Below are 71,263 nucleotides of genomic sequence, written 5' to 3' on the forward strand. Positions count from 1 at the left end.
GTTAACCGGCGACTCTATGAACGAGGTAAAAATGGCATTTTTTTCAGGTCACATTTGCACACTATTCAAAGTTCCAAATTGAGGTGAGAAAGTGATTGATTTTTCATTGTTTTGTTCCACATTTCGTGTAGATGCAATGCGTACTATTGCTGTGCAACTTAAGCATCTGTACTGTGCAGGTACCGTACTGGAAAAGCCCTAGAAGATTCCTCAGTTGTAAATGCATTAACCAGATCATCAAATATAACTATTTTTCTATTATCCTAAGGGTATTCACCTGTGTATTCTATAGTATCAGCATCAGATATCTCTATACATTGAACCCCACCTTTTGGAATATCTTCTGCATGATATTGCACAGATCCTGTATCTTGCCCTGGTGTTCATTGGGAGTGCATAAATATATCTTATCATAGTACATCATTGGTTTGCGTAACATGTACATAACAGTATTCTTCTTCCTACATCTTCATTGTCTACAGATAAGCATTCTAAAGTCCTCATTCAATATATTATTCAATGCTCTCTTACCTTGTTTGTTATTGTCATTGTCATTGTTTGGAATCTTCATACATACAGCTGAGTTATACTATATTAATTTGTTAATTCTATTCTCATTTCATTTATCAAGTTAACATGACATAAATATATAATGAATACCAATAAACTGAAAGCGAATGCTGACAAACGTCAAAAGGCTGTGAAATGTAATAGTTGTCCTAAATGTAATAAAGTTCTTAATGTAATGAAGTCCTAAATTTAATAACATGTAGTCCTAAATGTAATAAGCAGCCTTCAATGCAATCGTTGAAAGTTCGCTAGTGCATTACATTGAGATGTTTAAGTGACAGCTATTGCATCAAAGAATTCTCTGACTAATATTCATGGGATATTGGGGGCTCGCTGATATCAATCAGCGTCTCTTATTTGCTAGAGAGATGGTTTTTTTATGCCTTAAAATAGCTTCTAGTTATCGTAATATGAAATTTTCATGAGGCCCTGTGAAAACGAAATAAATGAGTTGACATTAATGTTTCTCTTTTCTCTTTTCTGATGGACAAAGTATGATAATCTTTTGCATCAGGACTTCGTCACCAGTGGGGAGGCGGGGAGGGGGGGAGTTCAGGGGGGCACAGCCTCCTACTTCCTCTACTACATTCTCTCGCCACCCTTCCCGCCATTACATAGATCCCGCTTTTCGCCCCTCTCCGCCCAAGTGTTATCCAGGGCGTTTGCCTGTAGTATCCGTCCCTCCGCACGCGGTGCGGACCTACCCTGTGTCACGTGACATTTCATTAACCTAGTTCTGTCTAACATGGCAGATGTTCATTGATGGTCTCACACCGCCACTCTCCCTCCATTTATCACCCCACGGTCATTAAGTGTTAAGTAGAATGTGACAGTTTGACGAAAAATTGTGATTGCAATTGTGGTTCCTTGCTAATCTGTGGTAATGTTTCCTAACAGTTGAGTGGATGACAATGTCATTAATAAGCTAGAATCGGTAAAACATTCAGAAGACGGTAAAAAAAAATGGAAAATGGTCTACACAATACACTGAAATCAACTTCATAACCTAACAAACTAAGACAAACCGAAGTACCAAAATGCGAAAAATAAATGTAACAAAAATGTCTCAAAAGATTGAGAAGAGTGGAGTTGGGTCGAAATTAAATCATGAATTTAAAGTGGAGAGTGCTTGTCATTTCTAGGTCTGGTGAGGAATATCCCACCTCGTCAAAGTCACATATATAGCTTTCTGTTTGAATTTCTGCCCTAGGCTAATATCGTATTAAACGGCCGGGCGGAATTACTGGAAGCTGGGCTTGAATAATAAGCAGGTAATTTAGTGTTAACAACTGGGTTGAAAACGTAAATTAGCCACCGTAAAGAGTAAAAAAGCTGACGTTTCGAGCGTTAGCCCTTCGTCAGAGCGATTAGAGGAATTGTGGGTTGTGTGTGGATTTATATGTAGAAAGTGGAGCTACGCCATTGGTGGGAATATGGTGACGAGAAAACAGGAATAAATTAGTTGAATGAAAAGCGCTCGTTGATTCCGTGGGGATTAAGGGTGCCGATTTGAAATATAAATTTTTGTTCTAGTGTTTTACGGCTTTCCGAACTTCCTAGATGTAAGGAAAGGCCGCAAACTGCCATATGCTGTTTAGAATGATAAGGAAGATTAAAGTGTCTAGCGACTGGCTTGGATGCGTCCTTGTCATTTATTTCCACATCGCGAAGGTGTTCTCGGAATCGGTCACCCAGTCGTCTTCCTGTCTCGCCGATGTATAACTTATTGCAATAAGTGCAAGTTATGCAGTAAATAACATTGGTGGAGGTACACGTAAAGTGATCAATGATCTTAATGGATCTTTTGGGTCCCGATATTTTCTCTACGTTATGAATGAAAGGACAAGTTTTGCATCGTGAGCGAGCGCATTTAAAAGTTCCAGATTGGTCATTGGTTTGAAATGAACTCCTGACTAAAAAGTTGCCTATGTTTTTGTCACGTTTGCCAGTTTTTCGATAAACGCGGCTATCCTGTTTCAACAAATCGATCGACAGGCAGCACTACAAACGGCCGAGAAGGAGAACACGGATCGCATTCCATTTACTCTTACATTTCACCCTCACAACCACGCAGTTAAATCTATCATTCTTAAAAATTTTAAATTACTCCAAAACGATTCAGAGACTGGCACTATCTTTTCGCAACCCCCACTTATTTCATTCAAACGTGACAAAAACATAGGCAACTTTTTAGTCAGGAGTTCATTTCAAAGGGCTAACGCTCGAAACGTCAGCTTTTTTACTCTTTACGGTGGCTAATTTACGTTTTCAACCCAGTTGTTAACACTAAATTACCTGCTATACTCTCCCACCGACGCAGCACCTCAGTTTCTTTAGAAACTTACCCCTTTATTCACTTGAATAATAAGGATTGTCATTCTCAGTCTTAACAGTCTTTTTCATCTTTTCATGCATGCATGGTTTAACAGTTAAGCGAGGTTATCAAGCATGATACAGCTGCGATATCCCCCCCCCCTCCCCACTTGTTGTAACTTGTGTTCCGGACGACCAGTAAGTTTCGAAACTCGACTCGAGCCTTAAAACGCAAAGGATGCTGAAAACATTTTGACTTACTAATTACAATACAATATTGACGTATGACTTACAAAATAAGTGCTGCCCTTTTCTCCGCCACACTGACTTCTCCAAGCGGTGCGATTTTCGCTGGAGTCTTTTTTGCAGCATGTTTAACTGCGGTGGTATTGTCTGCGGTTGAGATCTAGAGGTGGCAAAAAGGAGAAGAAAGGAAGCATAAGTGATCAAATTCGAATACTTGTTAACATTTTCTTTGGATTTTTAGGGATTTCTGTAAAACACATGATTTGTTATCTTAAAATGTTGTTTTTATGGTTTAAATTGTAATTTTTATTAAGAATAAAAGAATAAAAAAAAAAACTGATATGATCAGTATACTGTTCAACATACGATTTACATGTAAACGCTACAACGAACACAACAAAAACTGAATTTATGTTGATCGGCTCCAGGCAAGGATTAAGTACTCTATCTGATACACTCGAACTTTCCATAGATGATGTTCCAATTGAACAAGTTTCCATTGTGAAATTCCTTGGAACATAAATCGATGAAAATTTATCGTGGCATTCCCACATTGATAAAATTTGTAAAAAGATCGCTTCCGCTATTGAAGCCACAAAGCGAGTTAAGCCATCTGTGCCTCAATCCACCCTACTCAATACATACAACTCACTAGTTCAATCTCACTTTGATTACTGCAGCCTTGTCTGGGGTAATTGTGGCAAAAATTTTTCTGACAAGCTACAAAACTACAAAACCGTGCTGCACTTGAAATAAGTTCATCAAACTATGACGTAGATGTCAATTTCCTGCTTCACAAACTCAGCTGGAAAGACTTGAAATCTCAACGTCAAACTCAGAACGCCTTAATGGTTTTCAAGTCTTTTTGTAGTCTGGTTCCCAAATATCTTACGTCTAAATTTGTAAAGGGAAATGAATCAAACTATTCTCTGAGGGACTCAGTAAACAAAATTGTTGTCCCCTTTCCAAGAACTCACTACGTGAAAATAGTTTTAGTTACAGCGGCGCAGCCCTTTGGAATAGCTTACACTGTAACATTAGAGTCTGGGTCATTAAACCAATTCAAACGCCTTCTCTATCATAATTTTTAAACACAGCATTCATGGGAATCAGGTTTTTAAGTGACACATTGTTGTAAGTTAACATAATGTTCGAATCAGGATTTTTAGGTTCTTAGGATATTAATCATTGTATTGGAATTTTTTTGTACCTGATGAATTTTTTTACCGTGTATAAATAATGATTAAGTAAATAAATAAATAGATTCAGGTGGGGAGAATGCGCAGTCTATGAGTCGATAAAGTGATCGAGTTAGGTTGGATCTGGCCAGTAAGGACGACAACAACAACAACAACAGTAACAACAAAACAACTAACAAATTTGTTAGTAAAACTGAATTATGTTAGAGATAAGGCTTCAGTTGTTATATTTTCTACGTTTGGAAAGGTAACCTGATGATGCTGGTGTTCATGGTTTTGTTGTCCCTATTATTGTTATTATTATTCTCATTATTCAATTATTATTATTATTATTATTAGATATAAAGACAAATTTTAAGCCAAGACGTCGAATTCTTGAGAAAGCAGTTGATCCCGAAGACACCCTCTGAACCTGTGACACCTTTTATGGAGACTGCCAGTAACGCAAGTGTTGAAGATCCCAGTCGCATGACCGAAGAATAAGAGCGTGACGCGTGATATGTGACATCCATCGATTTGCTACGATCCTTTAGAACATGATAATGTACATAATATTCTCATTATTTTTATCATCTTTTTGTCTTATTTTTTAACACGAGGCGAGATCTTTTATTTTGATATCAGCAGGTTTACTTTTGTATCTACTTTTTTTTTAATCAAAACGGTTAATATAACGTTTCCAAAGGAGAATAAAAAAGAAAAGAAAGAGCAAAAAACGAGAATCAGTGTTTACAGTAATTTTTTGCTTCACTTTAATACCTCATATTCTTCTAAATTCTATTCTTAAATATTATATCTAATAAATGAGTTAAAAAATGTGTAGATGAAACAACAATAATTTCAACTAGAATTTTTAAAAAGCAGCTTGGTTTTTTAGCCTTCCTCTCCCCTATGTCAGCCGTCTATTCTCCATGTTTTTTTTTTGCCAAGAATCGTCCTCACATTATGTTGTGAATCAAACCACTCCCGTGTGATTTTCAAGCAATTCTTAGATCAATAATGAAAACCATTTAAATCAAAAACTAAATCATATAGAGTGTCTGAAAAGAATCTTTTCATTCCCAAGATCTCTAAAGCAATTACCTGGTGGTCTGCTAAACATTTCCTATAATTAATAATCCTATGAATTTGGTGTTGGATTAAATGGTAATACTCTAGTGGATATATATTTTTATCCTCATCACTTGACTCTTTGATATTGTTTTGATAATGAAAGAAGAAATTAGTTATTGATCATTCCTGGGATTGAAGGGGTTAAGTGGGGATAATATTGAATGTACTTTCAAGGTCTATGTTCCTCTGATCGCCTTTCAGATATTAAGACTACAGCACCTATACTTATATCGAACCATGTCCTCTTCGTAATTGCTGGCCAGGGTCAGTACAAAACTCTGCAGGAATTCATTAGGGTTACATCGAACCCACTGCCGATCCAAGTTTCCAATAGCTGCATTGGCTTTTGGAGCCCAGCCTGTATTCTGTGTCGTGCAGTGAAAGCCAAGGTCGTCGAATCTGTCCAGCACTTCTGTTGTCTTGCCTCGAAGATTAATGTATTGGTTGCTTATGTCCTAATTGATAATAGAAAAATTTTAAAATCGTTTGAAAAAAGATGTCGTTGAGCGCTACAGTCCAGTAGCTGTCCATGGCAGAACCATAGAACCATAGAAATGAAGACAATTTAAAAGACTTGCGTTTTAAAAATAACAAATCAAATCTGTCTTCAAACAGGTTAGTGTTAAGCTTCGTTTTCATTATTGCTACCTGTGACGATTTTTCTAGATATGTAATTGAAATTTGTTTCATAGTTTTGGTTCCACTACAGAATGAACCCCTTCCCCATAGGTCATGGTTTATTTTAAGTTGAGGTACCGTTACAGTTTTTTTTTTTATTTATTTAGTTAGCTAGTCAATCAGTCAGTCAGTTAAGGAAGTAGTGATTGAATAAGTCAAGCCACAGGCAGCCCAACTGTACTTTAAGTGATTTCGGGGCTTTTAAGGTCAGAAGCAGGAATATCTACTGTGCTGAATAAGTGTATTTATTGGATATTGCATGATACATTTTTCGCGATTAATTTAGATTGAATTTTGAGCGTTCCTGTGTATTGTAAAAAAATGATATAAATAAATATAAAAATACAAAAAACGAAAAAAAATTGCAATGATTTTAACACTGTTAACGGTGCACAGCACACGTTTATCCCTAAATCATGCAATATTTAGGGAATATCGACTTCGTTGAACTGAAGAGTGATTGAATACCAGTGGAGGAAGGGGAATTTTGGCTAACACTTCCACAGTTAATACATGTCGTGATCCTTCAATTTTTATTTCTTCACTGAGACTGATGATAGGAATTAGCTTTTATGTTCTCTGCTGTTTAGGGAGATGTGATGTGACCCCACTATGAATGGTTGGTACTATTGACAGAATGGATAGGTGTGACATTTACTGAGCCTAGCTGGTATTCAAGAGAATGTAATTAGTACCAGAAGCTTACTACTGGTATAAATGATCAATCGTTTGTTCTCTCCTTGCAACTTGCCTCAACTAGCTTATGCTATATGCAACTTGTGTCTAACCCTTATTGACAACTGTAAAATTACCAATAAAGTTTTTGAAAGTTTTGTCCTAATTTTATTGGAAAAGAATATAAGGAGTGATCAGGTGAAATATTGTCATGTTCCTTAAGAGTGCTGAGTTTCCAGTGAGAGCTATAAAATTCCATAAGTGACTAATATATAATTTGTCTGCCTTAAAATTGGCAAAGAAAATATAAATTTCTTCAAATAGGCATTGCCAATGCCCATTACTGCAGAATATGCAATGTCAAATTCCCCTTATGACTTAAGTCTCATTTCTCTAAAATCGGATAGATGTAAATCATCCATTTTCATTCGGCATATTAATTACTCCTGGTTATGACTTCTAAATCCCCAAAATCATACATAGTACGGTTGTGGGCCTGTGGTCAAACTGAAAGTCAGTCTATGAAAGTCATTCAATTAGGCAGTTGGTCAGGCAACTAGCCAAATAGTACACCAGTCTGTAAGTCGGACAGCCGGCCAGTCAGTCAGTCTGTCTATCAATCACTATATTAGTCAACCAAAGAGTAAGACAGTCAGTTGGATGGCTTTAGCAAATTTTTTTGAACTTTAAAAGAGCACACAATGCTTAAGTAACTCAGTCAGTAAGCGAGCCAGTCAGCGAGTAAGTGAGTTCGTTGGTTAATCAGTTAGTCAGTCAGCCATCAGTGAGTCGTCCGGAAAATTAGCAAGTCAACCAGTCAGCCAGCCATTTAATCAATCAGAAAGTCAGTTTCCAGTCAACCCATCTGTATGTCAGTCAGAGCGTCAGTCAGTCCATTAATCAGTTTATTGATTGGTTATCTACTTGTTTCAGCTAGTTACTTCGTTACTTGGTGATTAACTAAGAAGTAGGGCTTATTATGACAGTTTTTCACCCGCTTCTTTTCTCCAATCCCCATCTTCGGCCTTGCGCCTTGATAAAAAAAAATGAAGGTTTCAGACCTCTTACCGTAACCTCAGAATCCAGCTGACTGAGTTTATTCCGGTATCGCTCGATTAGCAAGTCCTTCGTGTTAGTCTCGTCCTTAAGCGCCACCATCTTGCTGTCCAGTAAAGTCTGCAAACTTTTGAATTGAACTCGATCAGCTTTGGAGTCAAGCTTGGCTGTCAGTTGGTCGATCTCGGCTTTCTGTCGTTGTATTGTCTTTTCATAGGATGTTATTTGCCGCTCCATGTCGGAGAGTTTGACGGAGAACGACATCAAAGCTGCTAAGGCGGAACTTTGTGGGGCCTGTCGCTGCAAAAAAAAAAAAAGCAGATAAATATTTAATAATAATAATAATAATAATGTAAAATTAAAATAGGAGAGAGAAAGGGAAATCAATGATGCCGAGTAAAGGTTTACTCCGTTTGGCCATATCTCTCAAGCTGCTTCTAACCATGACTTTGGTGTTCGTCTGACCACAAAAACTGACGCTTTTAAAAGTTAATTATAAATCGAAAAAATCGAAAATCGAAAAAGAGTTTAAAATGCTACAGTCAGCCAGCCGACCCAAACCTCCATCGTTTTTTTCATTCCTCCGCTTCTATCGCGCTGTTTACCATCGCGTTTCGTTTTACTAACTGAACGCTTGGGACATGCTAACCTAACAGGGGAGGTGAAGGAAATTGACCGTGTAGCCACAAATAGGAAAGGGCATCGCTTGTTGTCCCATGTTTTATCTGTAAAGTTAACTCCTGATACTGCTTGATACCTCTCTAGAATACCTCTATGTATTACGAAAACCGTGCCATGTTGTTAAAAGTCAATGAAAGGTTTATTGTCGTAAAGAATCGTGTTGCTGCACTAGTGACGTCTTTTCCTCGGATATCCACTCTTACCTTCAATCGTAGCTTTCCTCTCGGCATCCCAACTGAGTGTTCAAAAATGTTTAAGGGTAGAAGAAACAGCAACAAAGCTGCGAAATTCGTCATCATCGCCAGTCAAGTCTTCAACAACAACAATAGCGGTTTGTGTGCGCCTTGTCGAGAGAAATCCTATCTTTGACAGACTCAGCTGATGACAGAAGAGGGTTGATTAAGTCAGCCGGTAACAAGATAATGGTGGACTGGACATTCGGCGTGACCGGAATGATGCTCATGATGATGATACATCGACTTTCGTCCCTGACTCGAGAATCAACCTCGAGAGAAAACGGTCTTCTCGTCTCCATGAGAATCGTCAGTTAGGGCTACAATATTGAATAGCCTGGTCATTTTGAAATGGCGTCTGTCACGAAATCCGATGAGACAGGACGTGTAATAGCAAAAAATACGAAGTCGATACTTGTTACAGATGACACGGGTGGCAAAAACGATGGGATGATCAGCGAGTGCTTTGATGGATCTGCATGACCCTGTTTTACCACTTGATCAATTTTCGAGTAGTCCATTGAGAAATTTTTTGGCCCGAAATTTAATGATTCTTGTTATACATAAATAAATAACTGATATAGTGAGCTCTCAAGGTCTGTATGTAGCTCCTTGAACGTATTCATGGAATAACAGCCCGCTAACAAAGACATGAAAATAATCTGGGAAGTCTTACATCTACCGAAGACCGCATTTGAAGGATATTTGTCTTCTTGGGATCCTGTTGTTATACGCGTTCTTGAGGTTGCCCCAACAAGAAGAATCCAGCGTCCTCTGAACCAAGAGTGTTCGTTTCTCATTGTCTCTCCGAAAGATCAAGTTACAAGAAAACAAACCGGTCTTTGTGTGCCAGTTATGTTTTCGAAGATGGCGTTGTCACGTACAGTCATATTTGCCCTGCTTTCTATGCAGTTCCATTTTGTCTTTACAGACGGACATGAGAAGCCAATGGAAAGAAATCGATTGAAGGTAAATTTATGCACCCAAATTACCTTCTACTGATGTGATAAAGACATATTCACGTTAGAAATTGACAATTTGTGCTTCGTTTCAAGGCTCAGTCATACTGGTTTAAAATTCCACGTAACGGCTGTGTCATTCACGAGATATCAACGTTTGTTTTAGAGACAAAGAGTAGATGGAAAGTACCACGAGAAATAACGGAACGCATGCTTTCTCTTTAGGCCAGAAGGGTTGAGATAATTGTTCCAGATACTAAACAACTAAAATTTGAGTTTGCATGGTCAAGTAAATCGTGAGTAACAGAAGGATTTATTGGTGGGGTGAAGGAGGGGGGGAGGGGGGGGGGGTGGGAATCGGCCCTCAATCGAGCCGTGCCATGCCTGAGTACATCACGAGGGAGTGAGGCTCACTGCTACCTTTTAATTCGGGAAGGCGATTCAGTAGGCTGTACTTGTAAATATCTCGAGGGAGGATTCAAAATTAAAAAAGGGGACATGTGCGTATCAATATGCAGTAACAGGAGTTTATTATCATAATCATGGGCTCCTGATAAGAATAAATTTTTAGGTGTTGACCTGACTTCCCAGTTATAGCGTTCTCTTCTCCTCTGTCTCCAACCAACCCTCTCCCCCTTTATTTTTAGAGGCAAAGAGAGACTAGAAGATAAGAGAGGGAAATATTTCACTCGCTCTGAATTATGACATAATGATCTAATGCGCAGTCGATGAGAAGTAGAAAGCCAGTAGCCCCCAGCCCCCCTCCTTCACTGTCTAGGAAAAAACATGTGAAAATAAAACATTAGAAGATAACTGTTACCTTCGGATGATGATCTCTCACACTCTTTCTAGAGAGCCCTCAGCGATGATGATATCATACTTGGTCTTAAAATGTACGAAACGAAAATGGCCGGTTTGCAGAGAAAAATCGCACAGCAACTGGCAAGCATGAAGAAACAAAAAAGTCGGATCAACTTTATCAAGTTTTATATGAAAAGAAAAGGGGACGACTACGAGAAGGAAGACCTGGAGGGAAATATTATAGCTGATACTGAAAAAGGCAAACAGAATCTACAGCTCGCATCACTTGACAACCTGGTGAAGGAAGCAGATCATCAGGAGGAGCGACAACGGGTGAGTGACAGGTATCATTTAGCCTAGGTGACAGTTCAAGTTCAAAGTTCTGTAAGCTTGTAATGCGTGTCGGGAATATCGCTTCTAGTACGCCAGGTCAAGCCTTCATTATAAATTTCTGCGTAAAACAGATTTTTTTTTTAAAGCCATAAAGATTGTGATTTAAAAAAAACTAATTTGTTTGTTTATATATCAAAGTGTTAAGATACTTTGTAGAAACAGCTATACGTAAAAAAATATATTTGAAATGTAATTTATCCTTAAGTCTGAAAATTAACCTCGAGCTTGTAGGAAATCCAAACATTTCAAAACTTCTTCTTTAATTTTCGTCTCTTATTGGTGGAAGTCTTTCAGGTATTGATAATTATGACTGAGTCGTTCTAAAGGAAAATAAAACCCGAGATGGAACAAGGATGGAAAGCCAATATTGTAAAATATTATTAAAAGTGGCCACGTATGCAAGTTTAAGGGCATATGTGTACATAGCTGCAAAGACTGGGGGGAATTTTCTGTGGAGAAAAATGATGCATACGAGACTGCCTGCACTACCATTGTTCTTTCTCGAATACCACCTCATTCCTTGGGAAATCATTACTACTTCCTATCAGGCAAAATGAAGAACTGAATAAATAGATGAATGAATTAAATGAAAGATTTTGAATTTTAGGCGACTTTAAGATGGCATAATTCAAACCTATAACGTACTTAGTTTAAACAAAAAAGATGCCCACCCATTATCGTTTTCCTATTGCTTACAGTGTACCACTCGGGAGATTTCGTACCAGTACTTACAATGTGCCCCCTTGGGGGTTCTGACAGGGAGATACGTGACGCTTCAGACTAAAATTTTAATTCTTGGTCTATATTCGCTGCTGAAATTTCCATTTTGTTTCCATTTGCCATCAGGGACTCTTGGAAGAACTTAAGAAAGAAAACACCGTTATGAGTGACATTCACAAGCGCGTGCTGGATAATAACGCGATCTGCCGTGACACATACACTGAATGGAAAGACGTGGGAAGTGGTACGATCAGAGAACTCTCCAAGCAGTACGTGAAATGCAATGAAGACGAGCTTTTGCTCCGATTTTATTTGCAGAAGAAGTCCACAGCTGCTAAGAAAATCAGATATAAATATCGATGTTGTCGATTTAGTTTGAAAGATAAATGGAAAAGGCCAGACGACATGTGAAGTCACCTAGTTCTTGAATGGAAGAACTTTGCATTTAGCTCTGATAAATCATAGCTTACTGACACTTTGTACCTCCTGATTTTGCCATAACTATTTTGGACTAGCGTTGAGAGAAACGAACAACGTACCTTCATTTGTTTATTTTTCCTGGAATCCTTAAATCGGAGATAAAATTAAATCGTAGATGAATTAGATTTGGTTTTTTTTTCATCAGACTAATCACTTTTTCGTGAAAGTGACCCTGTCTTTTTTCCCCTATGTTCGGTGGCCGATTTGACTCTCATAAATCCTCGCAAAATTAATTTACCCCTGAAATATAAATACTGAGTGCTCCAAGAAACCTTGACGGAAGACTGCCTGACCTTGTTAGCATATATCGAACGTGAATAAATTAGAGTCAGCAAGAGAATGTTAAAGTCGAAGACATGCACAAAGAGCACAGTTATCAACTGTAAAGAGCCCACATCAGCTTTTACGTGTTTTGTGGGCATCACACAACTTTGTGTGAAGGAACTAGGGGGTTCTTCGTCTTTTTTATTTATTTCTTTTTTTTCTTTTTTTTTTTGTTTGGTTCTTGCTTCAATTTCGTAAACAAGTGTCTGAGGATGGGCTCAGAAAATGTAAGTTAACAATTTACAGCTGATTAAAAGAAATTTTTTATTTCCCTAAATTAAAATGATTTTACTCAATTATTTCCCCAAATCAAGAACTATGTAGTCAAACTTGGGTCATGAACGCACAAACATGTTTTCTTTCATGAAAATGCAGGGATGAATTGTGAAATACACTGAAATCCGTCAAACAAAAGGAATGAACATATGCTGAACATACGAACTTTGTTATCAGCTGCAAACGTGTGGGATCGTCTAGACATGACTCTCCTGTCTCAATTGCATTTCAAAATTCACTCTGCTCGCGAAGCGTAGAACATAATTGACCAACTCGGCGATGTTGGAGTTTTTTTTTCTTTTTTTTTAAACTCTCCATTGAAAGTTGTGCCCAAAAAAATATCATATATTTAAGCACTTTCTATAGGTTTACCGATGTTAGGAGGACGCTCGAAAAGTTTATAAATCACGAACCGATTTGCTATTTTAAAATAAACTTAATTTCTCTTAATTTTCTATGGGTTTAGTGCGATTAACGATAAGGTTTTTTAACCAATCAGGGCGTTGGTAGCATCTCAGTCATTCTAAGAACATCTGGCAACCTTGTTAATGATAAGATTGTTTTATATAAACAGTTAGGTTCAAATTTTTACATGAACCTTACAGTGACTTCCAATGATAGTCAATTAGCACATTTAACGTCATATCAAAGCTATCGCAATTCATAAATGTGTATATTTAGTCAGTGATACACCGTGTTGAGGAAAAAAATCATCGTGAACAGTCATATTCTCTTGGAATATTACATGCAGACAGTATGTTCAATGTAGCATTTTCTCGTTCATTTAGTAAAATATTTCGTCTGCTCTCCTTTCGTGATTTGTAATCGTTAGAAAACAAACTTCAATTAGTATAAAATAATAGGAATAATGAATGAGACGCCCGGTAATACTGATGACGTAAAGGGTAAGTTTTATTTAACCAAGAATAAAATTTTTTTCGCCTAATTTTTTTCGCTTTCGAAATGAGCCATTCAACTCAGGCTATCATACAGAGGTTGATCGATTCTGTGATTTGTGACCGCTTGATTTCGCGGGATTTGTATTTTGAATTAGGCTATTATAAGGACGATTTAGTCGGAAATTCCGTAAATCAAGGTAAGGTTTTTTCAGAGTGGTTTATAAAAATTTAAACGGTAACTACACAGAAATTTTCTCTGGTGCCTATGATTTCGACGGAGAATTTACCAAGAATGACGTATTCCTACCATTAGAGCGTAATATAGCCGTGCGTTCGTCGAAAGGAGAGAAAGAGCCAGTGTGACAATTACACAGCACATCTGTATTTGCAAGCATTTCCTTGTGTTCGTGAGTGAAGTGTCTTAAATTCTTGGATTATAAGGGAAAAAATTGAATCAAGACAGAGCATCGAGGCGGACTCCAACAGTAATTTATGATATTTTCGATTTTTTTTAACTACCTCCGTAAATGCTTGTTCAGCTCGTCTGATTATGACATGAACTGATTCAACGGCTTTGATTAAGAAAACTTAGTTCGAGGGCAGCATAACTCATATCATATTTTGATCATTTTTTGTTTATCAAATATTTCGCTGATTATGCAATCTTTCCTTGAGTCTTAACAACACCTGACTGTTTATTTTCCTATGTCTTGGTTTAAACCGCAATAAAGAGAGTAATTCACTCGAAGTCGAAGAAAAAAAAGAAAAACAAAAAATAAAAAGAAGAGTGACTTTAGATCTGGGAATTGGAATTCTAGATAAAGGTTACAACGAAATTCTTCTAGCAAGAGATTGTAATATCTTACTTCTATGCCAGCACGGTTCAAAATAGTCATCTACTAGCAAATTTTTTCAGAATTAACCTTTGAAACTGTGAATTTGCTTTTAATTTAAGTTTTTTTTTCTATTCCTTTTACACTTCGTAATTCCTATCTTCGTTAATTTCCTACATCCTGTTGGAAAGTAGAACTTAGCTGATTTTAAGCGATCTCCTTGGCCTCTTTCAGTTTAGATACGTAATTGAAACGCGTTCCTTCATAGAATCTTTAATGTCTTCTAAATGGCTGGGAAAATATTATCTTTTTAAAATTTGTTTGGAAAGATCGGAACGGCTAATTGCTTGATGTATCTTATGTTTAAAATAACAACACGAAAACAGTGCATATTCAAATTATCTTGAAGAAAGAAAACATGAATTTGAATTTTCGCCCACTTCTGAAAGGAACAAATTGCAGTTCGCCCTTAGGCGCCATCACTATAGTGGCGAACGCATGTCTCGATTAGAAGTGTAGATATCCATGTTATGTCCTTTGATGGCTTAAATACGTTGGACTGTTGATTATAATAGTTATTTCTTACTTCTAGGCTTTCGTTTACATCAGAGCTTACTGTACTCTTTCAATGAATGGCGCGTACAACACGAACAATATTACGTCCACCAACGAGTCAAGAGGTAAGATATGACATAGGAGAGATTAAGTGTTTGCGAAAAATGACAAAAGGCAAAAACGATGGCATTAAATGCCAGACTGGGGTTAAAATATTTGTATTTCCTATGAAAGAGCTAATTTCCCAATAGTTTTCTACTCCTGTAGAGCAATCTGAGGAATATGGGAAAATTGAGGAAGAATTTACTCCGCTTTTCGACATTGGTGAATTGTATCTTGAATATCACGGTTCTTGCAAAATTATGATAGTTATCGATCTCGACATCTCATCAGCCATTGCGAGGAGTCTTTAGTCTCGATGGCAACTAGCTCTTCCTTATTGTCAGTCTCATATTTTAAACATGAGGTATCTCGCGAGTCCTAGATTTTACCATTCGCCACCTTCTCTCGCGCGGTTTGCCGTTTTCTGTAAAACGTCATATTGATTTAAAATTAATCTTTATAATTTCACCGATTTGCTCGCTCTATTGAGGCTATGCATTACGTAATGAGGCCCAATATTGATTCCGATCCGCTGTTTTTTCCATTATCTGCCCTATAGTGGCTCAATCAATCAGCTGAACATCAATATTATTTTGAACAATAGCTCGTCGGTTTTCCGCCAAAAGGATTAAAGATATCCAAAACTTTTCTGGTTGAGAGGATAAATTGTGTATTCTCATTGTAACCAATAATATTCTCATTGACCAATAACTAACTAACTAACTAACTAAATAAATAAATGAATAAATAAATAGATATTTTTATTGTTGTCTTACATTTAAGATTTTCGTGACACGTTTTCGATGTTAGTATAAACCAACTGAGTTTTATCATTTTAGTCAAAGCTTAATAGAACGCATCAAGGTTTGTGGTGATTGCGGACAAAAGAAAATTTGTATACCTCGGCAGAGAAAATGTCATATTATGAAGCCCGCCCTGCTCCTTGCACAATATTTTGCTGCTACAGGCAACAACCCAGTTTACTATAAAGGGTAGTTGTTTTCGATGGAACTATTGATTTCAACGGAATCTAAAACTTAAAATGGCGTCAAGACGAAGACACTTTGCTAGCAGTTTGCCGAAAAGACCTTTACGTCTGAATCTAAATACTGTAAATAATGGCCTTCGATCAAAACGCGTTAGTTCCATCAAAAATCTCTATAGATTCCGACCAAACGCGTACAGCCTGCTCAGATTATTGGCGACACATTTGTTACAAAAACGAAAAAAAATCTTAACTCAAAAGGGCGAACTTCATGGCGAGCGTTAAGAACGAAAAGAGAGGAGTGGGTGACAGGCATTTTCTTCCATCCCTCACCCCACCTCCCACAAAAACTTGCTGGTCGCCAAGCCACTCTTAACGAAGACCGCGTTTAATTTCAAAAGGTTCAACAATAAAATAATTATCATAAGAAGGCAAAGTTTACTCAAAATATTGGATCAATGGAGCCAAGGACATCATCTGCCGAAATATTGGCTCGCATGTTTGCATCCAGTCCAAGTTATGATCAGAACTCTTTTCCAGTATATTCGCACAGGAAATCCACTTTAGATGCCGACATTTTCTGAATATTTGCAAAGATTTTTTTTAACAATTGGACCTCCATTCAGGAAACATTGAGTTGAAAAAAAAGGAGCCGGAAAATACTCTTTGTAAACTGGTGAGACTTCTAATGTTCCACGGCAGTCAGGAACCACGATTCTTGTTCACAAAGTTAGCAACGATGCTGGGCATGAGATGCTAAGCATGACATAAAGCAGTGTAACGGAACGAGCTGTTGGACACATGAATGGATTCCTTTTTATAGTCCTAGACAAGAAATAACCGCATGAGTTTTTTTCCTGCAACATTTTTTATTTATTTATCTGTTTTTTTTTTTAATTTAAATCTAAATTTTGTTTAGTGCTACCTTACTCGAGTGGACACGTGCGAAACACGTTTGACTATGCTTGCCTTAGGAAAAGAAAATGTAAAAATAAAAATTACCAATATAAAAATTAATTGAGCCACAAAATTTCCATCTTTGAGGAGCATACCGTGCACCTTTGCGGTACGTAGAAAACGATTTAAGCCAAACGTTCCTGTAAAGGACATGTGTGAAGCTAGGATCAACTTAAATACACATCATTATAAGATGTTGACTGGGGAATCATAATTAACAAAAAATTGGTCTCTGAGAGAGTGAAATACATGACATAGTTGGAGGTCGGATTATTGTTTTCTTCGAAAATAATTCAAATGCAAATAGTTTAAGCCACCTTACTTGTGTTTTCTTTGTAACCGTAAAAAGCTGTCAGGAAATTTCTCCAAACAATACTTAGACAAAAGCCGAGAAGGAAAAGCGTAGAAAAATTCTAATCATAAGTTTTTCCTAGTTAACCTAAGATGGATTTTGAAGAAGAAGGTGATCCAAAACCCGCTAAGGTGAAGCGAACATCGGGTAAAGCTCAAAAGTAAAAGATCGAAGACACAATTACCTCTTAGAGGAGTAAAATAGGTTTGCCGAGGTGATGTCGAAGAATAAGTTCTAATATGGCCAAATGGTTTGGCTAATTATCGTATCCGGATCATTGTTTTCTCTAAAGCAAACAAGTCCTTTTGAAGTCCGCCGTGATTTTATTGCCGCCAAGCAAAGACATTATTATTCCAGGTACATTCAGGGATCTAAAGCACAATAGGTCCTATTGAATTTTCTCTCTATGGGCCTATTAACAACCTAATGTGTGCTTAGCCTTACACGTCTCTTTCAGTAACTGAGCCGGCTTCCATCACGTAAGTTGGATCTTCCACGACTCTGCTTTCTTAACCTCCACATCCAGAAGCATTTCCAAATTTCAGTCCTCTTTAGGAAAAAACCTTGACGACCTACGAGGAATTGCGTCACTTATGATGTAATGGGATTGGTTTGTAAAAGGATTATGAACCGACCTCCGGGTGTCCAATATCCTGTCTTGCTCTGGTCAATATTGTTTGTCGTTGTAGACGAGACAACAAGAATCGTGACGACGTAAATGTTCTTTGGCCGACATGGAGTTTAGACGACGTGATTAATGTCATCGGCATAGTTTGGTAATTCTTAAACTGTTGTAGAGAAAAGATTTGAGGCATCTGATGCCCATGGTTGAATGTCATTAGTTATAAGGCTGTTGGTATGTAGACAGGAAATGAACTTCTGCTAAGACTGTACCAGGGAACCTATTTAATATTTTCACTTGACCAAATTCCTGCTGCTTTGGTGTATGTCCTGATGTCTCCAATTAACGAAAAACGTTAGAGGGACAACTAACAAGTTGATCATTTTTATTCTGAGGAAGACAGTACAGCCTGGCTATCGTATAAAGTAAAACGGGAAAATTATCTGTTGGATTGGGCCGAAAATGGAAAACAATACGTTAACGTCGTGGACTGTCATACCTGAACGCTCTGTTGGGCATCCTGTCAGCGGTTTCTCGTTATCAGTTTTGGAAAAGGTATTATATGCAGAGCTGTAGCCCTTTCTTAATGTGTTTTCTATTTTGAGTATGGTAAGTTCGAACTGATGTTTTGCAGGTGAGTTTGTCCGAGTCAGTGTATTTAGCCAATTACTCGGGTCGATGTACACAATCTCATCCGGCGCCATCTGCACAAGAAGTCGTATTTGAAATTTCAATTTCAATGTCCTTCACACTTTTAAAACCGGGAAGTTTTATTTGAAAGCACATTCGATTACTTCTCGAACTAGAGCATAGTGTGTCAACACCGTTACCATTCTCTGCCTCATCTAATGCCAAAACTTCAGTAATTGCTTGAAAAGCCTAAACGTCACTTGTATTTCATGACATTGTACTTCGACGCTATTTTCCTTTTTGTCGTGGTATGCAGATCGCGAAGATCTTGGATTGTTCTCAAGAAGCTGTGCAAGATACCCAAAACCTACAGAGAAACTTAAAATCCCTCAGGGAGGAGAAGGAATACTGGGAAAACTTTATGGATCTGGAGGAGTGGAACAGAGAAACAGTCGATGAAGTCGAAATAGCGTGGAATAAAAGGTATTCACCCCTGCCCAGCTTATTCCTAATTACTGTGACCTTCGTTATTCTTTTTTATAGCCATCAGGCACGAATGAAGAGGCCAACATTGTTTCGATACTTCTATTAATGCGATAACTAAGCGAGAATATAACCTGCAATCAATTCGAGTGGAATGTTTTGACGAGAATATAATATACTTAGGTAACTAGAGGAGTCAAAAATAACACCCATCTCTCACAGTTTGATATTAGCTTTCAAACCTTAGAGTGATTCCTAGATATCGTAGATATCATGCTGAGAACGTACTGAAACTGCAGCATTGAGTAATTACTTTGAGAAGTTACGTTTCAAGTTTTTTTGTAGTTGCCTGCAGGAGGGAACATAACCTTTTGTGATATCGAAAAACCTTTTTTTTTTTTCCATGGTAGTATTTGTTTACTCCTAAAAGGCATTTTGCTTTACAATTAGTGTGAGAGTAATGAAGCTAAAATGAATGGCAATAGGAGCTTTTCACTTCGTTTAAATTTCTTCGTTTTTATCGAAGTTTCACCTCACGGGAAATTAAGAGTCACCTCGGTGAATGACTCAAACGGTTGTAAACACCTGGACATCAGAATTTTCTTGTTTTAAAAAATACTTTCCACTTTGTATTGATTCTTTAATATCTTATTTCTAATAGCGTGCATTTTCTTAACAAAGCATCTAATTGTTTGGCATGATGTTATGGCGGTAATTGCAAACGGGCTGTTTGCCTCATTAGTAAAGAGCCCTTTCCTTCAGTAAACAATGGATTATTATCACCTCGAAAATTTGACCGAAACGAGGACTTAGCTGTTAACACGTATTCATGTTAGTCTGAGTGGTTGTCGATGTCACACTAGTCTATTTTAGGTTGTCCATAAATCATATTAGAAAAACCAGTTAGCTCGTTTCTTAAACAAAAGCTGTGATTTATTTGGTTTCAAAAAATTTATTTACGTGCCTACGCCATATTGCAAGCTGAACTATGTCGTGAGAGATGAAAAGGACTAAAGGGAAAAGATGTTGAAGTTAAAGAGATCATAGCAATATTCTTGGGAAAATATTTATTCAAGGCTAACTGCCTCCTAGTATTGAATTTTAAGAATACCTTTAAAAAAGTTATTTTCTTCCTTCTTGACATAACCCAGAAGGCATTAAACGCCTCCAGTTCAGCGTGATCTGTTTTTTTTCGGACGAGGCGGTTTTGGGTTGAGATGGTCAAGTGACTCCGCTGCTACTTGAGAACGGTGTGTCTCTCTTAAGGCGAAGAGTGCGATCGAACCACGCGAAGCAAACTCATTATTAGACTCTTCTTTAACCAGTACCTCTACATCATGACATAAGCGCTAATTTCAAAGAATAACTAAGATTATGTCTCAAGGTATCACTCAGTCCCAATACGGGACTGGTCATCACATGCAGATAGATCTACGACGTAAGACTGGTAGAAACATGAGCGTGAGTGATATGTCACGATACTTGAAAAACAGTGAATCAAACAAACTGAAGAGATAGAAGTGATTGACTACTGAATATAAGATCATGGGGTTTGTTATCATTTCAAACAACCAATATCGCATTCTCCAATTAATTTTGTTGAGGCATCAGTCTTTAAAAACAATTTTTTTCTCCTTTCACATACCAAAATCTTTTTTCTTGGGAACAAACTAGCAGCTAATGGATGTCATTATTTAAAGAGGAGGAATAATAAAAACAACAAAAGAAAGCCATAAAGAAGATATAAGCAGGGACTGTAAGGCGACTAGACAAAGACTAATACGCCTGTTTGACATCTAGTTATTGTTAAAATTCTTTGCTAGCAAAACAAAAGACATCTATAAATTATTTTTCATCGGCCATTAAGTAGAGATATGGCGAATAGCTCAATTTTTGAGGCCTTACTGGTGATTTTGTATGCGAATGATCTAATTTTCCCTTGAAAGATTGAACCCCAAGACTTGCGCTTTTAAAACGAGGCAAATTAAGGCGGACACGACATGTTTTCTTACAACAAAGATGGACTTGTTAAAAAAGAAAAAAAACGCCGAGAGTTGTTTTCATGTACCAACAATATGGGCCGAATTGGAGATAAAGAAGAGTAAAAAATTAAGACCTGAAGAATCTTGGTCACGGAAAGTTCTGAAAGGCGTATTGGTTCTAAAAATAAATATGGAATCATTGGTTGGACAGATATCGTAGATTTATTTAATTAAGCATACGACCACATTTGTTTATTGTTAAAGCCCTAAACGACCTGAATACTTTCATCAAACCTGCGTTGGGCCGTTTCTCGCCCGAGGCTATAAACCTCATGTTAACTCAGGGCCAACGCCACGCTTTGTGCATTCTTTAAAAGCTTAATCCTGAAATATTCGAGTTTACCATTTGCAACTCCTCTGCATCGTGAAACACCATTTTTTTCTTTTGCTTGTTCCACCCTTTCTTGTCTTATTCACACCTTGACAAGTGAGTTCTTCTATTTAACGTGATCATAAGAAAAGACTCAATTTCTCGTGATCTGCCTGTGCCTTCTCTCACTTACGATCAACACCGCCGAGATCTCGAGTTCGCGGTGAGTTATGTTTGGTGTGTTGACATGGAAATTTCACCACTTAAGGCGGATGCTATACAAAAACAAGATGTATTTGTTTGTCTTAAGACAATGCACTTAACACCATGCTAAGAAATTTAATTACACTCGTAAAACTGAGGGAGAGCCTCTGAATGAGGTAATTCTCATGGTATATTTTTTCCAACATGGAGAGCTTCCGGCATCAATCCCGCAAAGCGTTACTCTATTATGGAATGCTTACACCAGAAAAGCAGTTCACGAACCCTAGAAATGTTAGAACGCGTATTTAAAAGAATAAGGCCTAATTTGATCCTGATCGTTAAAAATACGTCATTCCTGAATAGGTTCTTTGGTAACGGTTGGTGGTCACGATAACGGCATCAATAACAAAAACAACAACCAAAACCCTCAACAGCTAGCAGGAGAACTTTAGATGAGCGATATTTCATTTCTGTTTTTTCGTTTCCTAAGATTTTAAAACCCAAAAGAATGATAGGTGTAGGAATATTAGGGCTTTACTAGCGTCGAAAAATACCAGAGGGGAACTAAATTTATTGGGTATGGGGGTTGCAAAACACCGATTGTAAAGTCATGAACTTGAAAAAAATCAGTTTAGGACACTAAAATGGGCAAACGGTGCTGTAATTAATAGTTTGTCGTCTTTCTGTTTAATTTCTTTGTTATTTTTCTTTCCCTTTTGAGTTCTCGCAAGAGAATAGAAATATACATTCTCTTGATTCTCGTCTTTGACAAAATCTACTAATTCCTCTAAAATTGATTGTTGTTTTGGTATTTGAAACCGTCAGAGGACTGGACGCAAGTCACACTAGTGACAGTGCTAACACTTTTTCAAGTCAAGGTTAGTTTTAAGCTCTACGTCATAGCGATTAGCAATGTCTTGAATAAAATCTGTGGGCTCGTGCAGCTCATGAAATAAAGTTCCTAGACCGGCCTCACGACATCAAAGGAACCACTTGTCACCTCAACGCTGAGCCGCTTAGTGCATAGACGTGTGCAAATGGTTCAAGACTGCAATCCATTCTAAATGCTTGGTAACATGGATTCGGCGTTTCCTTATAATATCGAAGGTGGCTGCACAGCTTGGATACTGCAGTTATTAAGGTTTGTTTTGCGCCCCGAACCAAACCATGTTCCATTACCAGACCAAGCACCATAGCCGTTAGAATGTCATGTTAAAGAGACTTGTTTAAGATGTCAGGGTTTGATCGGAAGTGCAAGTTGATCACTAACTGTGGATTTATCTTCTCCTTTCTAAATGTTATGTTTGTTCAGTCGTTCAAACCCAAAGGTCAAAACCATTACATGGATTCGCGGCAACTACACATCATGGGGTCGTATAGTTGTAGTTTTATCTCAGCAGTAAAGCCAAATGTTTCCAGACATATCAGCTCTATGAAGACACAAATGAATTGCATCGTAACCACTCAAATAGTCGTATAAATACCAAGAAAAAATATATGTATAACTCCGTGACGTATTTACAATGGCTGCACTATGTTTGTATTATTGGGTACTAAATGTTTACACCCGGCCACATATTGTTCTTGTAGGAATGCTTTTGTTCAAGATAAAACTGCATGTGGTAAAGCGCGTTGCTCGCAGGAGTCTGACTGCAAATAGTCATTGTGTTTTAAGGATCTTTACCATTCAGTAAGCAGTGAAGATGATCCATGACTTATACGGTTCTTGACTGACACTCACGAGCTTCGCTTATTTCCTAGAATCGTTTTTCAGGCTTATATATCTAGAGATACTATAGTATTCCAAGTCACAATCGATTATTCATAATGCAAGAAGATTTCAGCACAGATAAACCAAAACAGTTTAGCAGAAAAACTTCTGTCCTCCGTGATATTACAAAGATCATGACGTTTCAAAGCCTTCCGGAAAACTACTAGAATGAGCTGACGAGTGGCTGATCAGATCTATCCGGCAAAAGTGAAGCTAAAATCATATTAAAAATCCCCTGATTTTCCCAAAATGCCAGCGTGTCATTAATCACGAGTAGAATTTTCAATTGACTAGGCGATGTACAAACTGAGTTAGTACGTCGCTTTTACAAATTTCCTAATTTGGGAGATATTTTGAAAATTTAACAATAGTTGCACACTTTATATCTAAAAACGAACTTGTTATTCCCGTGATTCTGGGTTCGCCTGACATAGCTACTTAAAGTTATTAGGTGCTGGTTTATAAGTATCCAATAGCTCATTAAGTCATTTGAGTCTTACTAAGTGAAAACTTGATGATATTAACAAAATTGTAAATTAAACTGTCAACGAAAGCAGAAGCTTATGAATTCACCGATTTAAAAGGAAGGAAAGCCGACGCTCAATCAGATCCTCTGCTCAACGAAAACTTTTTATGGTACCCAGAGCATGGCTTTTCTTCAAAAACCAAAAATCTGGTGTTAAGCAACTTAGTTATACGGTCCATGTGGTAAATCGTGTTCAAACATTGTTCGAGTGGTGTTTTTACTACACTCGAGAGCTATGCAACAATTGTTTGTTATTCCATATACAAAGCGATAGATGTATCCGTTTCTCTCAAACAAAAGCGGCCACAAATTGGCTGTCGGTTTTAACTGTCAACTCCGAGGCTGCAAATTTCTTAGGTATTCCTTCCAGTTTCCCGAATGATTCATATCTATTCAAAGGTGTTTTGGAAGGAGGTGTTATTTCGTTTACATGTATCGGCAATGAGCTGGCCTATTCGAGGGCTTACATTTGATCCCACGGTTCTATTCAGCGTCTATTAATATTTGCGCAAGGGCAATGAAAAGTGACATTTATGCCATTAAAACAGACGCTTTTTGCATATTCAATTTTGTTTTTTAACTAGTTGTTTGCGTAGCTTACGGATTCTTTTACCATTCATGCACCCTAGTATTTCTTTTACCCCCTTCAAAGTTTTCTTCATAAATCAGTGATGTCTTGAACAATTGCTTTACTGTTTGCATTGTAGCTTCGGTGCGTTTGAAAAATGGTTGTTTTCGAGAAGCTTTTCTAGAAAAGCAATACAAATGCTGGCCGACTCCTTGTCGCCATGTCGTTTAAGTGATGTCATTCTATTTGCACTTTCTATAGGAATTCCACGACGCTTTAAAACTCCAATTTATTAAAAAAAATACTTCGGGGGTTCCTTAAAACATAGAAAAATTTTAACTGATCCATAAAATAAGCTTTTTTAAACCGTCTGACCTGGAAACCGTACTAAATGAGAGTTACCCAGCTCTTTCAAACAATTGTGGCCAATCTTGTTACGTGACAAATCGCTGTTCGATTGTTTGTTGAAATGATTAAATGAGTTTTTGAAGTGCTTTTTGTCGGCGTTTCTTAACGAAAACTTGAGATGACAAGATAAATATTTTAAAAGTCGTCTAGGTCACTTAGTTTGAGAGACCTTCCCAAGTGACCTCAAAGAAATAGTGAGTACAACCATAACTCATCTGTTTAATATTTTTGCAACATATTCATAGGAAAAAAAATGAAATAAATATTTTTAACTAGAAATTAATGTAGTTATTTAAATTTTTTCTGTTTCATTTTGTGCTAGATGTATTTAAAATTATAACAGAAGAATTATTAGAGACAAGGGTCTTTCTTACCAGCTCATGTTGAAAGTTTGAAAGTCGAGCTTTTAGATACGAAATTTAAGCAGTTTTGTTCTTCATGATGTGAAGATGATGTAAATTTGAAATCTAAGGCTTCGTTTGAGTCTTCAAAATATATAACTCATTGTTTTTTTTTGGATACCTAACTTTGATCATAATAACCTACTTTGACGCTTGTTTGGCGATTGAAAGGAGTATCTGTCATGATTCTGTTACTACAGAGAAAGGTACGAAACATGCATAATTGACTTGTTCATAACATCTTGGTAAACAGGAAAAATTATTTACAATTGGTCGAGATGAAAAAATTCGTTCATTGAAGAATTGGAAAATGAAGTATTCAATCAAGAACATTTTGGATTACTCTCTCGAAGATTTTAACTTTCCGCTTAGTTGTTTTGGTTTGTGTGAATGGCCTCACAACCCTACTTTGCTTATTGAAGAAAAATTCGTCTGGTAATTTGAAAGGGGGATGTCAACTCGAAAGTAATGAAGAAAATCTCTCGGCCTAATGGTGGTGCGTGAAAAAATTTAGGTGTTTTTGAAGTCTGTTGAAATATCATAACACTTTTTCGTCTACAGTTGCGGTACAGATCTATGGCAAAACAATACCCTCCGAGGTCCCATTGAAAACAGGTCGCGTTCATGACGTCAGTCATGTGAAAAACAGAATGCTCATATAAACAATTGACCGGTCTGGCCTTTTATCATAAAATAGTCTTGTGACTCGGGAACACTTTTGTAGCTGTTCCGATCTTCCCTTTTTACAGGATAGTTTATTTACTTGTACGTGAACACAGTTGAAATTTTTAAATCGGCCATGTCAAATCTTTTAATGTTACATGTTGTTGCCGTTCATACAACAGGCAGTAAATCACTCGTTGAGCTCAGGTAATATCGCGAAGACTACAGACATTATTAACATTTTAGAAATATCATTGAAGTTTCCATCTACTTACTAAGGGATAGTCTCTTTTGACTCAAGCTTTACTCACTTGTTTTGGTCTCTGATCGTGTTGAATTATTGAATCTTAGATCTCAGGGTGACCAGTCAACGGAATTACTATCCTTGGAACATCTTAGTGACAAAGGAACACTTGAACCTGACAAACCATCTTCACGCACACGACCTCTTCGTCGTTCGCACACGGACCCCACAGACTTGCTTTGGGTATTTCGTAGACGTGCATCCTTGCTTGCACATAGAGTTCATCAAGACCTTGCTTCATGTGAGAATACGAATGAATACAATGACCCCTATCGAGATGAGAACGTTGAAGAAAACTGCAAGGCCGTGACTGAGCAAGGATTCAGTAAAGATATTCCTGACAAGGTAAACTTATTAATGACGATGGCAGTTTCACTTACACCTCATTAATTTGGTTTATTTTAATTACAAGTTGGTTAATTTCAACCAAAGCGAATATTTTAGCTTCAAAAGGTTATAATAGGGTCTCACTTTGCACAAGTAGCCTGAATACCCATTGTATTAGACGTGGTACTTAGATCGTTATGAAAATTATTAACCATTCAGGTTGGTATGTAAACAACATCTCAGCGAGATATATTAGCATCATTGAAGACTTTTGAACATAACTGAGATATAACATGGATACAAAACTTTCGATAAAGATTCGGCTAGATGTACAAAATATAATTCTCTTACACGAAGGGTTGTTTGCTAATCGGCGGTACTAATTTAGTTCATAAATGTACCATGTAAGCCCTCTTGTATTGACAATTAGGCTTAATAGCAAGTACTTAAGATTGTCTAGTCTGGAACACATTGGCTGATAATCTACATCTTTTTCGCGATTAACCTTCCTTATAAGAGCGAATTTTTAGAGCCACTAAAAAAAAAAAGTTATTTGCGCAGAGCCACAGTTTCTCGACGTCGTTCTGCTACGCAATGGTATGATCTCATTACCGCACTTATGACCAAACTGTAAAAATGCATCATTCGTTCTGATGCCACTATTATCTGGAAATTCTGGAAAACTGATGAAAAAAAGGGGCATTACCTCGTAATTAACCAAAGGAATGTTACCTTTATTTTGGTAAAGCTTCAAGGCGCCAGAATGTCAAGCAATTATAGGTTCCTTTGAGTTGAAGGTGGAAGAAACCAAATCTATACAGACAAACTGCTTTGTATTTCTCGTCAACTATTGTAAATTCACAGACAAGAGTTCCTTAGCTACGGACATAGGGCTGATGCGCGTTCTGAACACTATAAATCTTGGGATTTGTCTGACCATAGTTATATGTAGAGGATTTTGTTACTTAAACACTGAGGTTCAATCGCATCTCTTTTCGAAACCGTTCACAGTTTCTAAGATTACCAAAATAGAGCCGCTTTATTGTCATCATTGCCGTACATGTGTATAAGGTGCAGGATTTAGAACCTCAGACAATTGTTCCGCTCCGAAAGCACGCGTTTACTTTGCAGAACTTACAAATCAAAACAATTAGAGATCATTGTGGAATGCGAACTGAGATTCTTTGCGGATTAGCTATTGAAATACAAGAAATTCTTTTTGTTTGCAAATTGTGAAAAGTTTCCAGATTAGTGGATACCACTGAGCCAAGAATAAAAGACGTAAGCTCTTAAACGAATGTAATAAAAGATTCTCATTTCACCTTTGTCTTACTTTTATAGAGTTTTAGTTGTTAGTTCTATGTCGCAGTGGGGGTCCGTGGATCAGATTCGAGTAACTAAAGAAAACCTTTGTACTCTTTTTAGTTTTTGTTTCTTGGGAGATTTATGGCAGCTGTATTCTGTTGAAATAACTGGTGTTGATATAAGCTTCTTAGGACATTAAGAGGCTTAGATGGATAAACCAAGAGCAATTTGCCTTCATAGGATTAACTACCACTTGTAACAGTTTCAAGGGATCGCGCCAAAGTGCTTTGCTTTCGACCAGTCTAGTGTAGGATGATTTCTTACATTCTTCTATATTGGAATAGCTAGTAAAAAATTTGGAAGGTGTTCAGCTTTAAGTCATTGAATAAACAATTGCGAGGAGACATTATTAAAAATTAATTAATTATCGAACTCATCATAAATTTTTGTGACTGTAGGGTGTTCCAAGTCAATAAATCGTTGCATTGCCTTTCAGTCGATAAGGCGGGTGAGAAGATGTCACATTTGAGGAATGAGATCACATGTCTCCTACAAAGCATGATCTTATTACCTAGAAGCGTAATCTCGTTATTAGAAAATTATTTAAGCTGTCATGATTATAAGATTACAAACCCTTAAAAGAGAGAAAGGGAAGAGGACAGATAGAGGTTTTGCTTTGTTTGTTTGTTCATTTTTTTAAAGTTTGTTGATGAGGCGCGGAGCAGAAAGGAAGGTCTCAAGTTGGTAGAGAACTTTCAGCGTACCGTATTTCTCCTCCAGACTAAGGCCCAGGGACTTACTTAAAATTTTTGACTTTTGGAAATGACTTGAAGGTGCTGATTCCGCTTTAGCTGAAGCTTGAAGAGTTATGAATAAAGTGGCAATAGAACCAGGTTTTCCTTGTATCCCTACTGTTTGAGAAAGCGAAGGACGGGGGGGGGGGGGGAGGGCGCTTGGTTTGACATCATGACCTTAGGGGTGGGGGCCTTTTTGGGGAAGGGAACACGGTAGTTTGGCTCAGTGCTGAAGGTAACATACAGTAGACCAGCAAACCATAGCAAAGGGGCGAAATAAAATTACTGACTAGTTTTATGTAACTTCATGACGAGGAATTCGGCTGATTACGAGCCAGACGAGCTAAGGACAAATCTTTCCTTTCAGTGTTACACCGAAAACCTGCACTTTTCATTCAGAGATAACCCTAGGGCAATTTTCAATTTCATTATCTTTAAAAATAAGCGTAATTCCTAAAGTTTTCCAGACTGAGCGAGAGCTCACCAGTCTTTTCGCACCCACGGACGTCTCTTACTTAGTCGATTCGTACCTCGCCAAGAGCTGAATTGTTTCATGCTCATATAATTAAATATCTTTCCATATTTAGTACGTTTAAAGTAAAACAAAAATCACACCTACCTTGCGCGAGGCACTAATTAGCTATTATTGTTAACAAAGTCAACAGACATTGTATACACAACATTCAATATGCGTTTAAGCGCTTACTCGTTAGGCCTAGGTCTTTCATGAGATCTCCTGGGATTTGATCGTTACTTTATGAATGTTGAGACGGGTTCGAATCGACCTATGGGTCGGACATAAACCAATATAAACTGGGTATATTTGTATCTGGGCACGAATTGACTGAGTACGAAACGTTTGTGAGTACGAAACGAGGGGATACCGAGTGGGGAATCTTATCCACTGTCATACTTGCGCCCAACCGATGTCTGTCCCAACTGAGGCATCGGTCGAGCTCCAAGGAATCTTTAATATAGATAAAATTAACCCTCTGCGATTGCTTTAATGACTTAGCTGTTGGATACAATAAGTCACTCATCAGTTTGCCGCTAAATAAACACAACTTACCTATTTTTAATTTTTCAAAGAGCATCCTCTCCACCAAATTAAACCCTATCATCCGAACCAAAATTGTCAATTGAATATGAGAAAGTTCTTGAATCTGTTCTTGTTTTGGGTGGATGTACGTGACTTTCAGGTTTCAAAGCACAACTGAAGTTGTTCTTCCGGTGACAGAAACTCTACGCTGATATGATTGGAGCCTCAGGGCTTAGAGACAATGGCCTGTGACTCCCATCACGTCATCATTAATGGATGTGATGAAAAGGAATATTTTCACTACACTCCCATAATAATTTCGTTCGAGGACGCACAACTCGAAATGTGTGTTCGCAAGTCGCCTATACTTTCCTTTGCAAATTTGAATTAATTTTCAAAATTTATTTCAAAAAGAATGCAGGTGCTTTTTTGCTTTGATTCACAACTAATTAGCGGTCGAGTTTTAAGTACATTTGCATTTAACCTCTTCGGATAAATCATGCAATTTTCAATTCTCTTATAGACACAGTACCCGCGTTCGCAAGATAACGATCCAAAGGAGCCCGTCGTGAACGAAGAAAGGTTAAAAGAATCCAGCAGTGACAGTGAGTCAAGGGACACTGCTTACGAATGGACTATTACGGTGAGCAAACGCAGTTTTAATACCGTAATTTCTGTTTAAATGATTGCAAACAGTCCATCACTACGCCGTCTCATTGATGAAGTGCAGTCGACCCCGACAGGTGCCACCAATCTTTATAAACCCAAGAAGGGCGATGAAAGACAAAACGTGTGAACGATGTTTATGCAACAATGTTTATTATTTAGTCTTCACTTTTCCAAAATAACTGCTCTTAATCATTAAAACAACTCTATCGCGCTAAATTACGAAACAAAGCCGTCATGCACAATGACCATAGATGTAGCCTATGTGACACCTCTCAATGTTATTGAATTCGTCATTATTGACTTACTTTTATTTGAAAGTGGCTTAAAGATAATCCCTAACGTATGTTGACGGAATGATCGAAGTGGGCACGGAAGGCGGCTAGACGAAATGTGTCCAATTTTTGACCAATTATCGAGGCGATGACTAACAACATTGATTGATTTTTTTCAATGAACTGAGAGCAAAATCGTACTAGTCAATTCGCATTTATATCTCTGAAATACACGGAACGCTATCCTCGTCTATTGTGGCGGAAGAAATGACACAGACTCTTAGTGACGTCACGAAAAAACAAAGCGCGTGGGTTGGAAAGCAATGTTGCGCGAAGCATGTACGAGGAAGTCGTCTTGGAATATCCGAGTCTCTTGCAATGGGTGGGTTTCAACCGAGATGTAAAAGCAACAATTCTTGTGCAATCGATAAAACGAGCAACTGAGGAGGTAGAATTTTAATTCGTGATCGACCTTAGGCTGATTAATTAGTATCAGTTATGCGAGAAATGCTTTCAAAAGTGCAGTTATTCAAATGCAGCGACGCGACGATACAAAACAAATAAACAAATGAATACGACTGAAAGAATGTGAACTTATGAAAAAAGCTCACTTACTTGAGGTCCTCAAGTGTTATCAGAGCTTCTCTATGTTTATGACTTCCTGTAATTAATAGGTGAAACGAGGTCCTGTCGGGAATCGATTTGCAATGCTGAACTCTTGCTGAGAGGAAGTATAGTTAGAGAAAAATTTACCTTTCCGTCTAATTTTACGTGCGAGAATCATCATGTAGCGAAAAAAAAAATATTTTGGGAAAATAACAAAAACAAGAGGGTATGAATCAAATGATACTAGTCGATGGAAGTAGATGAAACAATCCACGGTACGGCACGTCCTTCCAGTATATTGAGTAAGGTTTCGACCTCCTATTATGACATGATGTGATATCCCAAACGGTATGCCAATCTATTTTTACCTGTTTGAAAGACATATCTCTGTGATTTCATATCTAGTCAGATGCAATTGGTGTTAGCCTTCCAAAGGACGTTCTTTCTGGTTTAACAATCAAAGTCGGCGTGAAACTTAAGATTTGACCCGGCCTGGAACTTACTGATTACATATTTGTTCCTTTTCTTTTCGGAAAGTTGGTCCACTCTGGTGTCGATTGCTAAACAAACTGTGCATCACCCTAAGTAAACTTTGCGTGCTTCATGACGTGTCAGGAGGGCCAAAAAAACGCTATCTTGACAGCATATACTCTCTTGGCGAATTCCTTTGTCACCCCTCATGTTTTTTTTAGGTCAGTGAGCGATTCATTTAAAACCAGAGAGTGGTGTCATTGTTCACGTCATTCGAACTTGTTTTCAAAGGAACTTCGACTCGAGTTACTAAAAATGAAACAAAGCGCTTCAGTCCTGGGAGAACGCAAATGTGTTCAATAGTTCAGTGACGGTGTGATTGTTTGTCGCGATTGCCGCTCAATTGGCACCTTTCGAATTACAGTATAATTGCTTAGAAGTGTCTACGGTGAATTCAGAGTTTCCTTCCTTGTTACATCTGTGATAATGAGCTCGCTTCGCCGTCGACAAAGCCATCCGAGGCCTCATGTGTCGAGATCTGCATCGGACCCTTCAAAATTGCAGGTAAAAAAATCAAAGTGGTGATTTTTGTTTACTCTTTTTAAGAGTTCGTCGAGTGGCCTTTTTGTCTTAGAATCGATAAAGAGAACAGAGATGAAAACATTTCTTTGTAAATGAATAGCCTTTGAAGAATTCAGCGAGACGACAGGAAACCACTGTGTAACGTTATTCTGTTTCGAAGTTGACTCTTTTAAACAAGTCAATGATCTGGAGGAGTTAATCTGCGAAAATTATCGAAGAAGAGAGAAAGCGAAATTGAAGACGCAGGTTTTAAAATATCAGGCAATGTGTTCCCTGTCTCATGCCATTATCTCTGATTTGTAGCCAAATATGAGTTAAGACATGGTCCCGCCTATTTAATACGAGTGTTATTAGTGAATAATCCATGGAACTTTGACAAACGTAGATAAGTAAATTGCCTTCTGCATGTTTTTAAAGATAAAAATGTAGGTCAAATACAATAGAACTATAATTTCATCCAGTGCCTCTAACCTTTCTAGGTTTTGATTACATAGACAACAGACAGGTATTTAATGGGATCTTGCAATCGGCTATTACAGCCAAGCTCTTTTTCCTTTTTCTCTAAGATGAGTATAACACCTGGAAAAACACTCTCTATGATTGCTCGTAAACAAATATTTCCTGATTTAATTTGTTATTTGTTACTACACTTCATTTTATTCTCTGCATGATGAATTAAAAAAAAAAAATATAATAATTTTTTTTCAGCCAATAAAACATCATGATCCTCTTCCACGGCGCAAGATCTCGGCGCCTGCTTACCGTCCGGGTCGCACTCAGATGGCAATGCCTACAAATCGTAGAGCAAGTGTGGCGGTGGCCCCCCGGCGTATCAATAGAAGAGGAAGTGAGGTTTGTATGGAACTTACTTAGATTTTAAAAACGGGCTGGGGTTTTTTAATTCATTATTTCTTCATCATATTCACTGGGGAAAGATAACCCGGTCTGAAAAACTATGGTATGGCCAAATGGTAGAGGGATACGGTCTTGAATTTGACCAAATTAAACTTAGCGATTCTTGGCCTTTGAAGAGCCAAACAAATTAAATTTGTAAAATTGAAGAAACTTATTGATAATCGGACGAGATTAACGTACTATTTCGCTGAAGTTTATTTATGGTAAAATGAAGAGAACACTTGACCAGGAGTGTCAAGGAATAATTTTGCTTCAAAGGGCGCTCATTCGGGGGCTGATTCTATTTCAGTAAATACGGTAAACATGAGTGTGTGACCTAAAACAATTCTGCCAAGGTTGATTGTTTCATTAAGTGAAATACGTAAAAAGATGACCAATTAATGAAAAAAACCTTGATTTTTTTCGTGGTCTCTTGCCTTTTTGATTGCTTTAGTCAACATGAACATTTATTACGGGATTTCGGAGCTAAATGTTTTAACGAATTCGATCTACAGACTGGTCACGTTTCACCAAAAGGGGGCGTATCGGAACTCCCCAAGAAACGTGAACATGTCGAGGGTGTCAAACGGGAATTTATCATATCCGGATGCAAAATCCTCAAAGTATCAAACTCTGCAAAGTTCATACTCAGAAAGCACAAAATAATGAACTGTACAACTACGTTGCCTAGACACTTACCTGGATGTGGCTGGGCAATTGACATACGTGAGTTGTCGTAGCATTCAGAAAACGTCCGATGAACCACATACTTAGGCATAAATACGAGGGCTGCACTCAAACTGCCGCTCTATAAAAATTATCTTTCGCTTCTGTAACGCAAGCTTTTGCAAACGGCTGAATAATCTATTATTGCTAACGGCAGAGGCATTCTATGTTTACAAGAGAACTCAGTTGAGGGACAGAGGGCACGCGAAAAAGAGCAAAATATCTTCTCAGTTTCATGTGACCGTTTGGAGCTTAATCGTATTTCAAAAACACAAGAGTGAATTCTAGTTAGTTCGGCTGAGTTTTTTTCTTAAATTGCTGTTCTCTAAATTCAAAATAGTACTACGGACAGGAAATTCCAGTTTTTTCCTTTTATTTTTGACTACTGCTTTTCCTTCAACTTAATCAAATTGTACCTACTTTTTTCACAGTAGGCAGCATCAATCCCCCACTTCCTCTTAAAACTTTGACAATTTCTTCTTCTCGGGTTCTGTCCATAATCAAGTTCCACGAGTCTTTTCTAAACCGGATCTTCTCAATTGATCCCAAAAAAGAAGCACAAGTTTCTTCGCTTAAGTTTCAGCGTCTCCAACTCAAATTACCTCATCCAGCTGAAAAAGGCGCTTTGACGTCAAGCTGGCGGTTTAAGTCTTTCAGCTTTTCACGTACATTGTTTATTATATCTTCTTTTTCGTCTACAAATAATTGTCACTTCGGTTGAGTAAACAGCGACTGCAATTTGCGTTGAACATATTTAAGAGCTCTCTTGGGAGGTGCGTTGTCTTGGTTTTCATTCTTAGGGGATCAAATAAACATAAAAGGAGAATGGACATAAAAATTCGAATTTATGTGCATGGAAAGGGCTGCTATGATCCTTCACCGATAATCACGTCGTCTGCTATGGCAGAGACAATTCACTTGCCGTTCATCGGCCACTTCACCAGCGACTTAGCGAAATGGCTATTCGAGTTGATAATTTTAAGGGAAGCAATCTTCACAGAAGAACAGGTATAGTGACGAAATTATTTTACTTGTTCGAATTAACTCGCGCTCAGAATAGCGGGAATAACATTAGACTTCAGTTATTAAAATAACAGAGCTGAACACAGCTGTTGCAGATTAAGGTCAGTTGGAAGGTTTCTACATCTCACACAAGTTTCTCTCCAGTGCTTGAAGCAGAGATCGTACTATTTATCTTATTTGCTTAGAGCTCTCATCATCTTTCATTTCAACTGAAAAGACCTGGACTTGCACAAGCACCTATATGCTCGTGTTAAGGTTATGAAAAGGACAAATGATTCTTAAGTAGAAAAAATTCGTCTTGTAGTCTCGTTCTACTACAGCCGTGGAAAAAAAAAACGTCTCTGTTCTACGAAGACTTGCGAAATTGTACTCATAATTTTAAGGTGCTCCATTCTAACACCGTTCTGTTGATTACTCTGGGAAAATTTGCAGATTAAGCAATCAGACTTTTCCAAAACCTTGCCTTGGCTACCTACGTTTCTCAAGCTTCGCAACAAATTAACAGCCACAGATTTTTTTTTTGGTCAGTTTCTGTGGCTGGATTCCTTTAATTGTCTTCGTTATCCGCACATAACAAAACTAAGGGGCGAACGTTTAAAGTATCATATTATTTAAAGAAAAAAAAATTATTTACAGGAGAAGGGGTGCAAAGCTGTCTCTTGGCACCGAAACATACTGCAGTTCACCTATGAATAAAGTTTAGAAATCTTTGGTGTTATGTAACTTAGTACTTCGTAAAGAGAACTAATCTTACGCTTTTTTATGAATCGCGTTCCAATCATTGTCAAGTGGCCCATGGGACAAAGACTTTTCAAAGTATGGAGTCACTGGTCTAGAGCATCGTGAATTTTCAAGCAGAATAAGATAGAAAAAGTTAATTTTTTTTAAATTGTTTGAAAGCTTTTGGAAACAGAGGTGTTTTCTGAACCGCTCTTGATAGGCAAACACGACCGAAATTTGGGAAATTAATTAAATAATGGCTAATCTTTTTTTTTTCCGAGCTAAGTCTACAAAATGGCATAGGAAATTGTTATGGAGATTAGAGATTAATGCCGTCAGTTTGTTCCTAATCGAGGAAAAAAAGACAGAAATCGATAGAAGAAAAGTACATAAGCAAATGGACAGAAAACCAAATAAAAGGTTAATAAAATAGAAAGAAGGGAAACATTACGTTGGACAGATATGATGAATGCTTCTGAAAATATTTGTTGCAAGAGCTTAAACCACTTAGGTAATTGCTAATCTTTTTTTTGCTTTTTTGAGCCAAGTCTACAAAATGGCAAAGAAAGTTATTACGGAGATTAGAGATTAACGCTGTCAGTCTTTTCCTTGTCGGGAAAAAAGGCAGGAATCAAAAAATAAAAGTACTAAAGCAAACAGCCAGAAAGCCAAATAAAAAGATTGATAAAAAGGAAAAAAGGGAAACATTATATGTGATAGATATGATAAATGCTTCTGAAAACATTTGTTGCTGGACCATAAACTACTTAAGCAATGGCTAATCTTTTTTTTTGAGTCAAGTCTACAAAATGGCAAAGGAAATTATTGTAGAGATTAGAGATTAATTTTTCGGTTTCTTTTAAGTCGGGAAAAAAGACAGGAATTGAAAAGAAAAGTATACAAGCAAACAAACAGAAAACCAAATGAACAATTTGATAAGAAGGAAAAAGGGACACATTATGTGAGATAGATATGATGAATGCTACTGAATAAATTTGTAGCAGGATCTAAAACTATTTACTTCCAAGGTCTCGATAACTTTGTTCACATCACTGATAACCTTTATTTCTCTTGAGATGTGTACAATTTTCTTTATTCTCTTTAAACGACCATATAACAGTTGCTGAAATTGTTAGTAAAATTTGCTAACGAACCGATGAGCTTGTGATAAGGTTTTCAACTCTAATTTGTGTGCACGTAAATTCTGTATTGTAATACTGTTCTCTATTGTATTACCTTGCACGTGCATAAAAACGTGTATGCAAATTTGCAGTGCCTTTAACCATTTCAATATCGACGCAATATTTTGCATTTGAAACTTTTTACGGTGGCCAATTTACTTTGTCACCTCGTTGATAATACTAGATTACCCTGTTATACTCTCCCACCGACGCAGCTCTACTATTTCTGTAGAAACTTACTCACTTTATTCAATGTTATGTAATGTATGGTTGTCGATAGCATAATTTAAAGCTAAGTAGCTCATAAGCACTTAGTACTTATTTTCATTCAACTCTTTAGTAAGAATTGCACGACACCAATTCCAAGCTATTTCTGTCACGAACAAGTTTATTTTCTTGGTATGACATTTAATACATACTGTAGAAACATATGCAAAGCTCCTAGGCCAATGAGATATTTCTCCTCAAATGACCTTGCAGACCTAAAAGAGGTAAAATTGGGTGTCTGGGGGCAAATCATGTTTAGTGTTTGGGTTACCATTTATTTTCCTTGTTTGTTTGTATTTTACCTTTCTTCCTTAATTTCTGTCTGTTTCCCACTCAAGCATAATCATAAGCTAATCTGGTAGAAGTGTTTCAAGTTCTTCAACAAGTTATATTTAGTAGACTTCTACTTTGACTGTTTGAAGCTAACTATTTCGTTTTCACAAGGAACAAATTTCCTGTTTCTAGAAAAAGTTTCGCAACAAAAATTTACGATGTCTTTCAGTCCTCACATGACTCTCGCTTAGCAACTTTTTCAACATGGAAAAGTGTATACATTTTCCATGAAAAGTGAGTCATCGCAGCAATCTTCGTTAAGCAACTGTCTCGTTATATTCTTCGTAACTACCGGAAATGGATTTTTTGATCCGCAATTCTAATAGTAGCGGTTGATATATTTTTGAATTCACAGATATTTATTTCATCGTATTTTTGACAAAGAAAAAAGGCAAATATCACACTAAGAAAAACCTCGCGGGTTGGACCTTTATCATGTTTATGAAAGGTGCATGTCAATACTTAAAATCACGTGCTTTTCATATAATTCTGTAACCCAAAACTTCGAAAGTGTTGAGGTGAATTTAAGTAAAAAATGTTTTTCAGCAAACGCGTTATTCCAATGATATGTTTTTTACTCGTTGCTGGGGAACCACTTCAGCAACTGCTAAAAGTATAAGCCACTTAATTGTTGACGAATCGTCTTTGTCAAGCGACCTAGAAAACGTCATGCTCGTTAAACTTCAAGTGCCACAAGGGGAAATATTAAAATTCATCCCAGTGGAGTCATTGGCCGTAGGTAATGAGATGACGACACCGGAGTTTTTTTCACAGGAAAGTCTGTTAGATGTGTTAGCTCTTCCTATCGTTTTGTCGTGAAACTCTGTGGTTATCCTGTTGGATACGGAGCGACAAACAGCTCAGAGGCGAACGATTACAAGATTAATAGGAGATTTATTTTGTGGTTGATTCTAACTAAGTATTCATATCGTGAAATTAAATTAAACAACGAGGCAGACAGTGGCTTGTAAAACAGGACACCGATGTTGGGAATTGAGGACGATTCTTTCATTGACTCGGGATCGGTATGTTATTCGAAAACATGCATCGTTGCCGTATTTTGTACGAATATTACATTATATATTGTAATGAATTATTCTAAGTGTTTCGATCAGAATTGCAATAGGTTTTTTTTCGCAGTTTCAAACATGTTAAAGACCTAAAACTGTTCATGCATGGTTCGTCATTCACTGCACGCAAAGCATTACTTTTGAAAAGTCACTTTAAAATAAACGAATCGATGGATTTTAAATTTGTAGCAAGAGCTCGCTGACAAAACAGAAATTTCCTTGAATGGGAATTTAATATTGCTCCTTAATTATAGCTAAACAAACTGAATTTAAAATGTAGACTAAATGGCGCCCAAAAACCATCAAAACGTGGCGTCATGCAGTGTTCCAACCTCTTCCACAAAATAATTTTCCCACTATGTTAAAAGACGAAAGCGTTCTTTTTATTTCTGGGATTTAAAAAGCAATATCATAATGATGCATTTTATACCATCCAATACTATGACTACTTCTCCGTTCCGAGAACACCTTACGACGTGGAAAGAAATGAATGTGACGTATCCAAACCAGTCGGAAGACACTTTAATCTCCCTCATCCAAAACAGCATATGGCAGTTTGCGTCCTTTCCCTACACCTAGGCGGTTCGGAGAGCCGAAAAACTCTAGAACATAAATTTATTTGTCAAATCGGCACCGTTAATCCCCACGGTATCAACGAGAGCTTTTTATTCAACAAATTTACTCTCGTTTTCTCGTCACCATATTCCCATCAATAGCATATAATAAACCCAATAGCGTATATAAACCCATTTTCAGTTTCTTCAATTGTTCTGACGAAGGGCTAACGCTCGAAACGTCAGCCTTTAAACTCTTTACGATGGCCTATTTACGTTTTCAACTCAGTTGTTAACACTAAATTATGCTGTTATACTCTCCCATCGACGCAGCACTGCAGTTTCTTTAGAAACTTACCTCTTTATTCATTTACCTATCCGTTTGTTTTGCATCTGCTGAATTCACCCATCGTTTTTCATTCCCTATTGTATAAGCATCTTCCGGAATTATTCAGATTGAAAACTTTAAAAATCAAATTTACCGTTGCAGCACCTATCTGGTAAAAATAACCCGCTATTTGAAAATTCAATTTACAGATTGTTCAGGTTTTGCGCTCGTAAATTAAATTTTGGATTACGATGTGGTAGTCTACTTGTAAACGGTTGGGTGGTCACTTAACCCTTTCACAGTAAAACGGCTTGAAGTCATTACTTAATGGTCAAAATATGTTAACAATATCAATCCTTATCTAAGAAACCAAGTGAATCGGGGACAAGATGGACCATTCAAACAAAAAGTATCCATTTCCAGCCTAATGATCGCAATCACCCTGTGAACTGACTTCCGCCAATTACATCCGTTTCTGTTTTGTGATCAGTGTGCCGCGATATACCACGCATCCGTTGTACACGATATACTGAATCACATGGTGACATTAATTTATTCTGTTTCAGGCACCAGCTCTTACCGTCATTGCAAGACGACGAAATTCGCAAGTGGCATATCCAGTGGGATTGAGAAGAAAATCATCAAGAGCTGCCGGCGCAGGTAAGAATGGAGGGTTAAGTTCTCTTTCTGGACATTTTCTTCTGCAAGCCTGCGAGCGTACAGCTATTGTTAAGAAATACAACAAAAAAATTTAGAAGATCAGGCAAAGTTGTTTTGATTTATGTCCCTAAGTTATGAACCACACGTTTTCTGGTTTCAAGGTTATGACAAGTTCTCCCACGAAAGACACTGTAACAATCATTGTATTCACTCAATTCAAAATAATTTAATCAGTTTGGATTTCTTCGGTTTCTGAATCGACTAACAAACGTGACTTATTTGGCAACTACAAGAACACAAAATCATTAAACTGATCCTCCTTCTTAAAACATTGCCTCCGTAGCTAAATATTGATAAATATCCAACAGAAAATGACGGTATATTTTAAAATTGTAAGTAAACATGAACGATATTGATGTACATTAAGGGAAAAACGTCTTCTCGTCGGAAGGAGATCGAAGGAATGTTGGCAATAATTGTTATGGTCTCGTGTGTTACATGTAACTTACTCGAGCACACTCAAGATTATTTTGTGAAATGCCTCTTCGCGCGCGTTATGGTCTCGTGGTGTGATTTTGTCAACGTTGACTTCACTACATTTTTTTTTCTATCGAAGAATGTGAAACCTAAGAACCCTTTCCTATCCAACACTGTGTTTTTGGAGGGTGGCGGTCTATGATTGTTTATCAAAATCCAATAGCAATAGACAGGGAATTACGATAAATATTTCATGACCGCAAATGATTTCTCGCGGCTAGTATCACGAAAATCCGTGAGGAGGCAATTTTAAGCGACGACAACTTGCGTGATCTCGTGTTTTTATTTCACGTGTTGCCGTTGTCATTTAGCACTGTTCTAGATCAGTCATTATTGTTTCATATGTTTTTATTCAGTATGCTACATTCGAGGTGTGTTAATTAACACATCGTGGCTTGGGTTAATATCATCGCTCTCTAGGAAACAAGATTAACTTTTCTTTTAATCTAAATTATTCCGTGAAATTGCGATTGAAATGAATAGAATGAAAAAATATTACTAAAGAAAAATCTTGGAAGTGATATTCGATCGGCTTCAGAATCCATAGGAGAGAAACAATAGATTGTTTTCAGTCAAGTGAAGGTAGACAGATACTCTCTTGATTTGCGATATTTTGAAGTTTTATTTGAAATAACTTTTACAACACTCGCCGATTTGTGTACAAGGCGATGATTTGACCCTAATGATGCAGAATAAGCAGATAGGTACAATCATCTGAAGAAAATCACGCAACGTTTGGAACACACGCAGAGTCTTAGAGCCATATTAACTGTTTTTTACTCCACTTTGGTTAACCTTGAATCTAACCATGCATCGGGCCGATCTCGATAAGCATGCGCACTAAGAGAGCTCATATATCCAAAGGTCAAGTAGAATCCCATGTTGTCTTCTTTCACAGATAATCATCTTAGTATTCAAGCAAAAGCCAAGCATGAATTGTTAGCCAACCTAGTCCTTCCAGCCTGCGTCGACCAACCTCCAAGAACGAGAGAAAGAAGAAACACTTTTACCTTCCAGGCATCCAGTATGCGAACCAAGAAAGACGGTATGTATGCCTCATAAACTCCATTCTGTGCCAAATGGGTGATGTCGAGAGAAAGGAGCTGTAGAATCACCACGATCGTTGCGTTAGTCAAATGGCTTCTTTCTTAATTTCTTGAGATAAGAAGCCACCAAACCTTTGGAGATCAAAATTTTCAGGAAAATAAGTGTGATGTATAGGCTTTTACTTGCGTCTTCCTCTCTCCAACAGCAAACTTTCTACAACGGCCTGGCTTGATGTCGGCGTGATGTTGAATGCCCGTGAACAGTATTATTACTCAAACAAACGCTGCGCCAATTTGCGCCATCCCCTCACCTGAAACTTAGATTTCCAAGGGCAGAATTTTTTCGCTGTCACAGGTTCATCGTTTTAAAGATGTTCAACTGTTCGTGTAGTAAACAAAGAGTCCCTGAATGAGTGCAAAGAAACTCGCACTCAAGTGAACACAGATTTGAGAAAAAAAATTGTTTTTGCAGTTTATTAGGAAACATCGTAAAATGCGACCAAACGCCACTAGAAGATGAATTAGGAAAAAAACAACTGTGACGAACTAACGTTGCTCTGTAAACTAACTAATTAAACTAATCGTTCCCCGGAGAGGGAAGGAATGCACAAATTCACCTAATAAATTATTTTTTTTTTAGCTTACTTATATTGTATGAGTGTACGTCTACATCCGTTTGCCTATATGTCTGTCATTAATTTCCTTCATGATAACTTTTGATTAAATTTGATTGCAACATCTGTTGTACAGCTAATGATTTATCTTCAAGGCATATCTCCTACATTGCATTGTTCTAAAAAATTTACGAGGAACTGTTCAAACAAGCACCTCTACTAAAGACTGGTAATATAGCATGTGCATCGCAAGCGTCGTTCTAAGAAACTTATGAAAAATCTTATGGCAAAGTTGAAGATTCATCAGATTTTAACCACTTAAAGTAACACATGGTGGGAGCTTAAGAAAGCTCGTTAGTACTTTTTCCCACAAAGATTTTGTCCCACACTTAATCATAAGCCGGAAATGTATTTGATTACCTATGTAAACTAATTATTAAACTTTTTGTTCGGTGTTTTTGCTCTGCTTTTTTGTTCGTTTGTTTTCCTCCTTTCTTCTTCATTATCCTTCATTATCATTGTTACTGTTATAATTATTATTTTTATTGGTGTGTTCATTTTTTTTATTTATCATGTAAAATAACTGCTACCAAATTAAAAATGTATTCTCAGTAAACCTCCAGACGATTAATCATTGGTTGGAGACATGACAAAGTTGTTTACGTGTCTGCTTCAAATACCATTCAGCCAACTTGTCTGTGTTTTGTTTTCCAATACAGAAAAGAGATATCAGGTTGCTAAAGAGATCTTAGAGACAGAAAAGAAGTATCTCTCTTGTTTAAGGACTCTTAAAGAGGTAAGATTCGCACTCCATGGTTGTAAATCCTAATGAATAAACTAGTATTTCAAACTTATTAGTCCATTAATAAAACGTCGTCTTTCAATATCTTATATGATTACCTCCTAAAAAGCAAAACCAAACTTATTCACACTTACCTTTTAAACATTTTGAAAAGAAAAATTTTCACCATTTGAATTAAATTATGCCTGAGATGCATTCCATTCCTTTAATTTTTCCACAACGAGCGAGTGTGAAGGATTCTTGAATTGCAATATTTTACAGTGCACCTTTTAAAAAGGTCTGCTCACTACTATACAAATTTGATATTTTACTTCTAGGTATTTGAGGAACCAATGAGAGAAAGCAATTTAATGTCTTCCAAAGAAATTGAGTAAGTGCAGTTACAAATGGGTATTCAAATATATCATTAGTAATGACCATTAGAAGTGTAATAATGTTAAGTACTGATTTGCTGCTTGAATGTAGAATACACAGTGGTCATCATTTTCGTAGATGTTTTTGTTCTTGTTTTTGATGGTTATCTTAAGTTATCTTATTCTGTAAACCTTCTCCATTACTTTCTGGCCAATAATTCGTAAAGCACGTTCGTTTATTCCTAAAATGAAGGTTTAGTTATTTTGTTGGGGTCATGAGGGCAAAGCCGCCAGAAATGAAAGAGAGAAATAGCCACTTTGAGTTCTCTAAAAACCCGCACTTCGCAGACTACTACTCTGAGCTCAGTGCCAAGTCTATGCAAGTGTAATTTCTTTAAGACCGGCAGCGTACTGATCAGTCTTTGATGTGCTTTACTCACATATACTTGTAAACATGTTTTCAGTGTGCTCTTTCCTGGAGAACTGGTGCATATCCTAACAAGTCATACTCATTTTATGAAAGATTTAGAAGAACGACTTCAAAACTGGAAATTACACGGCATTGTTGGAGACATTTTTACGAAGCTAAGCAGCTCTTATCATGTAAGTTTCACTTCTTAAGCTTTGACAGAAAAGTAAAACTGGCTCACTCTTAACTATGGCTTCTAAACGTCGTACTTGCATTCAGCCTTAACATCATAATGTTCTGAGTAGATTTTTTTCAACGTAGTTCCTTAGCTGTTAGAGCTCTTTCAAGCTGTATTTGTCTGTTTGCTTTTTAACTTTACTGAAAATCAACAATACTCTATTATTCCACAGATTGATGTCTTACGAATCTATTCCAATTACGTTAACAACTTCCCCAAGGCAATAGGCGTAATAAACAAAAGTTCAAGGGGATCACACAAATTTAGGAAATTTTTACAGGTAAATTTCTGGAGTGTTTTCTTTCAGTGTGGTTACCATGACAGTAATGCGTCTAACCCTGTTCCTTTTCTCTTTTAGAGCTGCTCTTTAAACTCAGAATGCGAAGGACTAGATTTACCTGCTTTTCTCCTTACTCCAATTCAAAGACTACCTCGATACGTCCTTCTTCTCAGGGTAAGTCAATAGTGTATCTTAGGAAGGTACAGATATTAAATATTTAAAGAAATACGAACCTATGTCCCAATAAGAAGTTTTTAAAATCACCAATGACTTTAAGGATTTTCGGAGATGGGACACCGTTTTTGTTATTTTGCATGGTCCTTTCACGCAAATTTTCAAAGTTAAACAAATGCGTCTAAATATCTGTGGTTTTTGCTTTTTCACGAAACCGTTTCTTGAAGTTATTAAATTTTCAGCAGTTTTGCAACAGTTGGTTGTAGTCTAGCTGCAATATCACTTGATGAATACTGATATTCCGAGCATAAATCATCCAAATGGCCCATACCTTTTCTAATGGGAGAAACTGACAGAAAAAAAAACAGAGGAAAAAAAGGTTGAAAATGCTTTGCTTGTTTCCATAGCAACTTTCAAAGTACACAGATGCAGGACATCCTGACAGTTTTCACATTGCAAACGCCTTGGAAACAATGAAACAAATGATCAACATTCTTAACGATTCTATCCAGAGCTCTTGTAAACTGGCAAACAACACGCAGATTAAACGGAGCTTCAAGAGAAAGTAAGTTTGTACTTTTATATCGTTAATAAGGGATGTTGTTCGTAAGTCAGTGAAACGAAACAATCCGTTCCGTACTGTGTGAATTTACTGATAGATCTATCATGCACTTTGCCACTTTATATAGATGTCGGTACATACGCGTTTTCTTCGAAGTAACCTGAGCATATGAAAGTCAAGTGTTTCCTGTCAGTGCATTGCCACTGACCTGAACACCTCATTCACAAATAAAAATAAAATGAATGACTCATTACTCTAATTTCGTTTCAGGTCATTGAGAAAAAAGGGGAAAGAACTTCCAAGGAGCAGGCACAATTCACAAGACCACGATAGGTGTGCATATAATTGAATGCTACCCAAAAATTTCTACAATGCTTCATATATTGACCTTAAATTGCAACTAATATCAATTCTCTTCCGTAATCTTCCGTAAGCTACTGAGACCGTCCTTTTTTAATTTGACTCCGCTGAAGACGACTTAAAGTTCTGGATGTATACTTAAAGTTGATCGACCATTTTGAGAGATACTCATATCTCAATGCTCTTCTTATCCTTAAACAGAATATCTTTGGGAAATAGCAGCGTGTCAACGATATCGATGGTATCCCCTAGGCCACTCACTACTTTTTCCCAAGATACAACAGCTGCGAGAGATACGCAACAAACTGTTACTTCAGAAGACAAGTGAGTTACATCAGATTTTTATGAAATTCGTATGGATGAAAAAGTGTCATACAGAAAGGAAAGACATGTCATTGAACGGAAAAATTATTAATCAGTTACAGTTACTGAAACATAATGTACAGAACGTTGTAGCTTAGGACATCATATCTTTAGGCCTAAAGGAAGGTTTAAAGTACAAAACCTGTTCACTAATCTTATTGAAAAAAGAGAGGAAATAATGCAGCGAAAGAAAAGATTATAACAACCGTCCCTTTTTCCTTTTTTAGCAGCAAATCTCCTGCACTGTGTCGTGTTCATAGTGTGTCAGGCGGTGAAACGCCCCACGAGGGAGAGATGTATGAAGAGATGGCTGCCATTGAAGAAGAGGCGATCGAGGATGTAAAAGATATCAAGAATCAAGGGTGAGTTTCTTTCGGGATGAAGAGGGGCTTTTTGTAATTCTATGCCATTAAAAATACCTATATTTGTGGTGATTAATAATTGAAATAGAAGAAATTTCAGAAGAATGGCACTTGTTAACGAGAGGATGATAGTAGTTAGGAGGAAAAAACTCGAAGTCGGGTACGCAGTTAATAAAGGATGAAATTGGTGATAGATGAGACTAGATTAGCATTAAATTTTTCTTTCAGTTTTTCAATAAATCTTCACTCACGGGCAATTATGATGTCCAAAGTTAACACTGCTGTTTGTATTCTGGTTTCAGGCAAAATGTTTTTCGAATGGCAGCAGACAGTCTTATAAGGAATTGGCAGCGAAGGTCTAAGAAATGGCGCAGATCGACAGAGGAACCCTTCAAGCGCGAAAGTTTGAGTGAAACTGATAGGACAGCAAAGGAAAACGAAATAAACGAAAGTGGAAATGAACAAAATACGGCTGATGAAGGCAGCTGCAAAAATGAGGATGAAAATGCAAATATAAGGTCAGATGATAAAGAATTTACAACGAGCCGAACACCACCGTGTAATCCGTGTAGAAAAAATGCCGTTGCATCTCGTGCGAGGCCTCGTCCAGTTTCTCTAGGATACTTGTCTAATTATCAATTAAAAGAACACGACGAAAGAATCAAGGGCAAGGTGTTATCGGACCCTAGTTTAGCAAAGGATGATGAATCACTTGAGTGTTCAAGAGATGTGTGGATACCAAGGAGCAATACTCTCTCGCCCAAAAGGAGGCCATCTGAAAGTTTTCGAAGGTCAGTTTGCTCTAGTGTGGTGTCAGGAGACTCCTCGCCCTCAACGGGAAGCAAAAAGAGCTTATCGCGAATTTCTCAAGAAAGTCTGGCAGATTCTGGAGTTTCTGAAACGCCCGGGAGTTCACCATCGAACACACTAAACAGCAGAACTCATAAAATCTTAAAAGAGAGAAGGGACAGACTTAGCAGTTCATCGCTCACCAATGTTTCTGGGACAAATGAATCTAAACAAAAACTTTCCCGGCTGAATAGGAGGAGCTGGGGTGACTGGGTGTCCGCCGAGATGGAAAATACACCGGATGAGGTGTCGGAAGAAAGAGATGATCAAGTTGACGATGTCAACGTCAAAAATAAACGCAGGTTTAAGGATGTTATGAAGCAGTTTTTCTCTTCCAAGAAAAAGTAAGTAGCATGTTGGAATAGTATCTAAATGTGGTTATATGTTTGCTGGTTTTAGTTTAACATATAAAAATGATTGCTTTAGCTTATCGTAGTATTTAATGGGGCAGCAGCTCTCTTGACACAGGATCGAACTGTTATGAAGGGGAGATGAGGTCACATGTTCCAATGCGTTTGAATCTGATGGTCGTTGATGGTCCATTTATACAATTTAGATAAAACCTTTTCATCACTTCAATCGAACCTTTATTAACCAGCACCGTATTAAGCGGTCGGTTGTGGAAGTCTCACATTTTGTCCTTAAATTACTGTAATTTTTTAACTCTATATTTAGCAGTTACATTTTTGTGACTACAGGTTCGACTTTATATGTCAATTGCTAATAGAAGTGCTTGAAGACTATTATTATTATTATTATTAATATCATTCTTTTTAAATACAGGGTCAATCAATTGTACTCTGGAGAAGCTAATGCAAACACGCCATGCTCAACAAAGAGACCCCACAGGTCACAGAGATCATCAGATCCTTGCGCAAGAGTTTCCACAGTTTAACATCAAAAGATGAAAACAGCTGGCTCAGTGTTTGGCACTAGGTTCAACTTGATAATTAATGGATTTCAGTTTACTTTAAGAAACAAGCACGACCTCTCAAAAAGACGTCTATTGTGGCAACTTGGATTCATTGTGTTCTCTCTATCTCAACCAACTATTGCTGATTTATAAAATGAGCCTGAAAAAATGTGACGGTTCATGAACGCACTCTCCCTTGCGAAGGAACACTTTTCTCATATCTAACTTCAGGGTTTTTTCCGAGAGACTTAAGAGCTAGTGGCTGTTTTTTTATTTTATTTTACATACATTCCAACATTTAAGTACATCCACGAACAAAGGTTATCAATATTATTATTAATACTATTATTACTAATGTTATCGTTTTGACTATTAATATTAATATTAATTATTATTATTTATATCATTATCATTGCTGAGAGTGTTTTAAAATCGATGTGAATTATCGGTTAGCTTCTAAAATAATTTATTCTTATTCAAATATCTTATTTGATGCAGAGGTGTTCGATCATAGCCAGTTAAAAAGCAAAGCAACATTCAATGTAAAGCAACTCGGTTTCATTAGCATGTTCTCTTTATTGTTTGTTGTAAAAAGAAAAATATCGTTAGCTCTCCACTGTAAATAGATTAGAAGAACAAATACAGTCTAATCTGAAAGCCAAGACAATGTTTCATAGGTTGACTAACATCTTTCACTTAGATCTCGAAGGGTTCCTTTTATTCTTTATTTACTTAAGGAATGGAGAGGTTGGGGAGGAGCTATTCAAAGCCTTTGCCTAGTCTTGCCTTTTTTCTGTTTTTTTGTTTGTTTTTCGTTCGTTTATTTTTTTTGCATTATTTGAGTTGCTTATGTTTGTTGTTTTAATTTTTTCTTCGGATGTGGAATGTCTGCCTGATAATCCTTTTTTTCGTGATTGTTCTTCTTTTTTCGGTTTTAAGTCTTTGCTCGCTTTCTTATTTTTTTGCTTTGTTTTGCTCTTGTTTTTGTTCTTGTTTTTTTTCATTCCATTTACTGAGGGGTTGATTCTGGAACCCTTCGATTTCCAAGCAATCGAAGTCAAACTTGTGGGCGAAGGAGACAAAATTTGTGTCTTAAGAATTTAATGCAGATTACTTCGTATTTCTTGCCCTCCATTCGCATGAACCATTAGGAGGTATGTGCCTCTAGCTGGCATCACTAAGTGCTATAAAATGCCAATGGAGTCTCATATTGCGCTTTCTTTAAACGAGTTTTGTCGCTCTTGATTGGCCCAAACGGTTTCTCAGGTATACTCGGCATTCTTAAAAGAACGATTGAAAATAAATGAAAAAAATGTAGCCGTATGGAAAACAGAATTACACCAAAATCAGAAACTGCGAGACAAGTAATATCAAATATACTCGGCTGCAATTCGTTGCATTTGTCTCAGATTAGGGCAATTTAGGATTATCAACTGAGTCGGATTACGTAAATTGGCAACCGTAAAGAACTTCAAAGCTGACGTTCCTAGCGTTGCCCTTCGTCAGAGCGACTGATGAAGGGCTAACTCTCGAAACGCCAGCTTTAAAACTCTACAGTGGCCAGTTTACGTTATCAACTCAGCTGACAATAGAAAGTTACCGTATTATACTCTCCCACCGACGCAGCACCACAGTTTCCCTAGAAGCTTACTCCCTTGCTGTCCATTGTTGTTGTTTTGTATGCCGGAAAGCCGCTAACGAGAGCCTACCAACTCCCCAAAATAGATGCCACGTTTCAGACTATCCCCATGATAATTTGACTGCTATGAAATAATAAAAAATAAATAAATAAAAAAAAAAGAGGATAGGATTCGAACCCACGCGTGCAGAGCTCATTGGATTAGCAGTCCAAGGCCTTAACCACTCGGCCACCTCATCCTCGCTATGAGGTGGTCGAGTGGCCGAGTGACCGACTGAGACACAAACGAACAGGAAATGACAGTTGGAAAGACAGGTGCGCAAATCTTAATACGTAGGATCGTGTAAAGCTAAGGAAAGTAAAAAAAAAAAATGCAACAAACACTCATTAGTTGTTGAGTTTTTCATTCACTGCAATCATTTCCCGTAGGTCATTGGTATTTGGAGACATCATTACTGATGGTGATTAAAATTACGATAAATGTTTGAGGTAAGTCTAATAAAAATCGATTTATACTCTTCAAGGCATGACATAAGGCCTTCTCCTTTCGGCAGGGGTGTATCCCTGGTGCTATCCCTAGGAAAGAAATCTGAACCATGATACCGATACCAAAATAGCCGAAACTAAAAGTTACATTATAACTTATAAGCGATAAAATCAAAATGAAACATTAGATGTATCGAACATTTGATGGAGATTCGATAAACATATTGATACAGAATCCAGCAAACAGTCACACTTGTATTAATTAATCCGTGCGCAGAGGCGCGCCGTTTCTGGAATCGTAGCATTAGTAAAAGAAAGCCGTGTTATCGTAAATAAAATAACCCTTACAACGAGCGCCCAGTTTGGTCAAAAAAGATCTATCGTCATTGTAAATATATTTTACTTTACAATTGCAAAAGCAGAAGACTGCACTTTCTACTAAGTTTACCGGCGTAATAACACACGCGGGGTGTTGGAAGAACACGAGCAAAGTTTGTAAATCACTCGCCGCCGGCTCAAACTTCCCTCGTGGATTATTATCAATAAATCGATAGAAATTGCAGTCTATCATTTAAATGAAAGGAGTCTGTTTTTTTTCCTTTTCTGCGCGCAATTGTCTGGTGTACACTCAGTTTGTAGATAATCCCGAACAAATAATAAATTTCTTCGTTCTCCACTTTAATGCTCGCTGATTCTTAAAAATTATAAGGGGCCGAAGTAGTCGTCGGGTATTCCAAGGAGAGCCGCGCACGTACGTGAGTCAATACAAACCCTTGGCCATACTGTTTGACATTTACATTCAAATAAAATTGTAGATTTAAACCCAGCTGGAACCCATAAATTAGTTAAAATAGTCCCTTCCATATCAATCCTCTTGCAATTTTTATAAGTCGAAATTCAATTTAACCTTAAAAGGCTCGTTTGTCATGGGTTTACCATTCAAAACATTTGGAATATTCTTTGTAAAGATTTTAATCTCATTGTGACTTTTTATTGAACTGAGGTAATCGTCTTAAGTCCCCTCTTTACAGGATAATCGGATTTAGCTTTTTTAATCTTATTTTAATTAATTTTGCTTCAATGTATCTGAAATTGTCCCAGGCTGAAACTATCTCCAGTTACCCCTGCGGACAATAAGCGAGGGTTGATCATCGGGCACCAGAGTTTAGTAAAGGGACCATTAATAGTTTACGATGATCCAAAATTAACCTTGTTTTTATCTTCATCGTTTTAATTCCTGTTGTTTGTTTGTTTGTTTCAAAGTCGGTTAACAAATAGATGAAAAGAAAAATGAATTTTTTTCAATAAATACTTGTCTGAAATGATATATTAAAAGAAATAAGGTAATAACAACGACGACATTTAAATTCACTGAGAATCTAAGATGGCAAGATTTTCTTACCATTTACTCACTCCGTTAGTCATTAATCCCTCCCTACTCATTTCATTCATTCATTTCTCTTTTTTTTATTCAATAATTTACATATTTATTTAATTTTTGTCTTAGAGGTAATTTGGATCTGGTGTTATATCTGTCGCATATGCGTATACACAAACGGCTGTTGATAAGCTAAGTGTAAGAAGCTTGCTTTTTATAATAATAATAATTATAATACTAATACTAATATTAACACTAATACAAATACTAATACTAGTGCTAGTGCTAGTACTGATACTAATACTACGTCTAATATAACTACTATTACTACTACTAATAATAGTGATAATAATAATGACAACTGTAGCTGTATTTCAGTGTCTAGGGGATCTAACACCAGCGGAAGACAGGTGCCAATTGAAGACCTCTCGTATTACACTCTTAGCAACCAAAAATTCAATCAAATTACACTAAGGAGTTGCAGGTTACTAAGCTAAATCTATTCGCAATTACAATAATATATGCTAACGTTCTTAAAGTTTAATTTTTAAAAGCAAGAAATAATAGTTAATTACAATTAACTGAGAAAATGCAAATATAAGGCATACATACAAAGCAATAGATCTATGTTCAAAATCTTACTTTGAGTTAACCCTGGGCGTTTACGTTAAGGCCGTGCAGAGGGCTAAGTGCTATTTCTCCTTCCCGACACATATATTTTGCCTTCTCATTCCAAACTCCATAAACCGCAAATGATGTAAAGAGAAGTTAGAGCTCCTGACCACAATATTGGTATGACGCAAATCAACCACAAGGTTCACCAGCAGAATTGCTTTCCCTAACAGTCATAGAACGGAAATGATACATTGACGAGTGAGAGCTCATGAACGCAACATTTGTATGACGCATACCCAACCACAAGGGTCACCTGTTGAATTTCGAAAAGGAAATGAAAAAACGAGGGGTCAGAGTTCTTGGTCACAACATTGCCGGGTATGACGCACAACCAGCCACAAAGGTCACCGGTAGAAGTATTTTTCCGAGCTAATGAGGGAAATCAGGTCTCTTCATAGCAGCCGCATAAAGGGAGTAAGTTTCTAGAGAAACTGTGGTGCTGCGTCGGTAGGAGAGAATAACTGGGTAATTTAGTATTATCAGCTGAGTTGATAACGTAAATTGGCCACTATAAAGAGTTTCAAAGTTGACGTTTCGTACGTTAGCCTTTGGTCAGAGCGAAATAACAGCACCCATCACCAATGGAGTTATCATCTCTAATTTAATAAAACGAGAATGAGGTCAGAGTTCTTAGTCACAACATTGGTATGACGCACAACCAACCACAATTGTCACCAGTAAAATTGTGTATCCGAGCTAGTGAGGGAAAACAGGTTTTTTTTTTACAACAGCACCCATTTGAGAGATCCCGTATTTGAATATCAATGACATGAGCTTGACTTTAAGACTTAAGCCAAGAAGAAATAAGTATTCGTTAGTACAACCACCACGAGTAAGTAATTCAGCAAGATATCTTCAGAGATATCTTCGAATTTGGCCAAAAATTGTATCAGAAACAAAATGAAACAAGAGGACACAAACTTCTTGATCGGAAATGAACGCTTTGTTTTTAATTGAAAATGTTGAGAAAATTTTGGCCTCCTTAGCTGCACTCGTCGAAACACCTTGGAGTAATAAATAAATACCGTAATTTCCGTCCATTTACTCGCGCGGCAGATTACCCGCATATATGATATATCACTACAAAGTATGGCGCATAAAAGGTATGTAATAATCGTTGATGAGGCACCAGCTGTTTGAAACTACGAACATCTTGAAAAGATGTTAACATGTTGTAAGATGAATGACATGTTTACGAGGGAAGAAATGATCTGAGTGAAAAAATGAAAAACGGATGTCCTGGAACACTACCAATTTTGAATTTTCTAGAGAAGTCAAAATGTCAAGGTAACTTTCCACTATTAACAACGTCAGTCAGCGTATAGATCAAAGAATGCTTTACCAGTTCCGAAAAGAAGAAAGCAAAAAAACAGACGACGAAAACACGAGAACTTTTGTTAAATAAAGGAGTAAACAAAGAACAGACAATTGCCAGAACCTTTGAATGATGAAGATATTGGTACTTGATTGGTTAGATGGATATATTTATGATCAGTTTCAAAAACAGGAACATTAGGGTTTTCAATTACAGACGGTAAAGGCGATGTACCACAAACTGAGACCTTCGACTGCCTACTGTTTTTGCAGAGGTTGAGCTGTCTATGTCCTTTAATTTTTCTACAATTTAAACTGGCTATAATTACAACCTTAATTCTGGATAGAAGTTGGAGTGCAGAAGGCATATGGGAAATCTGTGCTGTAACTAATTGCTAAAAAAATTAAATAATTGAAAACTGTAACCAAATTGTTAAAAACTTTTATTAATTATTCGTTCATTTCTCAAATTGAACATATTTTAATTAAATCAATCCGTGTCTCTGAGTCCTTGTAAACAATACCGATACTCTAATATCGACAGCACAGGGGATGCGAAGGGTGACCTGCTAAGGGTGAGACACTGAGAGGGCATAAACCACACCCCATGATACTGAGATTTTGGAGTATTGTTTTGATTTTCCCGCAAGCGATCATTACCTGTTACAGTAGGGTTCTTTACCATGGCTTTTTGGAGTCTGCGGATGTCTGCAGATTTCGGAATAGCAGCCACAATAACGCTCTTTTTCACCGAATTCGTTTGGCATAAAGCGACAGAAACTGGATAAAGTCATATTTTGGGCGTTTACTGTCCCTTTTTGAATTCAAATCAAATAAAATAACATCAGTTATAAAATCATAACATGAAAGATTATTGTGAATTTTCCGCTAGTTAGTGAAAGAATGAAAGATTGAATTCTTGAAAGGTGATGTTACTTAGTGAATGACACTGACATACTTTAAGAAGAGTAACTCCAAATGCTCCGATACGATTCCAAACGACGACTATAGCTTTCGATTAGGACTTCGGAAGCTGTACCACTGAGCTACTGGAGACTTGTGGTAGGCTAGGCTAACTAAGTTCCTGGTGACAAACTTCCTATATACAGAAAGGATAGGGAGGTCGACGTGTGATACTTCTACGCAATAATGATGGAGCGCGGGACCTGTAGTTAAGGCTCATTCCTTCGTGGGAGAGTCAAAGTTTCCTTTGTCCCAAACTCGAGACATGGCGAACAGCACGTTTGTTTATTTCTTCAATTACTTTATTATGAAACGTCAAACTAATATATTTGTTTGGTGGAGCAAGCCGGAAATATTTATGTCATTCTCTTTAGTAGGGGATGCATAAGCAGCATGATTACTGGCGTAGTTACCGGGTTTTCAGACACAGGAAAGGATTTTAGATAAAAATGATTAACACAAGTAGTAAATGAACAATGGAATAAGAAAAGAATAAGACACAGAAACAGCTTCTGATCCTGTAAAGTTTTACGCTTTCAGACCAGTGTGTCTAATTCCATGAAATAATGCTTTGCCAACAGTTGAAACAGTCACGTTTACGTCAGATCAATCTGTAAAACTCAATAACACAATGTTTGACAAACATTTCAACCGTCTCGTTTACGTCAAATTAGTCTGTAAAACTCAATAAAACAATGTTTGACAAACATCTGAACAGTCACGTTTACGTCAGATTAGTCTGTAAAATTCAATCAAACGTTGTTTGATAAACATTTGAACTATCATGTCCGCGTGTGATAATTCTACTGTACACCGCTTATCTCACACCCACGTAAACTCGAAAGTTTAATCAACATCGTAGCACGTAATGGAAATTTGTTTGTGTACAAAAATTTCAGCCTAAAACTTTCAGAAATAGTTTGAATTCTTGCTTTGGAATTCTTCAGTTGCGATAAGCACACGCGTAACTATGTTAACTATCAAAAATTATGATGACTGATTATAAATGAGTGGAAAGTTAAATTACTTTGGAGGCATTCAAATTTCTTGTGTAACGGACGAGAATCTCGAATAGGCTTTAATTATTTGAAAAACTTCTCATGTATTTCCTGCACCATAACAAATATATCATACCATTCACTAATGTCCTGTAATACGGAACCTGATCAAGGTAATGATTTAAACAAATACTGGATTCATTGAAAGCATTCGGAAAGTGTATATTTCGGGATTCAAACTTGTTTGGTATTTTGGTCCATAAATGCCACTACAACGCAAATGAGTCCACAAAACTTGAAACAGCAGAAATTTCCACTTTCTGCAATAAATGAACCATTGTAATTAAAACGAACATGAACAAGTCAATTGAAGGATAATCTCTTGAGAAGACGAAACTGAAAAGCTTGTCTGGACTCCTATCCAAAGCAACCCTATATTTTTTATGAAGCAAATCACCGTAATCATGACGATATTTCAGGGCTTAGATGACTGAGAACATTTAAGCGATAATTATTGAAGAGATTAGAGCACAACCTCTTCGGCGGGGCAACCCAAAAATCTTAATTAATTTGTCTATAATAACAGATTTCGACCATAAATTGTTTAAGAAGCTTAAAAATTACTCTTCGCTATGCGTGATCTCAGAGTCAAGCTCACAGAAATTACTGGACTATGTAAAGATGTTATCAGGAACCCCGCAAAAACTCTTTCCAATTTGCAATGTAAAATATAACACGACTAATCTGGCTCTCAGTAACCTTGATAATGCACTATGCTAACACAATGCTGAGTGAATGACAAATCATGAGGGCTTTTATTGTTTCGCTCAGAATGATGGCGTATCTAGGATTTAATTTTGCTCGAAAAAGGGCACGTAGCTCTTTACCCAATTTGTTTCAAAAATTTTTCATTGCCTTTCGTGAATCACTTGCCATACTTTTAGATCAGTTTGGTTTGTTTTCCAGTTGAAATTAAGTCTGTGGCCAGTGCATACAATTGAATTAAAGATTATCGTGAAATAAATTTCTACGAGCCCTCAATGCGCAGTATGAGCAGCTTTTCATGTGAGCATTTTTCGATTTTCTGCCCTCACGTATTTATCTCTGCAGGGTCATAAAACTGCATCAGCTACCAGAATCACGTGATCGCGTCCTAATTGTATGATACATGAAAGATATTTGTTTATAAAAAAGAAAAGTGGCATAAGTTTACATTACAAGCTTTCCCCTTCTTATTACGATATTTTCAGAGATAGCTGCGAATGCAATGAAATTTCAGCAGACTTAAGACTCATTGTACCCTTTTATTCCTAGTTTATCTAGACCGTAATATTTGTGAACACGAGAAGCTAACAGTTACGTAGTGATCTCGAGCAGTCGACATGCTGAATTCAAAGTAGATGAAAAGATACTGACTTTTTACTAAAGTTTTCACCAATTTCTACTCTAATCTAAGTAAAACTGGAACATATGAATATAATTTTCTAAGACCTCGTAGGGGTAAGTAACGGTAGAAAAAAAAAAAACACCAAAAAAAAAAAACAGGTCCGCGAGTAATTTTATCTTTGCACCATTCTTGCTCTATCTATTATCAATGATGCTGGGAACTCATTTAAAAAACATTAAATTTAACTTCTGGAAAATGATCGAAATGCCCATCGCGAGGAAAAAAGTATTTGTTAATGGACTTTGTGCGCATGAGGAAAAGCGATCAAAAGTCAAAATATCACAAATTATTTTCTCGACTGAGTTAATGAAATGGGTCATAAAATAGACGAATATATGCGTTTTTGGCTATTTAAATCAAAATACCATGAAATTATCCTCTCATCTCACTTCAACATATTTTTAGAGACAGCTTCGGAAAAAATGAAAATGCCGGTGCCGCCAGTATCGTCGCCATCTTAAATTTATATATGTTTTAATCCATCCAAGACTTTACAAAGCAATTGAGATAGGATTTCAGTACCTGGAATTCTTTGAATAAACTCAATATATTAACTTTCGTGGATAAAATTCCGTAACTTGTCTCATTTACGGCATTTTTGAGGAGCCCGAGTTAACTATTGAGCAATAATGGCATAACTGGCTGGGTTGCGAAAATCGAAGGGGATGAATAGGTAATTATATTCTGGAGTTTGACGCTGAATGCATCGTATATAATATACTTCTTGCTCATTTTTGTTGCTTTTCTGGTTGTAATTTTTGCATGGTCCATTGTCCACCCCTCCAATTCGACTCAAAAACCGTCATTTATAAACACAGTCAGACTGCGTGGAAGAAAACAAAAAGTTTGACAATAGTATATAGAGGAGCAGTTCTCCTTCTGCAAAGATTCCAGATAAAACTGGGATATACACAGTGTTAGCTATGGACATGTGTGGATTAACGAAAGGAGTAAATAGCTGGAGAAACCAGGTTTAACTCCTTCAAAAGATGAACGAGAAGCAACCACAAACTTACCCCAAATGAAACGCTACGCCCGCAAGGGTTTTTTTTTTCTTTTTATCGTGGTTGTTTCGCCATCTCTGATTTCTCTACCATGCTGTGAACACATTTGTGAAAAACATTTATTCGACTTCTGAAACAAACATTGGAATTCCCATTATAAAAAAAAGGACTACGGAATTTGAGCACACAAGGAAAAACGATCTAATAGAACGGCGAGGAAGACTTTTTTTGAAAAGTCAAAATGTCAAAAATAATCTTCTTTAGTTGGCGGCATCGGTCGGTACAGAGACCAAATCTGTGAAAGCTAGTCTCGAACACCATAATCGGCCACCCTTTTGATTTTTCATCTAAATAACAATTGTAGACGCGTACTCAGTTGAGCTAAGTTTTATATGAATTGATATTATACTTTAATCAGAAAATTACAATCATAGTTACTATCATCAGGTACATTTGTATGGCATAGTTTGTATGGACATGTGTGGCTCAAGTTTACTTCATTCAGTCTAGTGTTTGAAATTATCAAATATTTTATAAATTTCGTCATTTTGAGGAGATATTCTATATTTTAAACAATTCTCTGTACAAACTTTTATTCATTCAAAGCATATGGTCGATATGGACACCTACGCTTTATGCAATTAGGGCCTTCATGCGACGTCGCGAATCCTCCCACACCTTATTAATCTCCAAGAAGTGTTCTAGAAAGTTAAGAACTCAGGAATTAATGGGTCAAATCCGAAAAATTTTTCGTGCTCATTTACTACCATTTTTTTTTAAAGCAAAAGGCGATTTCGTAACATGCAATCCTGTTTGTTCTAGGAATCTGTCTGAGATCACGAAATTAGCGTGGAATGATTTTTTTTTTCTGTCTTCTTAACACGGATCACACAGGGATTTCGGTAATTTTAACTCTTTGACACTATTTCGAAATTCGTAGGCCTACAGGCCAGTCGCATACTCGAGTTGCGTACTCTAAAAATTTTCCTCTTCAGCTGAACAAACTGCGAATCTTTGCTTGAGGAAGAATGTTCAAAGAAAGAAAGAAGTTACTTCAGGGATGAATTGTTGTCATTTGAGCAACAAACGTCTAGAATGGTAATTTTCCCGAAGCTAAACTTACAGCTGTAGTGAATGCTTAAGACTTAATTGGTTTGAAATTCGTTTGGTCATAGCTGAAACATGCTGCCGCCATTTTAAATTTCCTTCGGATTCCATAGTTGCTTGGTGTCGCGGCGATTCTCCTCCTTTGATTTTACTTAATGTATTGACGCGTTCACCCGTTATCTGAGTTTGTATTTCTTGCTGATGTCCTCTTTGCTGTTGGGCGTATAATTTTCGAATCTTGGTATCCGAAGGTTGTAGCCTGACCTGCTGTTGGATCTCCTCTCTAGTGTTAAGGCAAGAGCGACTATTTTCACGCGTCATTATCGTGTTTTTGGTAGGACAATTAATTTAGAAGAGTACGTAATTTCAATTTGACTTTTCCCCGTCTCTTCCAAGGTTTCTTCAGAATGAAATTACATAAGGAAAAAAAAACTAAAATCTTTTATACGAGCTCTATCTCAATTGAAAAAAATGGATTTAGCTATATCTAATGTCATAACTGATCCACAAGCTGAGAAAACAGAAAGGAACACAGAAAACCGTATATCAATATCTTTTCATTCACGTTCAAGTCTAAATTGATCTCATGAAAAATGCATTGCAAAACGTGTGGTAAATCACGTCTGAATTTGAAATTTAGGCAGATCTCTTACCTACTCAAAAATGTATTTTTGTCAGTGTATACTTGGACAAGAGAACACAAACAGAGAAAATTGCGTTATTAGGCTACCTACGCAAAGTTGAAAAACAATGACGTGGCATTCTGTCATGAGGGCACTCAAGCCCTGTATTCCAAATACTCAACTGAGTCAGTTACAATCAAGAAATAACATTCCAACATGACTCTGAAATGGCACGTGCTATTCCCTTCGCTTAATACGAGAAGCAGCTAAAAAAAGCTGTCCTCGAATAAAGGCGCGTAAAAAAAAAAGAAAAAAAAAGAAGACATTGACAAAGCGATTCGTGATTGAGGCGGATTTGGAAAAAATTGCCTCTCCAGCATTTGCCCTTGGTGTCTATAGGTAAAATAAGCTTAGTTCAGCTGACTCTATTCATGATAACGCCGTCCAAAAGTTCCGAACAAAAATGTCTGGTTGACATTCGACTCTGGGAAAAATAAAAGGGATTATATGACCTCCTTCCCGAAATGAAATTCACAAGAAGATGTGAAACTCTTTCCTGTTCCTCCAGGGTGCAGATAAACTAATGTGTTCTTTGAATTTCCGTGAAAGCCACGTAAAGTAAGAAGACATTGACTAAGTGAATCTTGATTGAAGGGGATTTGGAAAAATAGCGTTTGGAGCATTTGGCCTTCATATCTACAGGTCAAGCAAGCTTTGGGTACCTGGGTCCACCCTGGCTGATGCAGAAGAAATATTGTCTTTGAAAAATTATTTATATTTTCTCATTGGCCCATCAAGGTACCCTTAACATTTTGGCTACTGTTATCCCCAAATTCGATCATCAAATTCCCGTTCAAACCCTTCAAATGTTCTTCATTGCGTAACGAAGAACCTCTTTCCGTACTTGATCTTTGCGTAGCCATTCTTGTTGCTAATGCGTCATACACACATGCCCCTAAGGCTAAGAGCTTGAATAAACATTCATGTTGCCTATAAACGCAGGAATGTCTAAGCACTTATTCAGTGTAAGAAGGGGCACGTAAACCCTTCATACCAAGCTGCTTATACAGTGGGAAAGCTTCCCTTTGATTTCAAGATATCAAATCAGTCAATTCATCAAAGTATACCGACTAAAGTACTAAGTTCCTGTAACGGATCTTCCGCTTTGATTACAAAATAAAAGGTATCGGTTTAGAGCTTTTTAAAATAAATATTAGGAAAAGCACATGATATTTTGACGTAAACTATTTTTCAAGTGCGACATAGCAATTAGTTCAAGTCGTAAGAAGGCTCTTTCGGCACGCAGTGGCTTATAGTCATACGGCTAGTCTCCCTGTAGCTTAATCCGTAAGACAAACAGTGGATAATTTATCAGGATTATAAACACTACATATAAAGCTCATTGCATATTGCTAAAGAAACTGTTTAAATAGGATGAAAATCATTATTTAGTTCACGGCTTTTGATGAAGTTTCACTTGCCTTTTCAGTTACAGTTTGATTTAACACGATACGGGAGGTCTGATAACTGAGTCTAGCAATTAAAAAGGCGATTTTTTCAGGCTGATGTTGTCCTTTCATGAGGCTTAAAAGAGGGGTACCACTTGCTTATGTTTGGTAAACCTTTGTCAAGTCAGTAAGTAAAAACGCTCTTGACAAGGTCTTTGTCCACCTGCATACGTGTCAAGAAGTGGTGCGTGATAAACTCCGCTTAAGAATTTGTTCTTTCCACGTCGTCACGAAAACGCTGAAAGTCTCATCATGCATCAAAATTCTGATACGTGTTTCCGGTGTTTAAAGTTTGACCAAGTGGGCAAATAGTAATAGTTGTTATTGTGGTTACAACAAACAGCGTGAGCCGTTTGTAAATCCATTCACTCTAAGAGACATGCCGCTTACGAGTCAACACGTCACATTGGAAATAGACCTCCCACTAAATTCTTCAGTAAATATCTTGCATGCTACTTGATACCGCTCATCCTGCTCTGGCGACAATTGAGAAGCTTGTCAAATTCGATCCTTTTACCTGGTGCCATTTTTAGAATGTCGGGATGTCATAATAAGTTATCTCTTTGACGATGGAAAGGTACTTGGGTCAGCGATTCATTATCTTCGCGCGGTTCGCTTAAGGGTGTTATGCCGCGCTCGCGAAAATAATCCCGAAGACTAGGCAAAAGGAATCGTGTTCCACAAAAAACATCGCTACGCAACCTTCTCCGTCCAAAGTATATTTTTTTGGAAAGGTTGTTTAGTTAAAAGTTATATTCTACAGATGGCAAGGTATATACGCCCCGGCAGAGTCCACCCTGCTAGCAGAGCTTGGACTGTTGAAGAGACAAAAATTCCACATCGACCTAACTCGGCGATCTCCCATCGAAGAGAATCCTTCCCAAGAAATTTGATCGTAAATCCAGCCTACAAACAACCACATTACGATCCGTTAGATTCAGCTACAGAAGAGGACATGGTGCCGACTGTGATGGAATCACCACAAAATAACACCGTTCCTCGCCGGGTAACTAAACGAGAGAACATAAACTTGGTACGGCAAACCGAATGGGACGTAAAAGGCACGAAGACAGAGAGTCTTGTCCAAAGAAACACGCTTAGTAAACCAGTCAGTGTCCTGTTAGGATTAGTGTGTTTCACATCATGTTTGTCTCTCATTTTGACCCTTCTCATCCTCTCTGGCTCGATTGAGGCAGGAAGATGTTCTTGCGGCGACAATGAAGGTAAGTCGCAGTAGTAACTTTTTGAATTTCTTAATTGGGTATCAAAATGCTTCAAATAAATAACGCTATCAAGCGAGCATTTTTTGGTAATCCTTTTCTAGCTTATTTTTCACCCTGTATTAAATTTTCCGCGTAACTTAGAAAGGTTTCCCCCCCCCCCCTCATTATGAACTCGGAAACCACAGATGCAGACAGGACATCCTCTTTGAATTGAGACAAAATAACGGAAGTTGCCACCACTGTTCAGCTCTAACACTGAACATACTTTTTGAATTGCACTAGTATCTCAGACACGCAAAAAGAGGGGCAAGGCATTTCCGACACAGATAATAACTGTAACCAACGAAGTAGGGCTAACCACGATAAACACAAAGCTTCAGTGAAATTTTCAGTTCTGTAAACGCCCACAGCCGCAAAAATACCTGCATACGTTTACTGTACACTGCACTTTATTTTTTCTTCTGATTTCCAATCAATGAAGTAGGCTTAGCCGTGATAAACACAAAGCTTCAGCGAAATATTCAGTTTTGTAAACGCCCACAGCAGCAAAAGTACCTCCGCATGTGTTTACTGTACTCTGCACTTTATTTTTTCCTCTGATACCTTGCTATTAGTTTGATAGCCAATGAAAATATAGAATATCACAACATAATGTAAAACGCAGCACCAGTCTTGAACTGTTCCGGTACCCTATCTACTCCCTTGCGGCAATGGAAACAGTTCAGTGAACATCTCTCACTTTCTTGAACTGTGGAATATTTCTTGAAAGCCGCACAAAGCACTCGGGGGTGTCCGGGATTAGAGGATTTTAGCGAAGAAATAAAATTAAATCTCGGCGCTCAATTTAAGAAAGCCAGAGTTAAGTATGGGTGAAGTGTAGTCATATAGGATGAGATCTTTGGCAGGTTTATAACAAAGGGATTTTTATACAGGTTAACAGGTCCAGTGACCGCTTTCCTAGCGGCGTTTGCATTTGGATTCGATCAGCCTAGTTTATCTTGATGGCAAGTAATCATCTGCCTCGATCAACTTAATCAGAGTTAACCATGTGAATGTAATTGCACCCTTTCGGCAATTGCTTGTTTTTTTGTCTAGATTGAAAACAAATAATAGCAATCTTTATGAGGGTATCTCGAGGTGCCAGGTACAACTAGAGGCTTAAAATAAATCTCCTTAGGGGCAGCGTCTGTAACAATGGGTATATAATTCATTGCGTTGTTATCTCTACAAGGGATATCAATTGCGAGTGTGCGGAATCACTTGTTTAGGTCCAAGGACAAAGACGCAATTTTCGTTTATTCAACAGTTGTTTGAGAAAAATCGCTTAATGTTACCATTGCCTAACCGTCAATGAACAGTAAATGCATGATAAAGATTCCCAGTTGCGTACTTTCCCATGTTAACCATAAGACCACAGTGGCTAAATAAACCTCATGAATCATGTTCAAAACACGTCAAATCACATCTTTCCTCATTATTGTATCACGTGAAATATTTGTAATTGCAGAACGTGAAATGAAAGGAATCTAGAAGACAAAGATTTTGCCTCTGGGTAAAATCAATCTTCTTGAGAATTCGTTTCCCTCATGCCTCGACGACTCAACTTGTGACCTTTCTTGAACAGGAATCGGTGTTAAGTTTCTGAGTTATTCTGACCCTTGGGGCACTCTTTCCGTCAGTGGGAGCGCAAGCTAGAAGATGTTTAAAATCTAAACAGTTTAAGTCAGTGTGACATCGCAGGTGTATTTGTTTGATAAACTCTTATATGGGGTAAGTGTCGGTGATTTAGAAGTCATTAGTGCAGATCTCTCTGAATAAACATTGGATTGATTTTTAATGGAGATTTTCAAATGTAGGTGATCTGACCAGTTCAAAAGATTTGTAAGCAATATGGGAGGTTCTAGGACATAATTAATCCTGAAGTTTTTTATTTTATTTTTTTAATTCTAATGCTTTGGTGTCATCATTCATCAAAAAATGTGATCATCACATTAGAATTATAATGAAAAAAGGATGTAGTCCTGGGCATATTACCAAAAATGACCGACTGTAGGCTACCTCCTGAACTTTTCAAACAGAACTTGTTTAAGTCTTTCGTTGTCATATACCGCATCACGGCTAATTGTAAAACCGTTTGCTCCCCTTAAGGTCTCAACGACTTGGTGCAAAGTTGATTTGGATCAAATTGAATTCTGCAAAACTGTGAAGGACAAAAGATAGATAATTGCCGAAAGCGATTTGTCACTGGAAACTAATATTCCTGAGGTCATTTAAAAATACTGTGGAGCAAATGAATACCCACTATTTAGTAGTAGGCAAAACATTAGATGATGGCTTTTAATCGTTCTAGTTGTTAAAGATATGAATGAAGTATCATAAAACACCACATGGGTCTGTCCGTGAAAAAGTGCTAATGAACACGAGTTCAAACATATTCAAAGACTGTTCAAGGCCTTCAAGTTACGGTGGTAAATAATCGGTTTAGCTCTTATTAGCCCAGTTGTAGTCCCAAACATTTATTTAAACCCGTCTGCATGCAAAAAGTATTGACGATTGACAAGAAAGAGGTGACTTCACAAAGCAAATTAATTTGGAGGGCCCAAAGAATAAAACCACTTATGTTAACGTGTTCTAATGTGAAGAAGTCTTAAATTTAATTTTTTTCATAATATTATTGTACTTTATTAATTTTTTTTATCTATCTATTGTTTTATATGTGCTTATTGGCTTTGGTCAAAATAGTTAAGAATGATTAAATTATTTTTTCCGTCAAGATAGCTGATTATGAAATATTAAAGAGAAAAATTTGCCATCTTTTAGAAGTAGCTGCCTAATTTTTTTTGCCATACTTTCTTACCATTTAGGGCCTGGCAGAACAAGCACTTTGGAGGCAGATGATGAGCAATCGAAGACGTTCTCTACAAATATATCTTCGCTAAACGAACAAATGGTGACGCCCTTATACATGGATATTTTCATTAAAGATAGTAATGATTGGGTTCCATACTAAAGCATTTGGCTTGCTAATATTGGCCATAATATTACTATACCATGCAGTTAACCGTGGGCAAGAGTTAAGAAATCGAGTGTGTAATACCATTTTTGAAGTAGAGCGCTTTACGATTGCGTGTCGTCAAAGTAGTAAGGGTATTATAGCAGTGCAGTGATCACAACGAGAATGAATAAATAACAAGGACGCAGTGAAATTCAGATTAGTTCCTGACAAGCAGAGTGTGTATATATGCTGGTTACGATTAGCCAATACAGTCACACGTTATACTCGAAGCTCAATTGAAAATCTTACTACAGTGGCTATAGCTTTGAGTTCGTGTGCACAAGTTGGTCGTTTAAACCGTTTGAATGCCCTATCTTCTTGAGCAAGACAGCAAGTCGTAATTCAGGAAACAAATGAAATCTTACCTTACCACCAATTCATCCAATGTAGGGGCCATTTTAAGAGTTTAATAGTCGAATAGACGTGACCTACATAGCTAGACTGTAGTAGGTGTAGTGAATGGGCTCTAAAACCTGAAGATATTTCTCTTTTGCCAAAGATTACGATGAGACCAGTCTGATGTATTTCTTCTACATTTCCACAGGCGGAGATGAAGGAAAATGTATCTGAGGTACGAAAAAATTGTTACGCGTTCGATATAATGCATGTGTATTCCATCATACTGCAGAGTTCTTATGTTTCACATTATTCTACAGCTTCTCCGAAACATAACCTTGGAGACGATGCGATTGGGACATAATGCTTCCAAACTACACGAGGAAGTCTCCTCTCAGGTAATCGAAAATTTAAAATATGAGAAATTTAGGGTGCAAGGTAAAAGAGCTAACGAGAGAAATATGCGGACCTTAACAAAGTACTGAAAAACCTTTCGACCACGGTATTCTGCCGCTGCGGTCATTTGTCTTTTCTTGCTTTTGTTGTCGTTGTTCGTTGTTTGTTTTGTTTTTTTCAGTTGTTCTTTTCTATGTTATTTGCTTATGGTGATGTGTATATGAAGTAAATGAGTACATGCTTACTGCGTCAGGGTATATGTATACATATCAAAGTAGTATTGTAAATATTGTTCAATATCAACCAATCTAGAATAAACTTAAAACCTTATTTCCTTTTAACATTGTGATTTGGCAAGTGTTCCATTAAAACATAAATGACTTAAGTATCTCATATAGAGCTGTTTTTACCTCCCTGACGTTAGGATTACAGTATTAAAAATATTTCAAAGGACCTGGAGTCTATTCGAGCTCAAATTGCTGGACAAGCTGCTGTGTTAGAAAATTTAAATTCCTCTACAGCAACTAATATGATGGAGTTTAAACAAGTCTGGAATGTGGTTAATACTTCAAAACAAGAAAAAGATGACTTTGCCAAGAAGGTAACACATACAACTTTGCCACTACTGAACCTAGAAAGTAACACATTCTTTAAAACACAGTTTCGCCCATAACAGTTAACAGTACCTTATGCTGCCTGTTGGTCATAAAAAAAGTGTTAACCAATACCTTGATGATTCAAAGTTCTTTTTATCGATTACGTGAAACAAAAATGCATTTTCTCAATGTATAAATCTCTGCAATCATAATTTATGAAAAAAAAATTATTGCAGCGACTCGGAGCCAACATGAATTCTAGCTAGAACATGAAGAAAGTTTGATATCAGTAGTGGTCAGAGAACATTCACCCATTGAAATAATTAACAAAGTGCTATCTGAGATTTTAAATTGTAGGGACTAAAATATTCAGAGAAGGTATGAAAGTAGTGTGCAAGCTTTATTGCTGAGAAAGTCATTTCCTTTCAGGTCGATATGAAGTTTAAACGTATGCGGCAAGATGTAAAGCAGACAGAAGGAAGTTTGTTGAATAAAACGAACTCATCTTTGCAAGATTTCGAAAATAAGGTTATAATCCGATGAATCGTTGTTGTGGTTGTTGTTTTCTCTTAGAGAAAACCGCAAGCATTCCTCTTTACTCTCTACCCTTGGAGCAGGTGTGTTCTATTCAGGGCCGAAATGAATAATTGATAAGTCTACCCAAATCAAGTTTTTTTTTTTTGACTAAACATTTTGGTTTTCGCCTGATCTGACTTCTTGTATGAGTCGCCAAACCCTCATGTCTAATGCATCAATAATTCAATGCGTCTTTCAGCCCAATTTTAATTCAATTAAGAAATATTTTGATGACTTCAGTAAATTGATATTTTAAATTGATAGGTCAACAGTGAAATTAGAGTTGTTTTTCTCAAGCTGAATGAAACAATTGCCCGTGGTGACTATTTATCTTCTTCACTGGAATCACAAAGGAAAAACGTAAGTTTATGCCCTTGCAATATGTATATAATGAATGCCTTCATTTGTACAATAATAATCATAAAGAGACATTTCCCCATTTTCCTAACGATTCCCTCTGTTGAAAATTTTGGGATTACATTGGTTATAAGGCTCTTATCCAGCTCTCCCTCGCTACCTTTGAAAATATGTATCTGTTGAACCTCACTAATCTGCTATTACGCCAAATTCTTGTATAAATATTTAATAGCATATCATTTCCTCATTTAGGTAACAAATAGTTTTGGAAAACTTGAACTTAGAGTTAAAATGGAGGAAGAAAAGTCTGGCAACATCACAAAAAGTTCGGTAAGTCACTAAATGCGGACGCTTTGACTTTTCACAGAATTGCAAGTGTCGGTAACATGAGTGCAAGTGTGTGCAACACCTAACACAAAGTCATATTTTATTCTGAAGGATCACCACTTCAAGTTGATCAAGCATTTGAGCAATATGCTGAATGACACTCGGGAAGATATGAGGAATATGTCTCGAGAACAATCTACGGCTTTGGAACAAGCTCAAAATTCCACAGTTACGGAACTTCTAAGAGTTCGGATGTTGGTGAACTCAACGCAGACGATTATCATGACACAGTTAAAGAAAGTGCACGAAAACATGACTGAAAAGGTGCCTTATTTTCTATTGCTTATTCTACGGTTTAACATCATAGGCCATCATATGACATAGCTTACAGGAGTCCATTGGGCTCCTGAGCTTACTTATCACGTACTCCTACTGAAACACCCTGCTTTTTCAACTTTCTTTTCGAGAATAAAGTTCACCGAGACTAAAAGAGAAAAATAACAATTCGAAAAAAAAAAAAAGTTGCCTCGGCATCGCCTTAGGTCAGCAAATCAGCCAGTCAACATAAAATGATCTGCTCAATTTACTTATGTGCCCAATGTTGCCACCACCCATTGTTGCCATTAACAGGTTTTATGCTCTTAGATCTCCAAAGTATGTCATTGTTGCGTCAATTGGGGAGCCCCTAATTTTTAGTTTGGTTTTGGTTTTAGCTTAAGCGTTCCATATTCATACATTAATCCGTGATTGCTCAATTCTCAAATCCATTACTCAAACTATGTGAGCAAATTAGTCGATTGAACACAAACAATTTTACCCAATGACAGCCCCTTTTGCTATTCATGTCTTTATCTATTTATTTATTTATTTATTCACTCATACGAAACCTTATGGGAAACCTTTATTTTTAAAAACTCAGGTAACAAAGGAAACTGAGAAACTTAAGGCCAGAATAGAAATTGTGGAAAGCAAATCAAATAGCTTAAGGCATGTCACGGTAAGTAATGAATATCTTCATTTTTTTTCCCATAGTGTTTCCCAGTTTTGAAAAAGGTAAAAAAAGTATTGTTAATTTGTAAGAAATGTGCACCTGAAAGATTTTTTTCGCCACAAACATCCTTTTTCATTTTCCAAAGGATCAACACCTAAAGAAGATTCAGCAAATCGAGGAATTGCTCAACATTACACGTGACAACATTAAAGAAGAATCCAAAAAGCATTTTACCGCGCTATGGTTGGTAGGAAACTCTACCAAAATGGATCTTCGAAGTATACGCGTGGTTTTGAATGTAACGCGTGGTAATATTGTAAGACAGCTAAAAGAAGTGCAAAACAACTTCACTGAACAGGTACACTTTCTGTGTTACTTTAAGACTGAATGAACCTCGCACTGACCACTCGATGTGAGTGTTATTACTCACAGTATTACTCTAAAATTATTGATTCAGAAAACATCATCAAGCTAAGGTTACTCTTCACATAAATTAGCGAGGAAAAACGGCTTCATCACCAAGCACACACATGCCTCGAAAAAGGCCATAAGTAATGTTATAATAAAGGGGGAAACACGATCATAACTTATGCAAAAATCTTTGTTACGTCTACAGGAGCTTGGCCTAGACCCCTTCCCCCAAAACACAGTGTGTCAACCAGATAGGATTGATCAAAATTCAAATTAAGAATATTCATTATTATGATCAGAAAGGTGTTATAAATAGTTTTTCCCAAGCGTGGAGTAACTCTTCGTGGGCATTCGAGCCACGAACCTTGGCCTTACAAAATCCTGAAGTGGTTTTGATCCGGTCATATGCTGATTTTATGCGTAACAAGCACCTTTTGTTCTGCTGAGATCAACAATGACGACGGAACTATGTTAGAGAATAAATGACAAAAATGAGTGCAACATAAATCTCCAAATGTCAGTGGCTTGATCGACCGAGGGGATGCCTTTTATAGGTCAATTTATTTCAAGTTTCTCCGTTTGTTAGCATAAATTTTCGGTTCTATACAGCAATTGTTGCTTAGGAATCAATAAATGGCTCTGTATTCATAAACTATACAATTATTATTTATTGACGAGACTTTGACGAAGTAAAAAAAAGGAAAAAGGGTGAATTTAGATGCAATGTGTTATTTTCCTTCTTAGGTAAAGAACGTTAGTAAGATGCCGGGTCCTATCGGACCTCCTGGCTACAACGGAAGTCAGGGACCTGTTGGCCCCCAGGGAGCCCTGGGTCCTGCTGGTCCTAAAGGATCAGGAGACTTTAGTCAATGTCAGTATAAAAATGAAAGTGAAGATCCGATTCCTGGTGGCTCGAATAGGATAAGTGTAGTTATTAATGAGCCAACAGTAAGTTTACTTACTTTCATACTTTACATAAAAAATAATAAATAAATTTAAGAACCAAAAAAAAAAAACAACACCAATATATAAATCAACAGATAAAGAAAGATTTCTAAATGTAAGCTGTCTTTACCCCTTTGGCATTTCTTAGAATCTAAGACTAAGACATCAGTTACTGGGGGACTTAAACCTAATTTTTCTGAATCAAGCTCAGTCAAGAGGAAGTTGAATGATCTTGTACTATTGCTTTTGTGAGGTGGAAAAACTCACAAGAGTAATGTAGTGCCTGGCCTCTCTTACCTCAGAAATTATAGTTTTAATGCACCCCTACTTTCGCATCCAGTCGGCCTAGTGTACTTTAGTGTAATTTAAATGCATTTTTGGAATAATACAGGCAACATTTGGAAAAGGTTTGTTTTGATTGAACGCTGTTTGCTCGACCAAATGCACAATCGTCTTCGCAGGGTTTGAATGGATTTTGCGCCATTCACGGGCTTTGCCTCTATAAAATTGAAAAGCTAACTAATCTTTTCTTTATTTATATTATTAATTGTGATCTCATGATTTTTTTTGTGCAAATTTGGAATGAACAAGCAATGCATGTTGGTTTATGGAAAATTACTTGAGCTTATCCAAACCAAAAGACACTGGTAACGATGTGATTGCCAGTATAGATAACATAACAAATGTGTATTTCTTTATTTTTGACAGAATAAAAGGATAATGGCAGTTACATGCTCAACAAATCACGGCATTGAGTATAATCTTTTAACAACGATACAAAGAGGCGTCCTGAGATATATTTGCATCTGTGATGGAAAATCCAGATATTTCAGTGGAGGAACTAGTTGCTACCTGCACTATTGGATTTGCCCTTTAACAACATAATTACCTAC

At 37.1% G+C, this 71,263-nt stretch overlaps 4 protein-coding genes and 1 non-coding gene across 13 annotated transcripts in view; 3 read left to right on the forward strand and 2 right to left on the reverse strand.

Annotated features, from left to right (window-relative positions):
- Nucleotides 1-5,052: 5,052 nt before the first annotated feature.
- Nucleotides 5,053-8,985, reverse strand: LOC131771729 (uncharacterized). The gene is made up of 3 exons (XM_059087580.2): nt 8,735-8,985; nt 7,863-8,150; nt 5,053-5,896 (listed from the first exon to the last, which is right to left on the reverse strand). Exons 1-3 carry the CDS (start codon nt 8,828-8,830, stop codon nt 5,639-5,641), a joined length of 642 nt encoding a protein of 213 aa, XP_058943563.2. The 5' UTR covers nt 8,831-8,985; the 3' UTR covers nt 5,053-5,638.
- A 51-nt stretch (nt 8,986-9,036) lies between these two features.
- LOC131771727 (uncharacterized) lies at nt 9,037-12,708 on the forward strand. The gene is made up of 3 exons (XM_059087579.2): nt 9,037-9,733; nt 10,576-10,857; nt 11,764-12,708. Exons 1-3 carry the CDS (start codon nt 9,416-9,418, stop codon nt 12,046-12,048), a joined length of 885 nt encoding a protein of 294 aa, XP_058943562.2. The 5' UTR covers nt 9,037-9,415; the 3' UTR covers nt 12,049-12,708.
- A 2,368-nt stretch (nt 12,709-15,076) lies between these two features.
- On the forward strand, nt 15,077-49,408 carry LOC131771725 (uncharacterized). 9 transcript variants are annotated; one of them, XM_059087570.2, is made up of 20 exons: nt 15,082-15,129; nt 17,858-18,150; nt 18,422-18,577; nt 18,969-19,135; nt 26,380-26,677; nt 30,321-30,440; nt 33,106-33,249; nt 40,060-40,153; nt 41,589-41,735; nt 43,070-43,146; nt 43,470-43,522; nt 43,970-44,108; nt 44,325-44,432; nt 44,511-44,606; nt 45,014-45,171; nt 45,439-45,501; nt 45,730-45,852; nt 46,119-46,253; nt 46,556-47,446; nt 47,886-49,405. In XM_059087570.2, the coding sequence occupies exons 3-20, from the start codon at nt 18,485-18,487 to the stop codon at nt 47,995-47,997; spliced, it is 3,018 nt and encodes a 1,005-aa protein (XP_058943553.2). In that variant the 5' UTR covers nt 15,082-15,129; nt 17,858-18,150; nt 18,422-18,484; the 3' UTR covers nt 47,998-49,405. The 9 variants fall into 9 exon arrangements, with proteins under 9 accessions (XP_066026076.1, XP_066026075.1, XP_058943553.2 ...); XM_066169978.1 differs by having other exon boundaries at nt 15,078-15,129; nt 17,858-18,577; nt 46,122-46,253; nt 47,886-49,408; XM_059087571.2 differs by having other exon boundaries at nt 17,858-18,577.
- A 403-nt stretch (nt 49,409-49,811) lies between these two features.
- Nucleotides 49,812-49,893, reverse strand: Trnas-gcu (transfer RNA serine (anticodon GCU)). The gene has a single exon. It is a non-coding gene; the product is annotated as a tRNA-Ser (tRNA).
- An 11,537-nt stretch (nt 49,894-61,430) lies between these two features.
- The window catches only part of LOC131768290 (myosin heavy chain, clone 203-like), a 10,303-nt gene continuing 470 nt past the window's right edge, over nt 61,431-71,263 (forward strand). The window contains exons 1-13 of the mRNA XM_066169982.1: nt 61,431-62,380; nt 65,245-65,330; nt 65,980-66,006; nt 66,092-66,169; nt 66,592-66,768; nt 67,193-67,291; nt 67,604-67,699; nt 67,949-68,026; nt 68,135-68,347; nt 68,943-69,020; nt 69,160-69,372; nt 70,170-70,373; nt 71,079-71,263. The exon at nt 71,079-71,263 is cut by the window's right edge and continues 470 nt beyond it. Of these exons, the coding sequence (XP_066026079.1) occupies nt 61,921-62,380; nt 65,245-65,330; nt 65,980-66,006; nt 66,092-66,169; nt 66,592-66,768; nt 67,193-67,291; nt 67,604-67,699; nt 67,949-68,026; nt 68,135-68,347; nt 68,943-69,020; nt 69,160-69,372; nt 70,170-70,373; nt 71,079-71,255 (1,986 nt within the window). The 5' untranslated portion in view covers nt 61,431-61,920 and the 3' untranslated portion in view covers nt 71,256-71,263. The remainder of the gene's footprint in view (nt 62,381-65,244; nt 65,331-65,979; nt 66,007-66,091; nt 66,170-66,591; nt 66,769-67,192; nt 67,292-67,603; nt 67,700-67,948; nt 68,027-68,134; nt 68,348-68,942; nt 69,021-69,159; nt 69,373-70,169; nt 70,374-71,078) is intronic.

The sequence above is a fragment of the Pocillopora verrucosa genome, chromosome 7 (assembly GCF_036669915.1).
Source record: "Pocillopora verrucosa isolate sample1 chromosome 7, ASM3666991v2, whole genome shotgun sequence".
Classification (NCBI taxonomy): domain Eukaryota; kingdom Metazoa; phylum Cnidaria; class Anthozoa; order Scleractinia; family Pocilloporidae; genus Pocillopora; species Pocillopora verrucosa.

Excerpts from the sequence above, each read along its gene's own strand:
- LOC131771727 (XM_059087579.2), top strand. The coding sequence starts at position 9,416 with ATGAAAATAATCTGGGAAGTCTTACATCTACCGAAGACCGCATTTGAA. Across the intron at positions 9,734-10,575 it reads TGGAAAGAAATCGATTGAAG|AGAGCCCTCAGCGATGATGA; the intron begins GTAAATTTATGC and ends CACTCTTTCTAG. Across the intron at positions 10,858-11,763 it reads ATCAGGAGGAGCGACAACGG|GGACTCTTGGAAGAACTTAA; the intron begins GTGAGTGACAGG and ends ATTTGCCATCAG.
- LOC131771729 (XM_059087580.2), bottom strand. The coding sequence starts at position 8,830 with ATGATGACGAATTTCGCAGCTTTGTTGCTGTTTCTTCTACCCTTAAAC. Across the intron at positions 8,151-8,734 it reads GAGGAAAGCTACGATTGAAG|CGACAGGCCCCACAAAGTTC; the intron begins GTAAGAGTGGAT and ends TTTTTTTTGCAG. Across the intron at positions 5,897-7,862 it reads AGCTGGATTCTGAGGTTACG|GACATAAGCAACCAATACAT; the intron begins GTAAGAGGTCTG and ends ATTATCAATTAG.
- LOC131771725 (XM_059087571.2), top strand. The coding sequence starts at position 18,485 with ATGGAAAACAATACGTTAACGTCGTGGACTGTCATACCTGAACGCTCT. Across the intron at positions 44,607-45,013 it reads GATACGTCCTTCTTCTCAGG|CAACTTTCAAAGTACACAGA; the intron begins GTAAGTCAATAG and ends TTGTTTCCATAG. Across the intron at positions 45,172-45,438 it reads AAACGGAGCTTCAAGAGAAA|GTCATTGAGAAAAAAGGGGA; the intron begins GTAAGTTTGTAC and ends ATTTCGTTTCAG.